Source organism: Drosophila ananassae, chromosome XR (genome assembly GCF_017639315.1).
Source record: "Drosophila ananassae strain 14024-0371.13 chromosome XR, ASM1763931v2, whole genome shotgun sequence".
NCBI lineage: Eukaryota > Metazoa > Arthropoda > Insecta > Diptera > Drosophilidae > Drosophila > Drosophila ananassae.
Window position 1 is genome coordinate 19,597,592 of NC_057932.1, and position 70,998 is coordinate 19,668,589.

A 70,998-nucleotide genomic window follows, 5' to 3' on the forward strand; every position below is an offset into this window, starting at 1 on the left:
TGTTTCCCTCAGTGTAGAGCCTTGGAGAGGAGCTGTTTCGTGTGCAACATTCTTCGCATCTATTGACAAGCCTCGTCCTGCCGCCTCGTCCTGCTGCCTCGTCCTGGAAAATAAAATCGCGGGGGCAAGAAGATTGCTGCAGGGCTGTAGGCGGGGCAAACTGTGGGGCTTTCCTTCATTTTTTTGTTGTTGTTTCGAGTGGGGCTCCCCCCCAGGAGCGGCTTTCGCACAATGAACTGTCAAAAATGTTGTTGTTTTTGAGGATTTTTTCAACAAAAGGGTGAAGGGGGGGCGGGTGAGGATGGAGGGCGGGAAGGAAACATTCCTGCAGTCGATTTTATTGGATTACGGTTTAGATTGCATTGGCGAAAAAGTGCAGCAGGCAGGCAATTCGTGGATCCTTTTTTTTCTTTGCAGTATTTTTGCAGTACTTTTTTTCTGGTATTTTTTGTATTGTTTAGAAAACATGCAAAAAACTTAACGGCACTTGGCCGCTTGTCCTTGTCATCCTTGCTAGTTTTCGCGAACCAGCAGGGGGAGGAGGTAGGTGTGGGTGGTAGGGTGGTAGGGTGGTAGGGTGTCCTTTTTCGGGTCGCTCACTCCTGCCACAATTTGTTGCAACATCCTACAATGGTTTTTGGTGCTAACGAATTGAAATTTGTTTGTTTGTTTGTTTTTTTTTTGTTTGTTATTTTTATTTTTTGTTTGTTTGTTATTTTTCAGCCTCTCTGTTGTTTGTTGTTTGCTGTTCGATTTCGTGCGCTTCCGTTTTTAAAATGTACGTGCAACACACTGCAATCAATTGCAGGACGAAAACTGCCAGGATATGGGGAGCCAGCAGTGGCATCTACGGGGGGGGGAGGGAGGGGGACTGAGGGGGTGGGGTCAGCCACACCCAGGGGAATACATGACGAATACTTGATGGTTCAGCGCTTAAAACTGGGATGGAATAGCTCTACAACTCGGCAGTACATCTCCAAAAAAAAAAAAACAGGGATATGGATTTCAATTTTTAAAGTAAAAATTTAGAGACAAGTTCTTTAAAAATATTACTAAATTGAAACCTTTATTTTGCAGATTATTGTGAGCAAAAATAATTTAACTAGAAGAATTTCGATTTCTCTCTTATAAACTACATTGATTAAAATGTAAAAAATAAAAATCTGACCGTAATATTATTACAAATATTTATATCACATATTTAGTTATATAATTTGAGTATCTCTCTTAAGATTTTGTATCTAAAACTTTCATATTTCTATGAAATAATACTATACCTCTCAAAAATAATCTTTTAAAACAAAATCCCCAAACTTTTCCATTTTTTAGACCCAAAAACCCTAGAATCTCCTCACTGTTTATACAAATACATCCTATTTTTTTTGTATATTTTTTGCTGCAACATTTCCTGTTGCCATGACAGGACGTGTACAGGACACTCTGCATCTCAGTTTGTCCATCTAACGCATTTCTAATGCTCCCCAAATCCGAACCAGATCCAAAGCACAAAAAATAGAGACAGGAACCGGAAGTTAGTTAGATACTCTAACATGCAGAAGCGCCACTCGTCACCAAAAAAAAAAAAACAAAAACAGAACCGAGTTTTTTTGTGAATTTTTTGTTATTTAGTTTTTCAGTTTCCCGAGTTTCCCGAGCTCCCCGAAAGTGAAATGTTTCTTTTTCGGCTTCTTGTCAAAGGAGCCTGGGATCCAGAGCTAAGCTAATTAAATTTTGGCCACGCGGTTGGGGGGATGGATATCAGCAGCATCAGCACAAAAACAAAAACAAAAAAATATTAGGAAAAAAAAAGTAAAAAGAACTGAACGGAATGGAACGGAAACTGAGCCAAAGTCAAAGGTCAAAGGCAAATGAGCCAAGCGCCGTTTTAATTAAAAAATTTCCACTAAGCAGCTGCTGTGTGGATCAAAAGCTATTGCTATCACAGATGCGGCAACCGGCGACCACAAGCTGCAGGACACGAGCACCGCCCGACCACCCCCACCATACCATCACCCACTCTCGCAGGATTAGAATCACATGTGTGCACTGGGGAAAAAATGTGAGAGTTGTTTTTTATAGGAAAATATGTTTTATATCAATTTATTTCTATTTTTTCCTTAAGTAACTATTTGATTTTATTTTTAACTCCTAGTTTTTGTAGGTCTTCTCTTTATTCCTCTTATTCCAGCCGTACCTTATAGGGCAGCGCCTCTAAAAAGGTTATTTTAATACTAAAACTGATGAAAAAATACTGTTTTTAAAATATTTATTATATATAAAATTAGGAACCTAGTCCCTTAATCTGTGATGGACCTTATAAGGCAGGACCTTATTATATGGTCTCTGATGATAATAATATTCTATCCTTCATAATATATTTAATATAAATATTTTTAAACTCCCCCCAAAATCTATAAAATCTCTACCAACTAACCCTTATTTTTTTGCAGTGCACAGTGTGTATGTGGGTGGGTTTCTATTTAACTTAATGTGATGTGATGCATGCCCAGCGATAATCCTGTCAAATTTTCGACTAATTAAATTGTCAAATATTTTTCTTGTTTTTGGGTTGTACAGAGGCGTGCTGGCAGGCAGTCCTTCCTCTGTCCTCTAGACCCTAGGTCCTGTGTAGCTCAGCAGGTAATCCAAAAACAGGATCAATCCTTTTTCGGGACTTTGGGCAATCCTTTCCCCTGCGGTCAGAGACTGGGCCAAACTGAAAGGAGTGGGCTGGCAAGGAGTGAGGCCATAAAAACCTCCTTTCTGTCGACTGTCTCCGGAAATTTTGTATTTATTTATGCACTTTGCATTGTAGTGTGTGTTGTGTGTGTGTGCTTCGATATTTTGGCCATAAAAACCCCTTTTCGCGCTTCGCTATTCGCGTTTTCCCCGAAATTCTCTGCCTCTGACTCAGTTTCAGTTTCAGTCGTTTTTAGTCCTTTTTTGCCGCCGTGGTGTGTCTGTTTTTTTGCCAACTTGTCAGTCATTTGAACAAAACTAATTTGCATGTCATTTTCTTTAGGACTCTTGAAACGGAGAAATGCACGAAATGCATACAGAACGAGGGGGGTTTCTAAACTATTACAGTAGAACTAGAAGCTTACCTTCTTAGGTCATCAAGATGGTCCAAAACCCGCCCAAAAAAATTACAAAAAAATAATAATTGTTGGAACGCACAGTCTTTACTCGATTTGTGATCTTTGTGCGTCCAAGGATAACACGTGCAATCGAAGGCAATTTTGGGGATAGGCATATGGGGGGGGGCAAAAAGGACACTCACTCGGCGGGCACATCCACCACATCTTCGTCTTCTTCCTCATCGTCTTAGTCTTCTTCTCGGTCGTCCTTGTTTGTCAGGCAATGCGGGGACTGCATGATCATTCGAACTGAAATACACTTGGCCACATACTATATAGAATATATATATATATATATCTTTCTTGCCCCGACATATGCCGCAATACGATAATAATTTTTTGTCAAAAACACGCCAACAATTAGTGAAATACTGATGATTAAATGGTCGATGGTCGATTATTTTTCCTTTTTTTTTTCCTTCTATTTTTAGTTTTTTTTTTGTTCTTCAGGTGGACTGGGATAGTGGAGGATTTCTTCTTTCTATATATATCATATAATATATATATAATATATTGTATACCGGAACTTTTTTAAAAATTCTTCCAAAAGAGCAGTTCTTTTTGTAATTTTTCCAGGTTTCCAGCTTCTTTGATTTTTTCCAAAACAGCATTTTCGAGGGCACTTTTGAATTGAAAATTTTGCAAATCTCTTCTTGATTCTCAAAGTTTGAAATTCCTTAAAACAAACTTAAAATTTTGTCGAGCTCTTATTTCTTCCATTTTTTTTTAAATATTTTTTTCGTTTTATGTTTTGAAAAAGCCAATTTTGGATTTTTGCAGGCTTGTTTTTTTGGATTTTCTTTTCTTCCAATAATTTGAGAAAACTTGTAACTTTTGATTTTGAAATTTTAAATATTAAAATTATATATATAATCTCTAATTTTGGTTTTTTTTTAGATCTCTCATTTGTGCTTTTCTCTTCCAGTTTCAGTTCAAAATATTAAAGATTTTTTAATTTTCAAAAGTAGCTATTTTTTGGCTTATTTTTTTTTTAAGTTTAATACCAAGCTCTAAAATTTTGTTAAATCCAAATCATTATCTTTCTCTGCAGCTTCTTACCCTCTTTTTTTTAAATATTTGTTTTTTTTTCTTAATTTTTTAAACTTCTGGCTTACCTTTCGGATTTTCGTATTTTATTTTTTGTTAAAACTGCTTTTTTTGGCTCCAGGCTTTGGCATTTTTTTGTTCTTGGAGGGGAGTGGAGGTGTAGCTTTCCGTCTTCTTGGATGTCGGGGAGGGGAGCGGGGTGCTGGGACGGATCCTAGAGGGCATCGCCGTCGGGCTCCCGGGAGGACCAGTGGAGCGTCAGCTTCTGCTCGTAGGAGTCGATCTGCTCGGCAATCGTGGCCAGCTGCTGCTGGATGAAGTCGCACAGCCGCAGTATGTTCCGGACATTCCGATCCCGCTCGGCACGTCGTCGGGGCTCTGGCACTTCCGCATTATTCTCGATGACGGCCACGGCATTGTCCTGGCCGGCTTGAGGTGGCCCGTCTATTGGCGTTTCCGTCTCCAAAGTCACAGCACGATCTCCAGCTCCGTTGTTGACGACCACGGTGGCCAGTCCCGAAGAAGCTGCTCCGGATGGGGGCACGTCTACCCGTGGGGGCGCCACTGGCGGCGCCGCAACTGCCGATGTTGGATCAAGAAAGGGCACAGGGGGGACTACTCCCACTTCTGGTACTTCTCTAGCAGGCACATCGCCACCAAGTCCTGCCTCCTCTACGGTGCTTCCGAGAGAGGAAGATCCCCTCGCTATGACTGAGGGTGTGCCCACTTCCGCAGAGGCGCTTTCCCTCGAGGGTGTTCCCATTTCGGTCAGAGTTCTTCTCAGAGATGGTCCCCGGACCATGGCCGAGGATGTGCCCACTTCGCCGAAACTCCCCTCTATAAAGGGTGTCTCCACAGCAGCATAGTTACCTCCCAGCGACCGGGAGCCCATGTCCGCGTAGCTTCCTCCGAACGGAGGTGGTCTCAGGTCAGAACGAGCTCTTCCGAACGCGAATCTTCCCACTTCGGCTCGGGATCTCGGAACTGGTATTCCCTCCTCGCCGAAAATGCTGTTCAACGCGGCTGGACCGTATTCGTCACGAGTCCTTTCGTCGCCCAGTCCATAGAAGGATCTCTCCCCCTCGGCCCGGGATCTGACACGTGCCGGGGCACGCACTCGTCCATTTTCCCCGCACCGCCTCTGGGGCAGTGGTGGCGCCGTGGAAGTGCCCAATATATTGCTTATGGAGGTGGGTACTCCCCCCTCCGGATGTCCTTCTGCGGGAAGTCCCCTCACCGCCTGTCCAGACACTCTTGCCTCTGGTACACCTCTTCCTCCAGTTTCTGGCATTCTAAGAGCTCTCAGTACTCCGGCTCCTCTGTGGAGGCCATGAACCGCCGGTAGTCCTTCATCTCTGGCGGCAGGTCCTTCTCTAGGTGCTATGGCTCCTCCGGCCTCACCTCCCGCACCGAATTCTTCAATTGGAACTCCGGCTGCCGCTGCCGCCGCCGCCGCCGCTGCCGCTCCACCTCTCAGTCTGATTCCGATTCGTAGGCGTGGTCCCAGTCCAAGTGCCGCTCCAGGACCTTGTCTCGGCCCAGTTGCAGCCACCACTCCCTCGCCAGCGCCAGCGCCAGCGCCTTCGCCCGGTCCTCCGCCACCTACCCCGCCACCTTCGGCTCGTCCAGCGCCCAGATGACCAAACTGTATGTACCGCTGCTGGTTCAATGGCATCACATCGTTCAAGTTCAACAAGTCCCGATTGCCATCTCCGGCACCGCGATACTGGGCAAAGCCAATGAGTCCCGGCACCCGGGGATGGATCACCAGTTCGGCATCTCCGCCGCCGTGTCGCGCCACACTCATCACGTGCGGCTCCCCCAGTCCCAGACCAAGGCCGACGCCCATGCCCATGCCCATGCCGAAGGCGAAGCCGTGATTGAAATCCCCGACATCGCCGACGTCCCCAGCCTCACCGTCATTCCGCTGGACAGGGCGGCGTCGACTGCCCAGGACATGGCGCATATACCGCTCCGGATTGGCGACTATCGGCGGATCCTGGTGCTGTAAAGCGGCCAGCTGGAAGGCTCGCATTCGCGCCTCCTCCTCCTGACGCAACAGAAGTCGATTCATTACCGGCAACAGGCTCCTTTCGATCTCCTCGATCGTGTCCTGAGGATTGAGATTCATCAAATCGGTCTGTATTTCATCATTGTTGTTGGTATTATTATTATTATTATTCTCATTGTTGTTATTATTATTGGAGGATGAAGAGGAGGATCCTGATGATGATGCTGCTGCTGCTGATGATGATGATGATGATGATGATGATGATGGTGATGATGATGATGCCATGGCCCGTCCAGTGGTGTGTCCTGTGTGTGGGTGTCCTGGTCCGTTGCGTTTTTGTTCAAATTGTTGGCCTGTATTCGTTCTAGAGATAATTCCTTAAATTAAAAGATTTTTTCCGAAAATAATCTGCTCCTATGTCCGTTCGCCTCTCACTCACTCAGTCTCTGTTTTGTCTCTGTTTAATCTGTATTTTTTTGAAAACTTCCCATTAGTCTAGTCTGTCTTGAATTTTTTTCCGTGACTCCTATTCTGAAATCAAATTTTTCTTATTTTTTGTATTATATATTAATGTTATATATTTTATTTATTTCTTACACTTTTCTCCCTACATATATATTCATATATTATATATATGATAAGATTTATATATCTATATATCTATGTATTCTGACAGATATCTTCGAAAAGTGCTTGGGACTAACGATGTGTAATGACGAAATCGAAACAAATGTGACACAAAAAGGTTCAGAGCTTCCAAGTTAATTCTCGAAGGCTACTAGGAGCTAAGCGATTTATTTTTAAGGCTTAGAAACTATCGAATAAATCGATAAGTGTATAAATTTATCAAAAAAAGCTCAACGGCCGTCTCTCTATGAGCCTAGAAATTATTTTAATTGAGAAATAACCATAATACTAAACTAATTAAAAGAATAAAGTTATAATTAAGCACGATATATATCGATAAAAGCTTTCAGCCGATAGTATCTGTTCATCGCCATATAGAAGAATAGTAAGAACCATAATTATTCCTACAAATATTATTATTAAGTTGTAAATAAATAAGAAAATGAAATAATAAAATAAATCTAACCTCTCTCGACCATACTTTTTCTATCCCTTAACCCCAATTTTAATTATTCCCCCCCTTAATCAGTAAGAGTAGACAAAAAATAGTATAATTTTCTATTTACTGCCTATTTGATTTTTTTAGAGACTATTTTTTTGGCCAAAATGCACTGGCATGTTAAGGTTTATTGCCTTTTTTTCTCCCATTCCTTCTATTTTAATTTTTTTATGCATAGCAGGGAGCTGCTAGTGCCACCAAAAAAACAGGCCTGAACCCACTGCACTGCTCTGTTGTTGTTATAGATTTTCGTCAATTGTCTGGCCAAACATTTGGCTCACACACACATGGCTATAAAGTTATCGCTTTTGAAAAGCGCCTGTCAATTTTTCCAATCATCAAGCCTAATGAAAAATCTAGCTCACTGGCATGCGATGCCAGTAACAAAAAAAAAAAAAGAAAATATATAAAAAAAAAAAAATGGATTGGTGGATTGGTAGTTGGATGATGGTTGCACAAAAAACCCCAGAGCTGGCTGGCAATGTTGCATACGATTCTGACAATTTTCTGACAGCAAACATGCCAACACTCAAAAATCGTAGCATGCTTTTTGGGGCCAAACAAGGCAACCCATCTAGCGCGAGTCCTTTGGCGTCCCAATCCCGCTCCTCGCTCCAATTCGGGATGGGGCGTGAAGGAGGTGTTCACTGTGATGGGTGTCGGTGGTTCAGAGTTGCGGTGCGGCATGTTAAATATACGTCACTGGCTACAACGAGCACATGCCTAGCACCAACAAAAAAAAAAACAAAAAAGTTTCAAGGATATAACAACGCCAACAACAACAACGAGAAAATATACCAACAAGGTGGTGTAACAAAACGTTAAGTTGTTGGCAGCACAAAATTAAACCCAAAAACTTATTTGACGGCGCAGTTCGTCCACAAAATTTGGTGATTGTGGAAATATGTTAAATGTTTCCAAAAAAAAACAAAAAAAATAGGGGGGAACTTTGAGAAACTTTGGAAACAAAACACTCCAAAAAGGGGGGAGATCATAAACAGAATCTAAGAAAAAGAAGAGTTTGTTTCTTTGACTTTAAACGGTATTAGAAGTGGAACAAGGTGGTTTAGGTTTCTCTCTTCCAGTAATCATCATCCTAAACATTCTTAAATAAATATTTTTATTAACCACTAATTACTATAATTAATTACCAATTTATTTCAACTTGAAATCTATTTAAGACATCTACTATAATTTACTCAACTAATTTACACTCTTAAGTAGCGCTTACAATCCATAGACCTTAATTGAATTCATGGCACTTGCCTTTTTATTTAATCTAAAAACCAAAAAAAACCTTTAAATTAAGCCCCTTAAAAAATTATCAACTAAGAAATAGGATACTGAAACCTTTTTTGTTTTGTTGTTTTTTTCGAAAGGGACAAGTGCTGGGCTGGCTTTTCAACAAAAATTAGCCAGTCCCCCCCTTTAAAAACGCAAAAAAATAAAGAGTCCAAGTGAGGTGAACACAAAAGAGCTTCTGAAAAAGCAATGAAATGCAAATAAAAAAGGTTTTCTTTTGGCCAATACGAATTATAAATACTCTTTTGAGGGGGAGAGGTGTGAATTTATACAAAAAACTAAAAACAAACTACAGACAAGGCTTCTACTTCTACAAAAAGTTAATCAAAACTCCTTAAAACTTCCCTCTTTTGGTTCAAGTTTCCCACAAAATAAGTATACCCTATTGTCAGGGCATAAACAGACTGAAAGGATATCAGCCAAAGGATACGAAAAAGGTGGGTGGTTAGGAGGTAAAAAAAAAAAAATCAAGGGTTGTGTCCAGTGGGTCCTTGCTGCGACACGGCTGCTCCTCATATTTCACAGACGTCCTGCTTGGCGCGAGGGTGTGGTGGCGCAGGGACATCGACACTTATTGTTATTAGCATCCCAGGATCAAGAGGGTCCTTTTCCGTGCCGAGCCGAGGACGTGTTAACCTTTTGGCCTCATCCTGGAGGTGGTCGCGTCCATTTCAAAAGCCAATTACATGCGCTTTTAAGCGTGTAAAGTTTTGTAATATGATTTGTTTCCCAGCTCGAATTTTCTTGTTTCCCACTCTTCCAGGGGGGGATTAGTCCTGGAAGAGTTATTAGTTAACCCCCCAAACTGGTAAAAAATATGTCCCACAAGTAGGCTCTGGTTGGAAAATCATACTCTGGTCAAGTTTGGGGACAGATTTCAGGAATCATACACAGAGAAGTCGTCAGAAGGCAAGGTCGAATCAAATTCAAAGTCGAATCTAAATAAAATTTCTGGGTATTTTTTTTTTGTTTTCCTTTTTTGTTTTTTTTTAATCATTTTTTGAGGTATATTAAAAAAAAATTATCGTATTACTCGAGAATCCAAAAAAATTAAAACTAAAATGGCGAGCCGCGAAATTCCCGAATCCCGAAAAGAAAAGAAACGAAACGAATTGAATCTTGAAGACGACGACCAGGCTGCTCCACAACCACTTGATGATGATGATGTTGGAATTGGGAAGGCGGAGACCGCATCCTTGATATCCTCCTTGAAGGAGGAGGGACCGACAACCGAGGCGGAGATGGAGATGGAGGTGGCGGTTGAAAATGAATTGGAGTTGGCGGCGGAGGACACGGTCGAGGACGAGGAGGAGGACGACAACTTGTCGCTCTCCGATCTGACCTGTTCGTCCTCCGGGGCGGAGGAGGAGGCCGACGAGGATGCCTTCGCCATCGATGAGGCCTCCCTCGTGGGCGTGATGGAGCCGTGCCGCCAGAAGGTGGCTGCCAGCGAGGAGCTGGCTGCCCAGGACGATCTGGAGAAGGAGCAGCTGGAGCACATTGTCAGTCTCTGCCAGATTATACGCCAGCGTTTGGCCAACATTTCCGCCCAATTGCAGCGTCGGACCGAGGAGCTAGACGAGAAGATCCTGGCCCGTCAAAAGGAGCGCGACTTGCAGAAGAACAAGAACCGATTGCATCTCTAATTGCCGCTCACAGGACATCACTGGTTCAAAATTCAAATTCAAGTTACGTTTCTGCGGTATCATCCGGCGGTCTATATACATATATATATTCCTCATAGGGGCACTCACATTAGCACCCACATAGCACCCTCCCACCCACGTACTCACCACCCATCCCCAAGGTCGATTTTATGAAAATCACGACACGGCACAATTGTAATCGATTGACACGGATCTGTCTACGACTACTATATAATACCTACCTACCTACCTACCGATCTAATACTATTTTCGCAGAACCCCCCCTCAAAACAATCAAATGAAAAAACCGGAAACCCCCTAAAAATTGTCAGAAATTCATCCAAAAACAGACTATAGAACTGGAAATTGTTAACCTTCTGATGAGCGGAATGTGCTTGTGCGAAACTAAGTCCGAAATTATAGCAATAGTTTATAGTTTTATTAAAAATCAAGGCGAAATAATTAAGCTGGAAAGGGAGTTATTTGAAGAGGGATTTTAAAGAGACAAGAGAGGGTTTAATTTTTATTTCTATATATTACTTATATTATAGAAATCTCTTTTGAAATATAATCTTCGAGGTTTTTATATAATATTTATATACAAGATCTTCTTAATTCTTAAACTTGTAATATTTTCTACACAAATAAGCAAGTTCTAGATTAAAATGTATAAGTATGTCTCTAGAAGTAGGGGAATATTCTAGTCTATTCTACTTAAACCCACCTATACTATGTATTATAATAGATATAATTGTGATATTTTCTATATATTATATTTATTTCCTAAAATCTATTGATAATATTTCCTTTAACCCAAACCTTGACATATTTATTTCCCTTAAAAAATGGCCACCTCTCTCCCTGAAAGGGTTAAGAACTAACCGTGATTTCGTTACTTTTTTTAACCACTTGGCTTTGTTTTCGTTACTCCATTGTTTGGTTATCTAATACCCGTCGGGGGGTATTCTCTGAAAATAATAAAACCAGGCCCGAAAAAAGGTGAATAAAAAAAGGATGAGGCGGCGCGCGAACATTCATCATAAGTGCGTCTGCATATGGACGATAATGTTGGGAAGACACCCAACCATCCAACCATCCATCCAACCATCCATCCATCCGCCCAACCACCGAGAGGAGCGAGCCACCACTGAACCACCAGAAACTGAAGTGGTTGGTTGGTTGGTGCGAGTCTCGAATTTAGCAATTTCAATGCCACTCGACTGGCCGCTGGGAAAATCGCCTTAAAATGTTACATACATATCCATGTGCCCGCCATATCCTCCATATCCGCCATATAAAAGCCACTCTAGATACTGCAGATACAGATACCAGATACAGATACATTTGCACATCCGCATAGCAGATATGTACATTTTATGTGGAATGGCAGGAAGAAGGTCGACCCATTGGCCCTGTCCTTTCACTTTATTATTATTTCGCTTATTTTTTTTTTTTTGATTCTCTTGTTTTCTTGTTGGTATTTTTGCATTGGGGTGGCTTTTTCATTATCATTTGCCGCTGCACATAAATTATTTATTGTTAGCGATTTTCCCAAAAAGATAAACCCCCGGGGCAGGGGCAGTGGCAGTGGCAGCGCCGATGCCCAGATTTTGTGAAGGGTCGCCCGCAAATCGAAGGCCCAGGACCGAGATAGAGTGAGAGATCAGAGTGCAGAGTAGCGAGAGGTCCTGCTACATTTTATTTACTTTCAGCCGCGAATCCTGTAATCCCCCCCTAGCCACCCTCCCCTAGCCATCCTCGTCTAACGCATTTTCGACCGGATGTAAGTAAATATTTATAAGTTTGCCCGCTACAACATCATAAACACAAAAATTAATATGAATTCTGTTCGCTCAAATAAATAGCCGAAGGCGGCCCTCGAGGGGGGGATGCCATTAGAGCGGTTTATCAAACTAAGTGTATTAGAAATCATAAAAGAAATAAAAGATGCAAGTACTTGAGAGAGGTTATTAATTAATAAATGTTAGTTGTTCAAAAAATTATTTTTCAAAAAATAAAAAGTAATTATAATTTACTAAAATATCTAATAAATTAATAAAAATAATAAATAAATTATAAGGGATATATATTTAAGATCTGTATAAAATTGCGGCATTTTGTTTCTTTATTTTATATTTTTAAAAATAATCTTAATCATATTTCTATTTTATTTTATTCTTAGAACCTGTAGAACCTGGTCTATCTTAGACTTCATTTGTATCTCCATCTATTAAATAATATAAATAATATTTATAAAAAATAAATAACAAACATACTATTAATTATATATTTTTAAAAAACAAACAAACTTAGCTTAGCCATATTTATTTTATAAAAATAATTTATTCCACAGCACTTTTGCAAGCCAAAACCCATGCCATATATCATTAATTGAACTAAATAAATAAAATGTATAAAAAATAAATACGAAAAGCAGTCGAAAAAGCCGTTAATGCAACTGCAAACTGAAAATGCTCAGCCGCAGGAAGCTAAAATAACTTTATTAAAGCCATCAGTATTTATTAAATCCATTAGCATCACCTGATAGCCCCGCCTTAACGCCTCCAAAAGCCCTCCAATAAAAATGTATGTATGTTTGGGTGTATTTCATTTACATGTTTGACCTTTGACTAACAAGTTGCAAATTTGTTTTCATTCATGTAAAAAAAAAATCAAATAAAAATAAAAATAAAGAAAAAATACAAAAGAAATACAAAACCGAAATGATTTCCATGCACATTTTTTTTTTCATGCCTACCCGTGACCGCCAAACAACGCCACTACATTAGCAGCTGCAATGGGTTAACACACATGAAAAAAAAAAAGCAACAACAACCTTAACCCCTTGTCGACCCCTACCCCCCAAAAACAATGCCAAATAATTGGAGTTTATGCCTCCAGCATGCTTTCTCTTTCTTCCGCCGACTACTGTCTCTGTCTAGCCACAAGAGCGGAAGTTAACTTGCGTTCCGGGCGCCACTGAATCCGTCGAATCCACCGTCGAATGAAACCCAAACGGGGCCCACTGGGCCACCACCCACTGGACCGCCACCCACTCGCAGCTCGCTCCCACCTCGGCTCCCGCGTGGATTGCTGTTCCTGGCGGCTTGGCTCGTTCGGTTGCGGTTCAAATTTAATATTCACTCGCGCAAATAATCCACACAAACCAAACAGACAGGCACAACAAACACACACGGCATACACTGGGAGAAAATAGGGACTTTTCTATAAATATTTCAAGTCTAGCAGAAACATATCCCTATTTTTTTGGTTTAAATAATATTTTTTAAGATGACCTTGTCTAGAAAAGTGCGGGAATGTAATTTAAACTAATTTAAAATTATCATAAAATGTTTAAAAAATTATTTTTATATTATTTTATGGTTTAAAAAGGAAGATCTAAATAATATTCCTTCATAAATAGCACTTAAATATTAAAATAAAAACATATAATTTTTTTCAGTGCCTTCAAAATGGCGCTGCTAAGCTGACATGTGTGGAGGAGGGAGGGAGCGGCGGCGGCGGTGGCGGCACAGCTGGAGGGCTGGCGGGCTGGCGAGGGCGTGCCACCAGGGGGTGTGGCCGGAGGAGTCCGGCTAACTGCAAACTGCAACTGCAAGTGAAGTGTTGTCTGTGGCTAGCCAGGAGCCAGGATTCCATTTTCCTATATGTGATTGTGTGGGGGGGTGGCAGGCTTGCCCCCAAAAGGGGGGGGAGGAGAATGGGGAGTGGCTCAGATTATTTATTATTTGCCTGCGGAGATTCCATTTACACAAAAGCCTGGCCAACAGCAGCAGCACCAGCCAGAAGTGCATTAAATCATCAATTGCCAGCGATCGAGGTTTATTAAGAGTTTTGTCCGGAATAAAGGCGATAAAATCTGATTAATCTGCTGGTTTAACACATACAAGTAATTACGTATATATATTTAGGGCCTGGGCCGTTTATTTCTGGCATTAAAGCGATTAAATGGTACTTTCCAGCACGAAGAGTTTCAAATTTAAGAACGTGTTTGAGGGGCATTCCAAGGCCACTTTTTAGTATTTTTGGGGCTTTTGATACATTTAAAAATAGTTTAAATTAAAACTTGAAATAGTTATAGATTAAAGATATATATTAAATGATTTTTTAAAGAGTTTCATTTAAAAGAACTTTATCAAAACAATATTAAAGCAAAAATATTTAAAACAAGCCTTAAGAGTTATCTGAAAAATAATTCTAATATTAAAGATCTTTACAATAAACCGCTAAAAATAAAATACAAATATTTAAGAATAACAATTTAATAATTTCTATCATTAATCCCCCTCCTCCCCCGTAAAAACCGCCCAAAAACCCATCCTCTCCTCAATATCACCACTAACCATACAACATATAGACTTCTCATTTCATACAACGAAAATGGACGCAAAAATTTCTTGCGGCAGGCCCCCGGAGGCCCCAGAGAGAATCTTACTCTCATTCTTACGCTCATTCTTATGCTCAAATTCTCTCAGAACGTTTTTGGCTGTTCAGTCGCTGAGAGGCGCATCATCAAGATGGTTGCCCCGCGGTGAAACTGATCTTTATATGTATGCGTGCTCACGCAATTCACATACACGGTTTCATGTGTGTGCGTGCGATTTCGTTTTGAAGCCAGCTAAAATTTTTGATTTTTATAACTTTTCAGGCATGCTACCCTAAGAAACTTGGGGTATATATTATACGCCAAATTATGAAAGAAAATATGTTTTATATTTTAATATTTCAGCTTACATTCTATATTTGTTTGGGAATACGATTAAGTCGTAGCAGTAAAATGTTTTTCTTATATATATATCTACGAATGAACATAAATCTATACACTAAGGTAGAAACAGGGTATATTTCAGTCGGCATCACTTAAAAGCCCGATTTCTTTTGAGTTGTTGTTGCAAGTGGATGGCGCTTGCATACTCTTCTGATGGATGATTTTTAGGGGTGTGAGGATAAACAAAAACAGCTGACTTTTTGTTTACCTTTTTTGTTTACGTTTTTAAAGCCCTTATTAACTTTCTTTATTTATCTGTATTTTATATCTTATACGACTATTTAACTTATTATTAAAATACGCTTATCGTATTTAATAATGTCAATACCATAGTTGGAAAATTTCGTATTTTTCCTTTGCATGTCTAAGGAGATGCTGACTGTTAACTTGCGCGCCAAATCTATTTTTTTCCTTTGTTTTGTTTTGATTCTTTTGATTTTTGGTTGCTACTTACTTTACATTTTGGTGCATAGAAAAAGCTGCATTTACGCTTGTATTTGTAAATTTAACCGCGTAAAATGGAAAACTCTTCAGTTGGCATTTGATTCTGTCTTTGTGCAGCGTGTTTTTTAGAGCTAGATTAAATGCTGATTTTCTTTTCCAAAAAATTAAGAATTCGTGTTTTTTTTAAAACACTTGTCTCGCTGTGGTGCTTTTTGATAAATTTAATTTAATATTACTTCACGTAATATTTCCGAGTGTCTGTGGCTGTATCATCGTCAATCGCAAGTATAAAAATAGCTAATAATTTAAGCCTTAAATAATTTATTTAAGTATTCGGTTTAAGTATTCTAAAATGAATCGGCAAAACATTAGGAAAAATGGACGCAGGTGTATAATTGATTCCTGCCAGGGGAGTTACAGGAATCCATCAGGCTTTCCAATTAGGTTGTTTTCTTTTCCTTCGGATGATAGGACTCTCAAGAAATGGGTTGACTTATGCCAATTGGATGACACTTTCAATAGACGAACTGCACGAATTTGTAACCGACATTTCGAATCCAAATATATTGGGAAAAGTAGGCTTAGAAGCAATGCCGTACCCACTTTAAATTTATTTGACAACTCTCTATTATGTCCGAACAGTCCTGTTCCTTGTGAACAATTTGATTTCGATATCGATGATGAGGCGGAAGAACCAATTGGCATTTATGTAAACCCAATTAGAACAGAACAGTTTTCAAATAGTTTAGATAGCCCTTCCAATTTAGAATCTCCTTGTGCACCGCAGTTAGAAGATTCCCCTTTTTGTTCTAACTGCCAGAAAAGGGAAGAAAATGAGATGTTTTATAGGAATAAAAATTATGAGATGTTTCTTGAACTAAAGAAATACAAAGAAAAAATGCAGAAAATGGGAAGAGCTTTAGTTTTAATGAAAAATGCCAGCAGACGCAGGGGTAAGAGAAATAGTAGGAAAACCACCCCAAATTTATTTAATATTATAAATAAATTGCCTCATGTTTCTGACGAGGCTAAAACATTATGTAAAATGCTACTAAAAAAATCGAATTCTTATAACAGCGCAGAAAAAGTGATAGCCCAAAATATAAATTTTTATTCATCGCGAACGTATGAGTATATGCGGGATGTTTTAAAGTTAAAACTTCCTGCCAAAAGTACGTTATCTCGATGGGCTCTTTTTAAAAACCTGACGCCAGGATTTCATCCTGATTTTCTAGAAAACCTCCAGAAAATTGTTGGTGAAATGAGCGAGAAAGGGAAAGAAGCAGTCATCCTTTGCGATGAAATTAAAATCAAAAAGGGACTGCAATATAATACCGCTCTCGATGAAATTCAGGGATTTGAAAACGATGGCGAAAAAAGAACTCGATTTTTAGGGCAGCAAGTATGCGTCTTTATGGCTAGAGGCTTATTTGAGAATTGGAAGTACGTTATAAGTTATACTGTTTCGGCTAACGGTATTAAACATGATGCCCTTATGAAAAAAGTAGAAGCGAACATTGAAGTTTCGCAAACTTTGGGGCTTAACGTACGAGCAATTATATGCGATCAAGGCTCAAATAATAGAGCTGCATATAAAAAATGGGGAGTTAACATAAACAAGCCGAGTTTTAATGTTAACGATAAAGAAATATTTGTAATATTCGATGCCCCACATCTCATAAAATCATTGAGAAACCTTTTATTAAAAAACAATTTAAATACGCCTGATGGAGAAGTATCTTGGGATATAATTAAGAAATTATACCAAATTGAGTCTAGAAACTCAACGCGGCTTTGTCCCAAAGTAACGGCGAAGCATATAAATCCAAACTCATTTGAAAAAATGAAAGTTAAGTATGCTACACAAATATTTAGCCACACTGTTGCGGCCGCAATCCGAACAGTGGTTGATTCTGGTGGATTTGTGGATTGCCGAAATAGCGCAGAAGCTACGGCTAATTTTATAGAAAAGGTTAATAAACTCTTTGATTGCCTCAATAGCCACGTTTTATATGAAAAAAATCCGTACAGGTGTGCTCTGCAAAAAAATAATAACGTACACAATTACCTCGTAGAAATGAGGAAATATTTTGCAGAGTTTAAATATCCACAAGTAGTACATTGCATTGACGGCATGATGTTAACAATTTCATCAGTACTTGCACTATCTGAAAGTGTGTGGAGCTCCGAAATCTTCTACATATCAACCGCGAAATTGAATCAAGATCCCTTAGAAAACCTATTTTATTTAATAAGGGCTCGCGGAGCAACCAACAACAATCCATTGATGTCTGAATTTAACAATATAATGTCAAAAATGCTATCGATGAAAATATTAACATCTAAATCAGTATCTGGTAATTGCGGCCCAGATGATGATACAATGTTAATAAATGTTATCCAGGACTGCAGCACTAATAAAATTTGCAATAACTTAAAAACCGACGAAGAAGAAAGTACCGATTTTGATATGTTCTCAGATGAGGAGACGGAAATCGAGCAAATTTTTGATATTGCAACTGGAAACGAATTTGGTAGCAATGCCTTGCGATATTGAAGAAAAATATAGACGCACAATCCTGTACGGAAACCTTTATAATAAACAAAAATTACGACTGTGCAGACAAAACATTAAAACTTAAAGCTCCTTCGGATTCATTTTTTTCTTTGATTGAAATACATTTTAATGTTTTCAAAAAAATTTTTGACAAAAAGCCATATATAAACAGAATAAAGAAAACAATTATTCAATCATGTATATCCTCAACTGAAAAATCCAGCATATATTCAGATTGGTTTTCGGTTACCCATCCCTGTTATGAACACAGGATGAAAATGCTAAATGGATTTATTTTAATATTGCTGAGGAAAAACAGTAAATGGCTAACAGAAAAAATGTCAAAAGAAAAAGCTGTATCTACAGCAAGTTCAAGAAAACTAAAAATACTCAAAGAATAATTTTTGTTTTTATTAATTTCTCATTTTTTTGTATTAGGTAGGAGTAGGTATTGTTAGGTGGGGAACAAGGAGATGGCCAAATCATCGTAAGTCTTCATTGAAGACTCCATTGCAATTGCAATGGCCTCCTCGTGGTGTTCCCTGGATACCGAATAAATACATAAATATATATGTATCTATATCGGTAACCAATTCGAGCGGCGTTTTTTTTAACAAAAAATAATTCATTTTTAAGACGTAGATCTTCCAATACAGAAAGTTAACAAGTGCTTTAAAAACGTAAACAAAAAAGGTAAACAAAAAGTCAGCTGTTTTTGTTTATCCTCACACCCCTAAAAATCATCCATCAGAAGAGTATGCAAGCGCCATCCACTTGCAACAACAACTCAAAAGAAATCGGGCTTTTAAGTGATGCCGACTGAAATATACCCTGTTTCTACCTTAGTGTATAGATTTATGTTCATTCGTAGATATATATATAAGAAAAACATTTTACTGCTACGACTTAATCGTATTCCCAAACAAATATAGAATGTAAGCTGAAATATTAAAATATAAAACATATTTTCTTTCATAATTTGGCGTATAATATATACCCCAAGTTTCTTAGGGTAGCATGCCTGAAAAGTTATAAAAATCAAAAATTTTAGCTGGCTTCAAAACGAAATCGCACGCACACACATGAAACCGTGTATGTGAATTGCGTGAGCACGCATACATATAAAGATCAGTTTCACCGCGGGGCAACCATCTTGATGATGCGCCTCTCAGCGACTGAACAGCCAAAAACGTTCTGAGAGAATTTGAGCATAAGAATGAGCGTAAGAATGAGAGTAAGATTCTCTCTGGGGCCTCCGGGGGCCTGCCGCAAGAAATTTTTGCGTCCATTTTCGTTGTATGAAATGAGAAGTCTATATGTTGTATGGTTAGTGATATCACGCATACGCCGTGTGTGACATAGAGCTGATGAGCCTGATGGCTATTTTTAATACCTTTTGGGCCAAATAAGAACAGTTTTTGGCCATTAGTTGGCCCTAATTAACCGCAAATTGGTGGCTCCATACGGTCAATGGCCGAAAATGTGGAAAAGCGGGGGAAAAAGTTGGGAAAAGTGTTAGCCGAACAATTAGGGAAAAGGTTTCTCTGTAATTTCGTTTGATTTGCTGACTGACCGCTGTTATTGTTGTTGCACTGTCGCTTCATCTCCATCTCCCTTCCCCTCCACACTCTTGTCTACGGGAAAATGCAACTCTAGGATATTTTTCCACGGATTCCCCCCCTACTCCGAGCTATCTCGCCACCCCCCCTTCTGTTGCCAATAAAATGCCTTCATGTCACTGTCGCGACGCTTTTTGTTGTTAGTGTTTGCTTCGTTTCACTCTTCCTCTTTCTCTTTCTATTGTTGTTGTTGTTATTTGCTGCTGCAGTTGTTGTTGTTTTGCAGTTTGTTGTTTTTGTTGTTGTTGTTGCTGTTGTACAACTGTCCAAGTGACAGCTGCCGCCGTGACTGTCAGCCACCGCCCTGGTTAAAAAAAAAAAAACAACGGGGGCTCGCAAAAAAAAAACAACAGCAAAGCTACGGCGAAGAATTGGCAGAATCTAGGAAGCCAAAGATTCTGATACTCTACAAATTTTAAAAAAATATAATAAAAAATTATAGAGTAAGTGAAAAGTTTTTGAAACTTTAAATGAAAAGAATAAGTTGTTATTAAGTTCTTGGGGATTCTTTATTTTTAAAATAATAATATTAAAAGATTAAAAATATTGGATATTATTTTACCAATTTGTGCCTATTATATATGATTTCAAAAGGCGCTGCCGCATATTGTACGGCTAGAAAAGCAGGAATAAATTTATGAAAGATCACTGCAGAAGAGAGTTTAGAATTAAATTAATATAAGAAAAAAAGGAGAGATGCCATTAATAGTATTTTATTTCCTTAAAATTATAAAATATTTATACTATTTTTAATATTTAAACCAACTTATCAAAAGTCCAGTGTTACCCCGATGGGAAAGTGTGGCAACAACCTCTGCTCGATCTCTGGCTCTGCAGCAATGCGCAATCAGTTGCAACGCAATTTGATTTTGTCGCTTCATGGCTCATGCACCGTCGACCCCTCTGTCTCTCCACTCTGGACTCCACCTCTGGCCACCCCCCAATTCAGCCCCCTTTTTCCGCTACGCCCCTTACTTTTTTCCACCCATAAAGTGCACATGTCGCTCCATGTTCACAGTGACATTCATTCGCCGTCGCAGCGCTTTCTTTCTCCACAGCCATAAAAAGTTTCCGGCCCGCTTTCTCTCTCTCTCTCTTTCTCTATCTACTAGCCATCTCTGTCTGGCGATTGCAATTGTTTCACCTTTTAACCCCCGACTGCCGGAATTTTTTTGGCAATTTATTTGACGGCTTCAAGTTGCCGACGTTGCTGCGGTTGCAAAAGTGCATTAGCCGCTGCCTGTCATTCATCGAATCAAGTGTTATGCGGCTGTCACACAAAAACCATGGGCGTTCCATAGGGGGGGGGAGTGGGGGTCAGGGGTCAGGGGTCAGGCGGCAGGCATAGAAGGGTTAAATGACAGGGGGATATGCCGAAAAGTGACAAAAACTTCAGGCGAGAATTTCGGGATTCGCGGTTGGCAATTGGAAACGTTTTAGTTGCAAACCAGAAATGAAGTCAAGGAGAGGCATGTAGTGGAGTTTTTAGTTGCTAGTTTTGGGTTAAAAAAATATAGAACTATGGGGTTAAGATTAGGGCCTAGATATAATGAGATTAGGGATAAGAATATTTTAAATAATTAAATATAAATGGATAGAAAGAATTGTTTAAAGATAACTTTAAAGTTTTCTGTGAGTACTGGGTATGAATATTTTTATCTCAGGAAGTTTATAATAGAAATTTATATTTAGAAACTAATATTAAATATATATTTTAATATTAAATTCATAAAATAATAATTTTTTTATAGTAGTTTCTTTAAAGTTTTTCTTGAAACAGTTATTAATAAGTACCGGGTATGTATGATTCTTAAAGATTGCAGCTAGAACCCTAAAGAAATAACTAAAAATATAGTAATCCTAAAATTACAATAATAACTTTATTTAAAATTTAATAATAAGCAAATAAAAATTGTATTTAAGTCCAAAATTGTATCTAACTTAACTTATATGAAAGAAAAGTGGTCTTACAGCAATAGAGTTTCCCACCTATCAGTGTATGTATGAGCTTATAGTCTGAACTTTTTACTTTGATGAATATATTTTAATTAAATGATATGTATTTTAATATATTTTATTTAAATGAACCTGAAAAGGACCGCCTTAGGCATTTTCTGCCTTTGAAAACTTGATATTAACCTGTGCTCCTATTGCAGTTAATATTTAAAAAAATATATCCAATAAAAGTGTGCCCAAGGCGTTAATATATTCTATATTTTAAAATTTACATTTGTTTTTATGACGAAGAGTACTCCTATGTTAAAAAAAATAAATAAGCAAATATAATTTTTATTTATAATATTTTATTGCCCTTGTTGAAATCTGATATGAATTCAGATATTCTTTTCACTTTTTCCTCTGGGCGATGTAATTTTATTCTTTGTTGCTGTTGCTGGTTTTTGGCACTCAATTGTTTTTTTTTTTTATTGCTTGCCCCTTGCATTATGGCATTTCTCTCTGTTTTTCTTTCCGATATATACATATATACATATATTATATATATATATATGGATTTTTTCGCAATTCGCGATTTTTCCCTTGAATTTTCCCCATGTCGTTCGGAGGCCCCCTTTTTGATTTTTCTCCACACTTTTCAGCTCGTTTGTGAAATACCCGAAGCATTGCGGTCGCCATATTGCGTTTGCATACACGCCCACATGCCAAACACACACGCACACACAGATACACACACACATACAGATAGAGAACGCGTATCTGGCGGATACGAAAAGCAGGCGAGGCACACAGATACATCGACATGATCGTATTGATGGCCATGTTTCATGCGCCGTTGTCAGCCAAATTTAATGCGCGCCGCAAATATGCAAGGCCCCCTACCACCCACTATCCCACCTCCTCCCCCTACGCCCTATGGCCACCTTGCCACACCCCCCCTACCCCCCACCCCCCAACGGCTGTCAGTAAGGCAGACAACAAGCGCGACTTTTCATTTGGTCATTTAATAAAATGCAATGTGCCCAGGCCGCCATGTGGACAAAAGGGGATTCCAAACACATACGGACAAGCGGACACGCGGACAGGCGGACAGGGGGACAGGCGGACACTTGGACAGGGGCGTACAAAGAGTCAGAGAGGGGGTGAGGAGGGGGCGTGGCGGCCAGAGCACCCCTCTGCTTTATTACAACGCTGGACAGCAAAATTGTTGTTGGATTTATGGCGGCATTACATGACATGATTAATGGCCTCCAATACCCTCCAAAAAAAAAAAACCATTCACGGCAGCAATAAGGGGGGTGGGGGTGGGCCATGTGACCATAGGGCAGGGGGACAGGGGAGGTCTCTTGTGTCCTGCAGGAGGAAAACCAGGACAATGGACACGCCGGCAAATGTTGACCATCAGGCGGATTTAAAACGCAGCTCCATCAGAATCATCATCATCATTCTCAACAGCGACCAAAGGTGGCATCAAAGCCAATGCAACTGCCACTGCCACTGCCACGTCCACGTCCATGGGATATTAAAGGGGTAACCCATTAAACAACAAAACAAAGGACTTTAAGGAGGTATGGAAGGTATAGGGATTAAGCTACAACAACTAAGCAGTTATTTTAAGAAAATAAACAAGAAACTATAAGCCAAGTCTAGCTATGAAAACTATTAGTCCAATTATGAATATGGAGATGACAGTCTAGGTAGGTGACGAACCATATGCCTATTTTATCCTATTTCATATTTAAGAGATTTACTACTTTATATTTTAACTTACAATAATATATAAATATTTATTTGAATAGAAAATAAGCAAGCTTATGAACTAATCCAATTTAAACTGCCCTTTTATTTTATATTTTTCTATTCCTTTCTTTTTTCCTTAAAACTAACTTAGTAACCTTCCCTTAAAGCTCTCTTTTCTGACCATCTAAAAAGCAAAAAGAGTTGAAGCAGCGATAAAATTTGAGACTTTTCCGCTATGCAAATGCAAATGCAAATGATTCCCAATTAGTTCAATCTGGCAACGAACATACCCACACCTGAGACCCCCCAAAGGACTCCCCGGGACTGCTGTCCACAAATATGACATATTCAGGACATTCAGTAGAAGCTCTTATCACTTTCACAGTTTAACTTCCTTTGCTCTTTTATTTTCTCCATTTTTTTGTATCTTTTTTTTTTTTGGCAATCAATGGGGGGTTTATTTCGAAATTCCGAAAGTCAAACTGAAGCAGAACTTCCATCTGCAGAATGCAGATTCCCCAATTACTCAGACTCTTGATTTCGATTCGATTCGATTCGTTTATTCTGTTGATCCATCAAATTAAAAATGTAATGCTTCAACATTTAAACAACCTAATGCAGCAAGGGGGTCTGGGTCTGGGTCTGGGTCTGGGTCTGGTATATCGGGTATCAGGGATCAGGGATCACTAATAAGTGCAATCAGTGAATGATGGAAGTGCCAACCTTCCAACCTGCCATACTGCCACCCTGCCACCTGTATTTCTGTCACCTGTATCTTGCAGTTTGCCTTTTGTTTTTTCCCACTCTGCCCCACTCTGTTCATTCGCTTTTTGTTTTATTTTCAACATTCGTCTCCTAATGAACTCCCAAAAGGGGGTAAGGGGATAGGGAACTGCATAAATGGGGGACACTGAGAATAAATATAGTTTAAATATAAAAATAGAACAAATAAGCTTGACTTTCGTCACTGAAAAAGGTAGATTACTTTTCATATTTATTATTTTAGAAATATATTTCATAAATCTTAATTAAATAGTATATTATTGGGATTATTGTAGACATTCCCCGAGATCTGTCTTGAAAGAAATAGCCATGTTTTAGAGCAATTACTTTCGTCACAAAACTAATATAACTTAATTCGAATTAATTCGAATTTTTAGAAGCTTATTCTTTCTCTTATAAGCAAACTAATATTATTAGAGCTTCCATATTCTTAAGGATTTTAAACACTAGCTTTAGTAACAAAATTTTCAAATAAATACCCCTTGATTGCTCTCAGTGTAGAGCAACCATCAAGTGGCATCAACGTTGTCATGATTTCTGCTTGTTAACATGGCTACCGTTGGAGGAAAAGGACTCATCCTTTTTGCCCCCAATTCAGTTCGGTTCTGTTCCGTTCGGTTTGGTTTGGTTGAGTTTGGCTTGGTTTTCCTGTCTTTCGAGCTGGGAATTCTGAAAATTTAACTCTTAACGTTGCTCTTGTCGCTTTTTTGGCCAGCCAGGACCTCCTACCATCAGCTACCATCCTTTCGTCCCACGTTGATTGTTGGGGAATGGAAATGGCAATGGAAATGGAGAGAGGTGCAGTGCGGTGCGGTGCGGTGCGGGAGAATGGGAATATCAGGATCGAGTATTGGGGGATTTGGGGTCCTGCCATAATTCCTCGTCGACATGTCAACAGAGAGTGAGAGAGAGAGAGAGAGAGTGAGTGGGGCTCCAACCGAAATCCAAAGGAACGGGGATTGGCTGCCGAAAACAGTTTCCACACCAATGCGACAGACTCCCCGGCAGAAAGACAGACTCCGGCAATACGGAATACTACCGACTACGGCCGTATGGACAGGAATACGGGCGGGCACAGGCCGAGGAGGTGGTGTACGGCGTGTTAGTTCATTTTGATTGCTAATTGGTTTGTTAAACAAAAGCGTCGGGGGTTTTAACGAATATGCCCCCAAAAATGCAACGAGGTTGGTTTGGCTTCAAATCCAACATAAAATAAAAATATTTTCATATTTTTTTTATGAGGTTTTAATAAATAAAGTATATAAAATAATACTAAAGATATGGCTTTTATTTATATCAGTCTATAATATTTAATTCCCATTCTTTCCATAAGTCCCTTTTGAAATAAGTCTGTTAAAAATAATTATAATAAAATAAATTAAATAAATAAATAAACTATCTAAAGCATATTTCAATATCTAGACTTTTGATTCTAAATATCTATTTTATATATCTTGAAACTTATCGATTCTGTCAATAATTTCTCTAATTTAAAACCCTGTCTAAAAACTTATTTATAATCTCATCTATAATTTATAAATATTTTAGATAAAACTATCCAATAAATAAATAAATTATAAAATAAAATTCTCCCACTTTGAAGTCTAAAGGAATATAATATATCTCAAATATCTCCCCAACTCTTCCCAGTAATAATATCCACTAACCTTTAAGACTCTTTTGAATATCTTCTGCCAATCTAGTACCTCTCCCCCCTATAATTAAGCCAAGAATTCCTCAATCCACCCTCTCTGCAGCAGTGTTTGCATTCATCTCTAGTTAAGTAATTTCCACGAACAGTTTCCCAGTTGAGTTTGCTGACCGCAGAAATGGTATGGAAGAGTCCTGGGGGGCCGGGACTGGGATGCTGGTCTAGAACTTCCACTTGGCCAACAAGTTTTGATTTTGCCAACCAAAAGGCATTGTAAACCTGGCCAATTAAGTGCTAAAGGCCGCGTCTTCTTCTCTTTTTTGTTTTTTTTTGTCATTTTTTGAGTCCGTTTGCCTCTAATTGTTTCGGTCGGCAAGTGAAGGAAAAATCAGTTGCAGTTGCAAGGATAACGGCAGGACATGCAGCCAGCAACAAGTGAGACAACCGCATAATCCACAGTAACCGCAAAGGCCACGCCCACACACACACACACACACACCCGCACACCCACACACAAATAAAAACCACTCTCACACACACGAGAAGCCGCATTAATAAATTTTCATGGTAAAAAAAAAAAGTGGAAAAATATTGAAAAAGCGATCTCTACACAATTGTTCATCAAGTGTCCTGTACATATATTTTCATATACAATATATATATATATATTTGTGTAGATATGAAGGTGTATTGTTTTTTTATTTTTATCATATTTTTTTCATATTTTTTTTTGTTTATTGTTTAATCGAAGCGAGGCAGAACGTGTTGGCCGCTGGTGGTGTCATTTGTTTTTGCCAGGACGACCACAGCAAGGATTAAAGCGGACAGTAAAGCGGAAACGGTTTCATTTCAGTATTATTGTTGTTCTTGTTGTTGTTGTTTTCTTTTGTTAGCCACATTGTCACAACAACAACAACAATAACAACAACAACAAGAACAAGAACAATAAAGGACACTGGACCATGCCAACAACAATGACTCGTTGATATTGACAACTTTTTAATCACTTAATAAATTCAATAAAATTAAATGCGGTTAAGCGTCAACAAGGACCTTCCTTGTTACCCCTTATCCTTACCCTTCCGCCCCCCTTCTGTCCCCTTACTTGTCCCATCCGCCTTCAATCACAGAACACAAAACCCTTTCATTCCATCAGTCAATCAAACGCTTGACAAAAATACTCAAACGCTGACATTGAACAAAAGACTTTCGGTTTCAAAGTCCTGTCGAAAGGACTGTTCGATGTCCTTTCAATCTGGTCAAATATTTGTTTCCCCCCTTGTTCTCTGTTATTTTTATATTATTTACTGGCTGGCTGGTAAAAAATTCTTGGGGATTTTTTGGCCCCAAGTGTTTATTGTGGAGCTTACAGTTTGCATAAATTTATCAGTCGGCTGCCGAAAAAGTTGGAATAAATTAACGAAAAAGGCAAACAGGCTGCAGTTCCAATAAGGACTAAGGTTTCTGGACTTATTTGTTTTTAAATTATTGTTACCACTTTTTTTTTAAATCAATTTAAATCAATTTAAATATTTTATGTCACTTTTTCAAATATATTTCTCCCTAAAATGTATTTTAACTTAATTATTAAATTCCTAATATTAACTCCCATCTTAACCCCAAATATTTCATCAAATTATATCAAATATCCTGAATATCTTCACCCCCTCAGAAGAGAAAAAATACCAAAGCCCAAGGGGAGACCCTAGGAATTTTCTTCCTTCTTGAAGGACATTTAATTAGCGTGAATTATTTTGTGCGAAACATTTTAATTTAGGAAATTAAGTGCCGCCGTGTTGTTGGAAATCATCGAAGCTAAGCCACGCCCCCATGTCTCCACCCACACGCCCCCACTACTCCCCCACGACTTAATACCCCTTCCCCCAGCCCCTCTAGGACTTAGCAAAGGGAATCTCAGCTATTGGGGATTATGTCGAACCAATGGCTAATTGGCAGGGGATTCCCTTACTTCCTCGGAATGAGTTTAATTTCGCATTTTATTCTGGCTTTTTTTTTTTGCCATCCATCTCCCCACTTAAGCGCATTAGACAGTAAACAGGAAGCCAAGTCTGGGTTAACCACGATGGAGTTTTCTCCTTCTTCTATTTTTATTCTATATTCCATCTATTTATCTAATTTCCTATTGATTCCATCACTCCAAGTGACACGTTACAAATTGCCAACACTGGCTTTTCCAGCGTAATGCCTTAAAGCCACGTCCCCTTTAAGTTTTCGCAGCCAATTGACTTTGGTTGCGTGACCATTTGGATTTTGTGGTAGCTGACCACGCCCCCTAGGCGGTAGGGCTCTTACTTTCCAAGGGAACCTCCCATGGGAACCTGTCCTTTTTAGCTAAGCATTCTGTCAGAGTGTTTTTTCCAGCCAAGTGGTCATTTTATTAAAAAAAATTAATTTTAAGATTTAGATGCAGAGCTATGGGAAATCGATATAGAAATCGATTAAAACACTCCGCTTGAGAATCGGATAGGAATTGGCAGAGATATAGACATCGCAGTGGGCCATATAGGGGTTTCTGGCGGTTTGAAGGGGATCCCATGGGGAAAATTGAGAAAAAATCTAAAAAATATTTTGCATTCAGGTTTTGATGCAGATCGGTGGGGAATCGATACAGAAATCGATTAAAACAATCCGCTCAAGAATCGGACAAGAATTTGAAGAGATATTGACATTGCCGTGGGCCATATAGGGGTTTCTGGCGTTTTGAAGGGGATCCCATGGGGAAAATTGAGAAAAAATCTAAAAAATATTTTGCATTCAGGTTTTGATGCAGATCGGTGGGGAATCGATACAGAAATCGATTAAAACAATCCGCTCAAGAATCGGACAAGAATTTGAAGAGATATAGACATCGCCGTGGCCCTAATTGAGCTTTCTCGCTTTTTCCCGAGGTGAGAGAAGTTTTGGGCGAGAGCAGGTGCCTACCCAAGCTCCACACTCTCGCAATTCGGATAGTTTGAAAAGTACCGTTATTTTGTCAAGCTAATAAGGGGTTAGACTCGTTAAGAAAATAATTTAAAATCCTTAAAGCCTTAAATTTGAATGTGATAGGTAGTTTGATTTCAAAAATACTTCCAATGAAAAACAAACAAAATAGAACACAAACAATACAACCATACAAAGAATACAAAATACAAACAAAACAAAACCAAACGCAAAAATAAAAACAAAACAAAAAAAATACACGAAATCGCGCCTCATTTCGTTTGTAATTTGTTCGAATAAATTGGCAATCCGGGGGTGAGGGATAAATGGGGCGAATAAAAGGAGAGGCGGAGTAAGGGCAGCTCTTTCACCTTTTTTGGGGCATGCCCCCATCCAGCCCCCCTTATCAGTGCTCTTTGTAATTTCTGGCCAACCATTTTCCATTGGCATTGCATTGGCCATTTTTATATTTTCGGTTCATTTCGCTGGCACCTCCCCCTCCTCACACGCAACCGCCTACTTTACTGCCCCGCTCGTCCTGTTTCATTTTCCCCATCATTTTCTTCCTTTTTTTATTTACCTTCTCTCTTATTCATTTTGTTTTTTCTTGTTAGGGAATATTTCGAGTTTTTTATGAATCCTTTACATTTAAAATTAACATTCAAATTATAAACTTACCTCTGTTTTTAATGAAAAATATAACTTTTTAGTTATAAGCATAGAAACGAAAAAAACCTGTAAAAAAAATATTTTTTAAAAATTTAAATGTGTTTAAAAATATCATAAAACTTAAAAATAAATTTTATAAATTTAACAGATTATTTTTCTGGCCTATTTTTATGGAAAATTTTACTGGGAAAATCATTAAAGATGGTTTAAAATAATATAGGGACTAAATTAAAGATTATAATTTTAAAAATAAATAAAAGGGATGTTTTTTCAACAAAAAATAAAATTAGTCTGGGAAGGAATGTAATTTTTTTTGTTGTTCTTCAGAAGAAATAAGGTTTCTTTCCCCCCTAAAAAATACTAAATTTATGACACTAAATTTCCAAACCCATATTAAAATATAAAATTTAAAAATAAAACCATAAAAACCGGCCACCCCTGGCGATTTTTGGCCAAAAGTGTCGTCCAGAAACCCCATCGAGCCGTGTCACCAAGAAGGGAAATCGCAGATCCTAAATCTTTCGCCAACGACCTTGACCAATCGAACCCAAGGACGAGGCCTTGAGGGCCCAGCCCAGCACTGAGGAGCGAGGAGCGAAAAGGTGTTGAGACAAAACGATAGCCCAACGGCAGGACACTCATTCAAAGGACTCAATCGACAGTGCGGTTAATGGCCAGGACAAATTTCACTGCGGTTGGCCGAAATTCATTGGCTTATCTGTCTGTGAATTTGTGTCCTGGCTGTCCTGACAGTCCTGCTGCAGCAGGTCCTGACCATCCCAACCAGCCAGACATCCAGCATACTGTGTCCTGCATCCTTAAATCGAGTTAGTTATGCCAATTAATGGGACAATTGTCGAAAATAGAGCTCCCGCCGATTGGACGAACGATGCATCCTAATCACCAATAATCGCCATTAATAGCCATCAATTTGGTTTCCGATGCATGTCCATGTCCTGCGGTCAGCGAGTGTCCTTCGCCAAGGACCACCAAGGCAACCGGTGCCTAGTGCCTAAAGCCTCATACTGTTTTTCGTCCCAAAAACATCCCAACATCTCTCAGAACCACACATATTTTTCAAATTATTCAATCACAACGTGTACCTCTTATCTGTGAGATACATTTGGATTTTCCCGCACTTCCCCCGGGGCTTTTCAGCATTTTTTGTTATTTTTATTATCAATAAGACACCTCTCCAACTACTCGAGAGATAAGTATTACTTAAAAAATAATAATATATTTGCTTGCTGTCGGGTTTCCCCTGATTTCGAATCGATAATTCAAAGGCGGAATTTCTCATTTTGTGGGCAATTGGTTTATTAATTTATTGTTCTGACTCGCTTCTTGTTTTTATTGATTGATAATTAGTACTTTGGGGAGTACACTTGAAGAAATTAATAGTGGCTTAAAGGGTGATTTAAAATAAATATTAATTATGGGTGGGTTTTTATTTCATTTCCTAAGTTTAAGCTTGAAATTATAGAAATTTTTACAATTTCTGCTTAAAGTTTTTGAAAAAAATATACAAAGACTTCAAAAAAGTATGGCAGATTCTGAAATGAAATATTATGTTTAGAATATTTTTTAGAAAAATATCTACAAGAAAACTCTAAAAACAGAGCTCTTTCACAAGAAACCCCTTTTTTTAAATATAGATTTCAATATTTTGCAAAATATTTATCTTCTTCTTCTTAAAGAAATCTATATTTTTTGTAGAGAAATCTCAATATTTCTCAGTATTTCAATAAAGAGCTCTGTTTAGAACTCTCTTAGCTGAAAATTATTTTCGAAAAAAGTATTTTTTTGAAAACTACTTGAAGAAATTCGAATCTTTCTTAAAGAAAAACTCAAAAATATCAAATATTTTTATAAAATTTAAAGGATTCTTTCTTGAACGCAATCTTCAAAATGATTCCAAAACTTTCCTTTTGAAAGTCCTGGGAAAAATAGTCCTGAAATAAAATAGCTGAACCTGAAAAGTCCTTGAATAAAAACAAACTGTATGATTTTTTTTGTAAATAATTTTTGTGTGTGATTTTTGTTTTTTATTTTTGGTTTTGGGTCAAATTCGTTTTTTGTGTTAAGTTTTGTTTTTTTTTTTCTTTTCACGCTAAAACTTACGGGCTAGACAAAAAAATTGATTTCTTCGCTTAGACGACTAGTTAAACTTAAAAATTACCAATATCTAAATTCGCATATTATCAAATACCAAAAAAAATATATATATATATCTATAATATATAGTTTGAAAAAAAAAAAAAAAATTGGAAAGTGTTATACGACTAACTGTACAAGAGTGTGGGTGTCTCGGTATTGAACTAATAATTTTTTTTTTCTTTTTACTTTTCTTTCTTTTCTTATGAGTTTTTTTTTGTGGTTAGGTTCTTGAAGATTTTTGAGAATTTTTCGAAAATCTTTTCGAAAGTTTGGATGGCCATCGAACTCATTGCACGATTTTATGAATCGAGCATAAAACTTCGCCAGAATTCGAAGTCCTTCGAAGCTTCGTCTAATTTTTGGTTATTCTAGTATTTTTTCCCCTCTTTTTTAGTATTTTTTGTTTTTTGGTGAACTTTCTCGCGGATGATTCGTCCTGCCACTCCGTTTGCCGGCCGGAGGCGTGGTTGTTTCTTAAAACACTATATCACAATATCTTTTCAATCCATAATTTCCATCTTGCCGCTCTGCGCTCTGCCCGTCGTATCACTTTTATGGGTCCTTTCCAGATAACCCCTTTTTGAATAGCTCCCCCCCTTGCCCTTTAGTAGGGCCTCCATACCGTCTTCTGTTGGACGGACGCCGACTTGAGCTTGGTGGCTGCCGGGATGGTGGTCTCCGGCGAGGCCTGGCGGGGATTGACGGCCACCACCGATGGCTCGTGGTAGAGGGGCTTCATCGCCGAGGGCGCCTTCAGGTCGCAGCGCATCCGCAGCGGACCGAGATGGTGGTGGGCCACCGGCGGGGAGCTGCGCGTCGAGTCGATGCTCTTGTCCAGATCGTACTCCGACTTGACCACGTCGATCTGCTCGTCGTCGGAGTCGGCGTCCGAGGCGGACTGCTCGTGGATCGAACTGGTCTCGATCGAGGTGTTCAGCTTCAGCAGGACGTGCTGCTGGGTGGGCGAGGAGCTCGAGGGGCGGGAGGAGGCGGGACTCACGTGATTCAGTGGCGCCACAACGCCGGCCTCCGACTGGTGGTGGAGGGCGGCGTTCCTGGCCCGCAGACCGACGGCAGCGGCGGTGGCGAAGTTGTACGGATGGAAGGCGTGGGGCGTGGCCTTGGGATGCTGGTGGGCGGCAGCAGCGGCGGCGGCGGCCACATGATTGAACGGGAACTGGGGCATGGCATAGGCAGCGGCGGGAGCAGCACCGGGCGGCGAGGGCATCATGGCCGCCGGCTGTCCGGGAGCACCGCCGGAATGGTAATCGCCCCCAGTGGGTGGTGGCGCCACATTGCCTGCTCCTGGTGCTCCTGCTCCGACTGAGGCGGCAGTCGGGATGCTGTTGGAGCCGGCGGAAACGGGGGAGACCTGGGCGGCGGCCGCCTTGGCGAGGGCGGGATGGTGGACCTGGGCCGCCTGGGCCGCGGCCTGGTGGCGGAAGTAGTCCGCATATCCGTAGGTCATGTAGGCGGCGTCCAGCCAGGCGGGGTTCAGCATGAAGGGGTTGAAGGCGCCGGGATGGGGGTAGCCATAGCCTAAAAGGATCAAGAAAAAAATAAAAAAAAAATCAATAAGTAAGGCGGTTCAGGATTTTCAAAGTTTTTTTCGTAAAAATTGGTCAAGGGTTAAGGAGAGTTGTGGGTTAAAAGAAGAAGTTAAGAAATTTAGATTTGAGAAGTTGAGAGGTTTTTGAAATTTAAATAAAGATTTGAAACATTTTGGAATATTTTTTGAAACATTTTCAAAGTAAAATATTTAATATCAAGTTTTAAAATCAAATGAACAAGTTAAAAAGTAAGATTTTAAGGAGAAAGGATAACTGAAAACATAATGGAAACTAAAAAACTCACTTTGCTTACTTCTTGGCTCCCGCGGCCCGTCGACCGTCACCTTGATGGCCTTACTGTAGCTGGCGATCTGGACAGGATACGTGGCGATCGTGATGGTCAGTGTGAAGGACTTGCCGCGTCCCGACCGGCCCACAAACCGAAGATCATTGAACTTGGCCACCTGGTTCTTCATCGTGGTGGTGCAGTTCCTCAGCTCCCCGCAGTAGTTCTCATCGTTGCCGCACTTGATCGACACCAGAGTGCCGTCCGGGACATCGTCCAGGGCGATCACCTTGAAGGCGCCCGGCAGGGACTTGTTGGAGCGCCAGTGATTGGGCAGGGCGCTGCACAGGATCGACGGTGAGCCGGTCTGGGCCAGTTCTCCATGGTATTCCTGGAGCATTTCGTGCAAACTGGCGAACATGTCCGTCATCGAGGATGGCATCTTGGCCGAGTTAGTATTACTACTACTGTTGTTGTTGGCGGATGAGGCGGTGGAGGAGGAGGATGTGGTGCTGGTACTGATATTGGCGGTATTCAGATCCGGAGTCGAACTGCCCGTACTGCTGGCGGAGTGTGTGCTGGTATTGGCCTGATTGTTGGCGGCCGAGGATCCTGCCGATGAGGCGCCGGAAATGGCTGCCGCTGCTGCGGCCGCTGCGGCAGCAGCCTGCAGGACCTGTGTGTGCGATGAGGTGGTAGTGGTGGTATTGGCCACCATGGTGGGACCCGCTGGCAGATGCATTTTCTCTAATTTATATTTCTATTTGGTTTTTTTTTGTCTTAGTGTTTTATCCGAATGGTAATCCTTGTAATGGTGTTGTTGCAGTTGTTGTTCACTTCACTTTATACACTTGGAAAAAATTTCTTATGATTTTCGAAATATATATATTTTTGTGATATATATTTTGTTGTTGTTGTTGTTGGCCAAAAAAAAAAAAAACGTTCGCGCCTTCACTTTGGTAGTGGAGAGATTCTCGTTTTTTGGGGGACAAAAATATTAAATGTGAATGGATGTGAGAGAGAGTTGTTGTGGCTTTCTGCGTTCTCGACACGCTAAAGTCGCTGAGTGAACTGATTCTCTGCTGCGATCGTTGGCAGTATTTAAAGTGGAATGCGCCGCCGACAGCGCTGCCGGCGTACGTTCAGACGTCAGCGACGGCGGCGGCGGCGGCCATCCCTTTCCCACTTCCAGGTCGCCAAGGGGCAGCTGTCCTTTTTGGCCTGGTGGTTTGGTTGGTTACCTACCCATACACTATCCACTGTATGTGTGTGTGTGTGTGTATTTTTAAGGGTGCAGGTAACGGAGCAACCACCATTGCCGCCGCAACAACAACCACAGTAAAAATTTCCCATTTTTCCATTGCGGTTCGTCACACGCACACACCAATACACCATACCACACTCACACTGACACACACGTACACCCACTTTCTCTCCTTGGGAAGAGCGCGCGCGAGAGAGAGAGCGAAAGAGAGCATTTCTAAAGGCGTGCGTTCCTTTCGTGTTGTTTTTGTTATTGCCTCTGCCTTGTTACTTGTGGCCAAAATAAAAAAAAAGAAAAAAAAACGCCGTCCAAAGGAAAATGAAAATAAAAATACGCGAGGGTGCGAGAAAGAGAGGGAGCTAGAGCCAGCCATAGCACCGGGGGGAGAAAGTCAGGCGAAAGGAAAGAGACAGCTTCACTGGAAAGGCGCAGGCGGGCGTTCAAAAAAAAAGCAAAAAAAAAAATTGCACCAAGAAGAAAAACTCAACATAAAAAAGCAAAAAAAAAGAAAAATCAGGAAAAAATTGTACAAGAAAAAAAAACGCATTTCTCTCCGATTTTCTCTCGCTCGTTCGGTTAGACTGTCTCTTTTGCACAACAGGCGGTCTGGAAAATGTGTCTGTTTTCCACCCAATCCGCCCGCCCCCCGCCTCCTACGCCTCCGCCGCTTTTCTTCTTCGTTTTCTTTTATTTCCACGCCACGCACGCCAAAAAGGAAAAACGCAAAAGGCAAAAAGGAAAAGGCAGGGGCCCGTGCAACAGTTTTCCATTTCGCTGCTGCCGCTGCTGCTGCTGCTGCTTGATGCGGATGCTGCTGCGTTTTCCACTTCCAGCGGTGAGCTGGCGGGGGGCGAGGGTGACGGGGGGTGCCCCCTCCAACACACACACACACACACACACATAGACACACAGGTAACACTGGTACACTGGCAGGACAGGGCATCCTGCCGACAGGACATGAGGACTCAATTAGGCCGGGGCGGGAGGAGGATCATCATGGGATCGTGTCTTGGAATAATATTTACCAAAAAAAATTATCATAAATATTGAAAACAAATTATGGGGATTTTATAGCATAATTATTGGGATTACAAATCAATAATCATTTTTAAAATTTTATTAAAATCAGAATAGAAAGAATAGGAAATTTTTCGAAAATAAGTTGAAAAAAGGTTTTGAAAAATATAAATATCAAATATACTAAATGAATTAAAGAAATTAATAGAATTTGATCTTAAAATTACCTCAAAAAATAGCCCCTAAAATTAAATATAAATAAAGGAAAGTAAAAGAAATTAAATAAATAACCAATTATTATAAAAAAAAATCTTCTGAAAACTACAAGAGATCCTCTAGAACTCTTTGAATAAATAACTCTATAATATATAATATATATAGCCTCCCTAGAGAGTAGACCTCTTAAAACAAACAAATAATAAAGTAAAATAATAAATCTAATAAACAAAATAAACAAGAAAACAGAGCACGCCCCGAAAGAAAAACAAGAAAATCTTAAAGGAAAGAGAAACCTGAAAAATCCCTCCTTGATCATATTACTCCTGAACCGATTTGGAAATAGATCCAATAGATCCAATCTACCAGGCATTGTATTGTATTGCCCAACAGCAACTTGATCAACTTTGATACCGATCTGGTACTGGATCACAATCTATATCCAACTAACACCCATTGTGAGGCGGAGTGGGTTTTTGGGCAACAATCATATCTAAATTTCACTTGCAGATCGCTTTAATCCTGATGCTGATCGGGGGCGATTATCCTGCGATTAGTCATGTAAATATTTGTGTATCTCTGTCTCTTTCTCTTCGATTTTCCTACTCAGCTAGCTGTCTCTTTTTCAGACTCTTTCAGAAGTGGCGCAATCCCAGGATCTTCTTGGATTTCATTCTCATTTCCGATCCTTGATTGGATCAAGTTCTGGGAGCCAACTGATCTGTTTTTGTTTTTATTTTTGATTTTGATCTCATCCGGTACTTGTTTTTTATATAATTTTTATAAATTTTTAATGGGTTTATGGTTTATTCAATAACTATAATATATAATATAATATATATTTATTATATTAACATTTATTAATCCTTAAATAGCCCTTGTTTTGAATCATTGGTTTTATACTCTTTATACTATATCGTTTATATTTTAATAAATGGTTTAAAAAATCATATATCCTTGTAGTTTATGAGTATCTGGTAAAAATAATATAATAGTCCTCTATAATACCAAATGCTTTAAATTTTAAAACATAATTCTTAGGAGTATAGGATAGGAGTACCGGGTATCATATAATCAAAGAACTCTACTATAAACTGCTACCAGAACTCCTCCCACACCCTTTTTTTATTTAAAAAAATTACTACTTTATCACAAAAAAATATTAAAATTAGCTAAAATAGCTCTATTTTCGTATAATTTATTCCAGTGTATGGCAAATCAAATGCCTGACTGGCCAAAAAATTGCGGGCCACCAAAACAACCTTAAAAACGAGGCCACATCGAGCTGTAAAAAGTGAGCGTGGGGCCTTTGTGAATGGGAAGGACCAACAGGAGAACAGGACCAAGAGGCCCAAGGACCTGGGCTGAGGTGTAGGAGGGACTGGAATTTTGAAGAGGCCCCTCCACAAGACCAACCAAAATGTCGCGAGAACGCGCCGCTCTCAGCTGGATATTATCCTTCGCACACTTCCAGTAAAAATATAAAAAAAAAAAAAAAATAATAACAGAAATAGGAGAAGTTGGGAAGTAAATCCTGTGCTGCTCTTGGTCGGCAGCGCTGCTTTTGTACGTGCGCGGCCGCTTGCTGAGCGGTCCGAGGACCTCGCTGGCATATCCTCGCATATCCTGCCCTGCTCTGTGCATATCCTGTGCGAGTCCCTTTGAGCGTGCGACAAGGACGCTCGCGTTTTCCCGGGAAATCGTCCGTCAAACGAACGGCCGCCGCCGTCGTCGTCCTGGTGCTCCTGTCGATATTCTATTTTGGATCCTGCTGTGATTCCTTGGCAATTTGCGACAGGAGCTGCCGCAGCAGCACGCGCATCGCCGGCCAGGATCGCCAAGGATATATCGCACTTACACACACAACAACTCACACATACAGGTAGGTGTGCCAGTCAACCTGCCAAAAAAGGACTGTACAGGAGCCAAAACAAAAAACCCTTTTTTTTTTAAACGTTGGAAATTTCTTTTAATTTTTTTTCTTCTTGCTCCAAAAACGATCTGATCCAAAGGATCTGGATCTAGAGCAGGTAAGTATATATGTATAAGGACGATCCTTCGATCGAGAAACAGGTAGTCCAACCGCGCAATCTTAATCCTTTTGCTTATGAAAGTCAATCTCTCGGATTAGCCAGCACGCCCTGCCAATATTTTGGCCGATTATCCTCCCGCCACGGGCCATAAAATATAGGACAAAAAATTATAGTCCTTTATATACCTGGGACTACTACCTCCGTCTACCTGTCTCTGGGGGATTTTCATTTTTATTTTTTTTTTTTGTTTGTGGGTTTAAGGATGGAAGGATTTATGTAAATTTCAGTGGGTTTTTGGGTTTAGTTTATAAATTTTATTGAGGCTTAATTGAGGTTATGTTTGGACGAGAGAGGGATTTATGTTTTTAGTATTTTTTAAAAGGGATTTAGGTTTCAGATTATATATTTTAGGGAAAAACGACTGAAAAGTGTTGGAAAAAATATATAATAGGAGAAATATATATAATTTATAGGAACCTTTAATAAAAGAGCTACTATATCATCAGTATATAGTATAAAATATCGAAATATCCAACTCACCTGGTAATCCCCATAATATCCCCTAAAATTCGACTCCCCCAGAACCACTTCTCTACTCCGATTCTCCCAAGTCCGATCTACAAAGGCCTCTGGAACTACAGAATTTGAATTAAAAAGAAAACCCTCATTATCATCCCTTAATTAGCATATATATCCCAAGAATTTGCATTACAATTCCACCAGATCCCTCCCCTGTCACATGAAAGAGATGGCTGGAGCAGAGATCCTCCCTAAAAGAAAGAGAGAAAATGGGGTTGGGGGAACCACAAAGATCCACCAACCGTTGCCGAGCAGATGGCAAAAAAAAAAAAACAACAACAACACAAAGAAAAACATAAATATATATACCAGATCGCAGAGGGGTTGATTTATTAATAGAGCGAGTGCCAAGCGAAGCGTACGATCGCGAGAGAGACGGGTATACCACAGACAGAGCGAGACAGAGCTCTGCTAACCGCAAACACAAAAGAGATCGTGTAGCTCCGCCTCCCGGTCAGAGTTTGGAGGTCAACGAGGCAAAAAGGAGCTCCAACTTGGCCAAAAAGAGAAAAAAAGCTAAGAGAGGAGGGAGAGGGAGAGGGAGAGGACTGGCTCCTAGGGAAATTCCAGTGGCGCAGGGGAAATTCTCGGCGAGGAAAAGCGTAAAAAAGTCAAACAGAAGGCACATATTTTGATACTCTTAAAGGGAAAAGGGGTATATGAGGGATATAAGTAGTCTTTTTTATTATAAAAAGAGTTACGTAATATAAAGACTTATTTTATAATAATTATTACATATTTTTTAAATTTAAATTCAGAAACTATTGTCTTAAATTCCTTTTTTGAAGTATTTTTATTGTTGTAATACACTGCGTATACGTAATATTGCCAAGTACCAGCTATGAATAATAAAATAATAATTTATATTAAAATATGTATTTTTCAAAAATAAATAATTATAGTTAAGTAAGGCCAGTAAAAAATATAGAGATCACAGGAATAATTCTACGAACTATCATATAATATTACGTATACGTAATATTTTTAAGAGCCGGAAATAATTGCCATAAATAGAAATATTATAAAAAATAACTGTCTAAAATAAATGATAAATAAAGAAAATAAAAAAAAATATATATTCTTTTAATTTTGGTTTATTTTTCTTAAAACTGAACTAAAATATTTAGTAAAATCTTATAAAAAATCCCCCTCTTAGCAAGCGTATTAAAATATCCACCTGACTTCAGTGTGTGAATAAGTATTTGTACTTTTTTATAAAAAAAAAAAAAAAACAAAAAACCATCCAGCCAGCCTTAAAAAAAGGCCGACAGAGCTGCTAACCGAGGCAGAGAAGCCAGCAGCGACTGCGGCTGCGGCGCGAGCTGTGTAAGTGAATTGTGGTTTGTTGTTTTGGTTGTGGCGCTGCCACCGAGCAGCGGCAGCGGCAGCGGCAGAGCGACGGCGGAGGCCGGCCGAGCAGAGTGTGTCCTTCGTCCTTCGGAGCACCAACCCCCTTCGAGCGCACACTGAGAGCGAAAAAATTACACCACAGAGCCACAGGCTCACCACTTTCCAATGGAAATGGCTTGTTTGAGTGATTTCTTGTTTCTTTTTTTTTTTTTTGCTTTTTGTGTTTTGGGGGCTGGTTTTGCTTTTTCTTTTTATTTTTTTTTCTTTACTTTACTTTGCTGTGGTGAAAAATGTGAAATGAGTGTGTTTTTTTCCTTGCACTGTCTTTGCAGTTTCCTTGTGGCTTTTCTTTGTTCTCTGATGTCTTTGTAATTGTTTCCCGGTTGTGTTTTTATTTTGATTTTTATTTTATTTTATTTATTTTGTTTTTTTTTTTTTGGTCCTACCCAAGCATTGGTTGGCTCACTCCCCCGCTCTCTCTCTGGGTATCCTTTTTCCAGAGCAGCTGGCTCTCCTGCGGTACACTTCCTTGGCCGCATCCTTCGAACGATCTCTGCTCCTTGGCTCTCCCCTTATTTACTTTTTTTCTACAATATATGAATTGTTTCATTATTTATTTTTTTTTTTTTTTTTGACTTGAAAACTGAATTTATTTTTGGGCCCGCGACAATTAGCCGAAAAAAAGATAGAAACATCTTCCAGGCAGCTGTTGAAATCCTAATGATCTCCGGCGATTGTTCCAAAAATGTCATCTACAAATTGTTACTAAAAAATAATAATAGAGGAGACTGCTTCGAAAATATACAATGGAGAACCCGGAGGAGTGTTGCAAGTTTCTTTTTGTGATGTCATAATAAAGGACCTTCGTTTTTTAAGGAAAATAGGACATTTGACGAGCCCCCAGATGGTGTTTAGGGCGGCTCCTTTTTATATTCCTACTTTTTGTTATTTTTTTTGTATATTTTTTTCATTGAAAAGTTTTTTTCTACAGGTTTTTTTAATTTATGACTTTTTAAGGAATATTTATTGAGTTTTTTATTATGTTAACTCTATTATTAGTCTTATTTAACTTTTAAAAGAAAAAATTCAAAATCTTTTAAAGGAAAATGTCACTTTCTATCACTTCCAACTGTTTCTTTCTGATATTTTGATATATCAGATATTTCTTTCATATTTTCTTTGCAGATCTTAACTTTTAATATTAAAATAAAGCTAAAAAATGTTTAAATTTAATTGTCAAATAGGTATTTGATTATAAAATAAATAAAAAAACACTTATATTATTTTAAAACTGTTTCTTTTTAAGTCAAAAAGGAGTGACTCCTAACAATTATTTTTGGAAAAATCCCATAATACCAACTCTGTCTAGTGATCTCCTGCTTTCCTGGGAAACACTTTCCCATATTTTTTTCTTTTTCAAACTTATTCAAAAACCCCCCTTAATCCAAAATCCGAAAATATCCGGCGCTAACTTCTGGCTGAAGTGCAACTTTTGGCTTTTGTCGATTGGGACGATGTAGCCATCATTATGTAAAGTATAATCACTAGGGTGTTTTGGATATATAATGGATATATGTATGTGGAATATCTACCTCCCTCCATCCCTCCCAGACACTCGAGTTTCGAGTTCTGATGGACAGACAATGTGAAGATTAGAGCTGAAAATCCGTTAAGTCCGCCCTTATAGATTCCGCCCTTAATGCGATTGCGACCCTTCGAGAACCAGTTTCTACCATTTCATATCTCAAATAAAAGCCAGAAATAAAAATAATAATAATATATCATATAGAGAACGTATCAAATTTCATTTAATTGTCGGCCATTTTGTTGTGGCCTACAGATGCCGAAAATGCCTCAGTTTTTAAACGTAGGGTATCCATAGATATTTGACTTTTTTTTAAACTGTATCGCTTCCTAAAATTTTTTTTATTTTTTGTTTTTGTTGGCACTTTTTTTCGCTGCCAGTTTCCCCAGCTATTTTCCAGGCTTTTCTTTGGGGGCACAGAGGCTTAGGCGGGAAAATAGGCGCCAAAAGGGGGTTCTCAGAGCCCCTACAGTGAGATATTGCTATCCCTGAGTTCAATTATCTCTGAGGTAGTAGGGAAGTAGAATCCCCCTTTTTTGAAAGAGCCTCCTGCCTCTGACAGAGTCTCCACATTCCTCCCTACACTTTTTTATCGCGGCTCCATGACAACTCTTTTTTAACAACTTTCTCTCGCTCTCTCTCTCTCTCTCTCTCTTTTCCCCACTCTCTAGCCGTCTCTTTCGCTTTCTCTCCGTCGGCTTTCCAGACCAGAGAGTAGCGCGTCTTGGAAAATGTTTAATTTTTGCTTTTGTGCTTTTTTTTATTTTCATTTTTTTTTCCACCCCTTTAAGGACAAGAGGTGAAGGGGGGTTGGCGGGGAAGGGGTGAGAAAATGGGGTGCAGGTTTCCTTATTTTTTTTTTTGTTGTATTTTTTGGGGTTGGGAGAGGTTGGCCAGAACTGCGGCAGCTGCGGCCACAAAACTAGTTTGGCTTTGGCTTTGGCTTTTGCCAGAAAGGGATGCCAGCCACCAAAAAGGACTCTTAGACAGAGTGAGAGAGAGAGAGAGAGTGCTGAGTCCTGGCTAGACCAATGACGAGTGAAAGAGAGGGGGCGAAACCATATTTTCCACCCACTTTTTCTGGTCGGGGCCCGTCGTCTTAACCCGCTGACGCCGCCAAGGGTTGCAAATCAAAACGCGGTTTGTTGGTTTGTATTTCTGGCCAAAGTCGTCGTAACTTTTCAAGCATCTCCCAATGCCGACAGGGACGGCATGCTGTGTGCGACAGGGTGGGCGCATGGCGCAAGGATAACACAACAACAGCAACAGCAAACAAGGATAACGAAAATAAAAGGAGCAAGCTCAACGCTTCATATTAAAGAGTTTTCAGCGCCATTATTGACACTTGGTCTGCACTGAAAGAAAATATTTAAGAATATTTTCGGGTATAGGTATTCAAATATTTAAGATATATATTTTAAGGACAAACTATTAAGGATATTAGGGGGACATATACTATATAGTATGTTTTAAATGAATACCAGACTTGTTTTGGAGGATATTTTGTTTAAAATTAAGTTGATTTGTTTAAAAATTTATAAACAAAATAAAAACTATTTTTAGTTACTTGTAATTTTAATTAGCAAATATAATAACATTTTTAGAGAGTTAATACACTATACCAACATCTCATATCCTTTTTCAAAAGTGATTCTAGAGAGGTTTGTTTTAAAAAGGTTAAAAAATAAATCATTTTTAAATATAAATTATAATACAGTCTCTTATAACTTATTTTTATATATAATATTATAAGTATATTTTCTATAATAAATAAAGAACTTCTTTTATAGAGCCCTTTTTTTCTCAAAAAGCACAGCCAAACTCTTCTCTTAAAACCCCGAAAAAAATATTTAAAAAATTGCCAAGCCCCCAAAACTTTTCCACGTGCATCCCCCTGAAACCCTGAATGCCCCCCTCGACGCTGCCTTAACCCCAACCCGCCCCCCGCACTGGAAGTTGTCAACTTGTGTGCATAATTGCCTTGAATTTTTATGCTTTCTCTCGCTCCCCTCTCACTATATCCATCTCGCTCTTTGGGGGAAAAGCAGCAAAAACAATAACAAAAAAAAAAGAAAGAAAAAAGGATGGGGGCGTGGGGGGTTTAAGCCATTTCTTTACCGTGTTTGGTTGTTTGTGTGCAATTTTAGTTTGGGATTTTCGTGGCATTTTTGTGGCCTTTTGTCTGGTTAACCGTGGTTGGTTGACCAATAACACAGAAAGAGAGGCACAACGTGTTGGCCACAATGCGTGGGAGTAAGAGGTGGCCACAGAGGGGTGTTGTGAAAGGGGGGACAGGGACTGGGGTCTGGGGAAAGTTTGTCAATGTAAACCACTAAAAAAATATTGACTTGACCAAAAATGCTTGATTAACTCGCGTCTCAATTTAAATACGCACATTTAATCAGTAGACAAACAAGGTCGGGAAAGCCGGAAAAGCCGGAAAATCTCCAACAACACAATATGACCACAAAAAAGTTATGGCTTCAACAGCAACAAAAAATGGATGGGTCAGTGGGTTATATTGTTTGGTCAGTTATTAAATGGATTTTTGCAAAAAATAATAGGGGGGTTCTGAAGTGTATTAAGTTTAAGGAAATTAAGGAGGAGTATTTAGATATTATTAAGATTATTAAGTTGGATATTTAAGTAGGACTGTATTATAATTAGTTTCTTAGGACTTCTGTTCTTTAAATAATGAGTCTTGAGAGAGAAAGCCTGGAATTTCGATTAAGTATGATTGCTTTCGATAAATATCGATTGGAAAAATAATCGAGATGATTAAAGAAACATATTTCGTATACTTTTTATGAGGTAGACATAATTTAATCATTTTATAAAAGCCATGAAAAAGTATATATTCCAAACATTACAAAAAAAACAAATATTATAATCCTTTCATGCCAATCCATTAGCCTAAAAAATACCGTTAGCCTAAAAATATATTTTAAAATATTTCCTCTAATTTATTATCCAAACACCCATAAAAAAAACTATTTAATTTCTAGCATTTCCTTATTTATTTTCCCACTCACTCACCCGCCCACTTTCCACGTCAAAGAAAACTGTTTCCATTTTTTTACAACTCAACCGCAAAAAACAAAAACCAAGTGAGAAAAAAAGCAGATCATCCTGGACAAAGGACGATCGAAATATTTGGCCAACACACAATCGCGGCCAAGGAAGAAAAAAAAAAGCCAATACAATAGGCCAGAAGTCCATAAAATGTTTGCTCCAGTTTTTTGACCAATTTTTAGTGCAGTTTTTTGTGAGGCCATCGTTTTCTCGTCGTTTTTTTCTTCTTGCCGTTTTTCTAAGGACCAACAAAAGGACACTAGGGCAGCCTGAGCAGCGAATCTGGTCGAGTTCCCGGGAAAATGAGGATCCTGTGCAGCAATTATGAGGAAATGCAGAGCAACGAATGTCTCAACTTTGTTACAGTTTTTTTTTCTTTCGCCACCCGGGACATACAATGTTTTATTATCACTTGGTCCTTGTTAAAAAAGAATCATAAAAATTATTTAGATCTAGATCAGGTTACGTCGTAAGGACCTCAACAACTTTCTGGGCCATAAATCTGAATCTGACCTAAAAAAAAATAAACCAAAACAGGCCAGAAATGCAAAAACGCAAATCGAAGACGAAAAAGACAAAAAAAAAACAACGAAAATTCCCAGAAGCCCCAGAACTCGCAGGACTCTTGCGTAATAATTTGCATGTTTTTTTTTCTCTTGTGTATCCTGGATGGCTCGTCCTTTTTTGCTTTTCATTCATCATGTGATCCGCTGTGTGGAAAATTGGCCTAAAAATTACCTAAGAAGTGTAAAAACGAGAGCAACCATAAATGACCAACGGCGGAGCCCTAGTGTCCTGTCGCACATCCTGCTGAGATTGTGTCCTATATTTTTTTTCTCTTCTCCTCCCTCGCAGCATAATAAAAACTGTGCCATGGAAATTTTTGCTTTATTTTGTGTGTGTTTTTTTTTCGCCCTAAAAAGCTAAAAGGTTGTTCGAACTAATTGAGCCAGAGGCCTCCTTATTTTTATGATGGATTGATCCCAAAACGACTCTTGGCCGGGATCATAAAAATTTCCAAAAAAAAAAAAAATCATATACAAGAATTGTAAAAACACACAGAGACCTGCACTAAAAATTGGTCAAAAAACTAGAGCAAAAAATGTATATATTTCTTTTTTTTAGAGTTCATTTGGTAAACGCCATTTCCACCTGCTGTTTATTGCCAACATGTCGCGATTTTTTGTCCAAAAATGGAGGGTGTTTTTTGCCACTCTAATACCCCAGTAGAACCCCCCCTATAAAACAAACAGCTTGTTAAGGGGGGCGCTGGCTGTGTGTTGTGTTAATAATTTGACATTTTATTTGTCAAAAAAAAAAGAGGGAAACAAAATAGCAAACAAAGTGGCAGGAAGGCGGCAAATGGCTGACAAATGGCAAGGAAACCCCTTATTTCCTTCAAGTAAGGAAGGTGTTTATAAAGAGGTTTTAAAATAATTTATTTAGAAAATATAAATATACAATTTTAAACCTTTAATTATCCTTTAAATGCATAAACTCTCCTTATTTCCATATCCTCCCATACTTTTTCTACAAAATTACCCACAAAACCCTGTTTATTCCAAACAATTCCTCAATTTCCCAGCCATTTAAATTTGCATTGACTCTTTCCTTATTTTTTTATTACCAAAAATAACAAAATACCCAAAAAAACAGCTCCCCACAGACTGTTCAATATAAAATCCCCAAACAGTATCGAAATACTCCCCTGAAATAGCGCATAATCGCCAAAAATTTTCATGTTCAAGTAATTTGTTTGGCATTCGAGTTGGGATTGCTTTTATTTCTCTCCTCTTTTTTTTTTTTGCAAGGTGGTGGTGTATTTTTTTTTGGAATAAGGGGGGAGGCTTGGGAGGTGTCATAATATATGGACACCGATTGCATAAGGCTCTTCACACAATCACACATTGGAGACTTCTTTAGGGGGGGGTTTTGGGTTTTATTTTTTTTAGAGGGTATCAGAGGGTGTAATGGAGGGGCTTATGGAGGGGAGGGATAAGTCAAAATCAAAATAAGAATTTTGATTTTTTAAATTCAGGAGGTGGGATATAATAATTATGAGATTTTTTGAGGTTTTCCCGATTTAGTTTTAGAAAAAGTCTTCTAAGCAGGTCTTGCCATAAGAAGTATCTTAAGTTTCTCAAACCGAAATCCCCTTGAAATTAAGGCAAAATAATACCATCCAGGATATCCTGAAGTCCTCACCATTATCCTTGCGAAAGGCACTCGTTTGTATGCTTAGCATGATTACATTGGACCAAGTTCGGTATGCAAAACGTTTCGTGTTCGGTGTGTTGTTTATTTATTTGCAGAGCCCCCCCCTTCACTGGGAAGTAAAGTAATCCTTTCCGGAGGGGTGGCTCAACTGCAAGTGCTCAACTGCCATTTTCCCTTTTTCTTTCTTACTGTTTTTCTTTTTTTTTTTTTTTGACATTTTCGCGTTTTGTTTCGTGTTGTCAGCAACGTCCTTGCCGGCTGTCATTTCATTTTGCATTCACACAAGGAGCCGCCAAAAAATAAAAGAAGTGTCTACATTGGGGCTATGGCGACTGGTTAGATACTCTTTTTTTTAGAATATTTTATTTGCTAGAAAAATTGAAAGGTTCTAGCTGTTTAAAGAAAAGGTCTTATATAGCTCTAGTCCAAGTTAGAACTCAATAGCATGAATATTAATAGACTAGTTAGACTTCTAAACACTTAGGCGGACAAGCGGACAGACGGACAAGGCTATTATGCCTTGAAAAATATACAAAACTACTAATTTACATATGGATTATAGTTTAATAGAATTCCCTAACACCTTTAGACCCATTTTAAATACTAAAAAGTAAAAAAAAAAACAAACAACCAACCGAACGGACAAGCGGACACACGGACACTCTCCATCTTAACCCGAAAAAAAGTCATTTTCCAGTCGTAGATACCTCGGGAAGGGTATTCCGGAAAAGGAGCACGGTGGAAAAGCGTTTGGGCGCTGGAAAAAGTGGAAAAAAAGTGTAAAAAAAGGGGAAAAAGGCAACACACTCTGGCAGGACAAAAGGTGATTGCGATTGCGAATTCCGTTGACGTTTTTATGGCGCATTCAGTAAACCAAACAATTGGCAAACCCGAAGGCAACTCCTTCGCACTTTACCTACCATTGTTGACTTCGTCGTCGTCGTTTGCGAAAAACTCCGCGAAGCCAGGACCAGCCAGGACGAGCCAGGACAAAAGGCAGCAAAGGATTTGTTCAACCATGAAGGCTTGCTTGTTGTTTTTTTTTTTTTTGCAAATTTTTATGGTTTGTTTAACAAAACGCAACGTTATATAAGCCAGTGGGAGAGTGGAGGAGTTAGCCAGAAAACAGGAAAGGGCAAATATCAACAGCGCGAACAGAACCCTAAGCAACGGAGAAATAAAATAAATACAAAAAATAAATATATGACAAAAAAAAGGAAAGGAAAGGATGAAAGGCAATGATTGTCCGGGTGGAAGAGTTGCCGGGAAAGTGTCCTTGACTTTGGTGCGAAAAAAGAAAAAGTTGAAAACTAAGGAGTTGCGGAAAATTAACTCTTATTTTTCGCGGAAATATTCCATCATGTAATGTTAGGTCCTGAGACTGTTCAATGAATTTTTTACCCTTCCATTGTTTTTTTTTAAAAGAGTTTTTTTAAGAAAAGTTAAGGTTAAGTCAAGGCTAATATTTATGGCTATTTTTTGAAGAAAAAACTAGGCACTTTAGGCACTCTTATTCAAGAAAACAAATTATAATTTTGATGTAAATTAATGTCCTGAAAAAAAGAAACCTTTAAGATATCCAGAGACTTCTTGATCCTGTCAGCTGTCCATCACTCGAGTATTCTTATCCCTCGCCTCATTAACATAACATGGCAGGACATTCGGGAGCACACATCCCTATCCCATATATCCTTATCCCATATCCATGGCAAACAATAAGTGGAGTGGCCACTTGGCTCTGCCACTTCATGTAAATCGACACAAATCGTTCGACAAATTTGCCATAAATCCGAATCATTTGCCCGGATTCTCATTTTGCCCGGAAAAAAAAAAAAAGAAAAATGTCAAACGCACATTAACTGAAGGATATTTTCTGACGGGGGTTGGTGTCCTTGTTGTGGACTGGACTGGACTGGATGGGGGCGGAAAATGAGCATGAGATTGCCAAACACCAGACACAAATCGGACAATGAATGACAGCCGGCAGGCCGAAAAGGCAAAAGGCAAAAAGGCGAAATCGCAAAATTGAAAATATGACAACACACACACACTGGTCAAAATCCTGGCTATATCCTGGATATCCTGCTACTGCTTAGGGCATACCATACCCCACTCTCCCTCGGCTTCCGGACAGGATCTCTGACAGGCAGGCAGGCCCTGCAGGACCATACCGAAGTTAAACCCAATTCTGAATCCGATTTTCGATTCCAATTCCAATTCCGATTCCCAAAAACTGTCAGCCCATCCATCTCCCTGACCAACAATTGAACATATTTCGCTGACATTTTAATTAATTTGACACTCGGTCCGGGTCCCGGGTCCCGGTTCCCGTCTCACATCTACCAGCCATCTACCAGAATATATATTGTATATATATTCTTTATTTTTTTTTTTTGATTTTATTTCTGCTCGGTTTGAAGGGGAATTAAGCGGCATTTGTTGCTTTTTGGTCAGCCAGTTGCAACATTTAATAAAACTTAATCAGCAAATTAAATGAAAAGGAAAGGGCTTCTATGGAGAGGCTCTTTAGGGGGTTTTCAATCTTAAAGGGGCTCAAATATATAAACTGTTTTAATTTTATGGCTTAAATTATATATTTTATCAAGTGTTTTTAAAGATTTTATTTTGTTTAACAAGTATTTTTAATCAATGCCTAATGCATTAGAGTTCCTCCCCTTCTCCAAGCAGATAGTTCCGAACTTTCACTTTTCCTCCTTTTTGTATTTTTTTTCAACAAATATATTATGATATTTGAAATAAGATTATAATTTTAAGTACTTCCACTAACTATTTCTAGCAAAAAAACAAGATTACTTTAAAAGAATTGATTTAAAATCTAAACCATATCCCATTCCGGAGACTCTGAATCCAAAAATCTCTTCCCATTTCCTCAGTGACAACTATTGTGTGTTTTTCCCAATCGAAGGCTATTTATGTTTCTCCTCAATTTAGATTTAAATGTTTTGAAACTCTTCACTAATCGCCTCGCCCCCTTTCGCACACAACCCTTTACGCCTACGATTTTCCAACATTTTCCGGCACTTTCACCAAAAATTGTTACTTTTTGAGGAACGAGGCGAGTCTAAAGTCAGCTAATTAAAACTAAACCCTTTTTGGCAGGACACCCTATGCATCTCCTTCTTCGAGCGTAAGGATAGGAATTCAAGGGTTCAAGGACCACGCCCACAAGGACCACGGGGCCTTAACATCTTAATTACCAAAAAGTTGTCCTGCCGAAGAGCGGAACCAAAGTAAGCCAGCACACTTTCCGGAAAGTGGGACTTAAATCGGGTGGCGAAGTCAAAGGATTAAGGCAACAGAATCCGGGGATCAGGATCTATATCCTGGCATATACACCTATCCTAGCCTATACCGACCCGTTATACCGATACCCGATTTTCGATCCAAAACAAAAATCGAAAGGGGTGCGACCGTGTTTTCAAAATAAACAAATTCGATCGCCGATCCTACACACACACACACACACACATACACATATGTATATATCCTTCGTGGGATCCTGATTTTCGGGTTGAATCTTCAAAGCAACGCCCAGGATTTTTGCGCGAGTCCTTTTGTGTGCGAGTGTGTGTGTGTGTGAGTGAGTGTCCTTGCTGGTAACCGCGGGGCAGCCTTAATTGCCTGCAACTAATTATGAATAGCGGCAGGGGAAAGGAGTGAGAAAGGGATAAAAGGGAAAAGGACTCCGAAAGGAGTAAAACGGACACGGCCTGACACTGCCTCGAACACTACTGTTTGTCCTTGTCGCGATTGTCGTCATTGTTGTTTGCAATTGTCATCTTTATAGATGATGCCATTGTCCTTTTGGCCACTCTGGCACCCGTAAAACTCGGCCGGATTAGTGGCCGTGCAGCACGTACATACAACTGGCGAAAGGATTAAAACGAAATTAGAAGAGATGCGGCAGCAGGACGAATGCCTGACCACCTAACAGGTAGAAGCTCAAAGGACTTCCAATACTCAGAGAGGGGATTTCGATGCAAAAAATTGAAAATAAATTAATTCAATCGGGAAATAGAGGATGGGCTCTTTGGGATTCGATTTTTACCACATATAGTCATTTGATCTGGACGATATTGACATATAACTTGCATTACGTTACAGGGAAAGTATCTAAAAATTCAACAGCTCAAAAACAGAGGCTATTCCGGCCAAGAATCGGATGGAGTATCCCTCGCGGGGGGTCAGATAAGCCTTTTTAACAGAAAAAATATTTAAAAAAATATTTCTTTCGCAGATTTTTATGTAGAAGATGGAGAATCGATTCACAAATCGTTAAAGGTATTCCGCTCAAGAATCGGATCGAAATTGGCCAAGATATGGCCATCGCAAGGAGGCATATAGTCCTTCCATACATTTCTGAAGGGGATCCCCCAGAAAATTTAGAAAAAAATCTAAAAAATTTTTTGTTCTCAGGTTTTGATGCAGAATGACGGAGAATCAATCCACAAATCGATTGAGGTATTCCGCTCAAGAATCGGATGGGAATCGGCTGAGATATAGCCATCCCAGTGGGTCATATAGCCCCTCTATGCCTTTCTGAAGGGGATCCCCCAGAAAATTTGAGAAAAAATCGAAAAAATATTTTGTTCTCAGGTTTTGATGCAGAAAGATGGAAAATCGATCCACAAATCGATTAAGGTATTCCGCTCAAGAATCGGATGGGAATCGGCTGAGATATAGCCATCCCAGTGGGTCATATAGCCCCTCTATGCCTTTCTGAAGGGGATCCCCCAGAAAATTTGAGAAAAAATCGAAAAAATATTTGGGATTGAGATTTTGATGCAGAATGATGGAGAATTATTAAATATTTACTTTAAAGCCTTATATTTTCTAATGTCCTTAAATTTATTACCAAAAACCCTTAGCCATCCCTCCAATGGTTTTTCCTCGGAAATTAAAATTTAAAAGGGAATATATAGGTATATGAGAAGCTTAATTGAAATTAATTATGCCAAAGGACCTTAAGTATTCGGCAAGTGTCCTGGAGCCTGTTCAATTATTCAAGCGACAACTTTAAGGAGTTTTTCTCACCCGCAAACCCTTTGAGGATATTCCGAAAAGGCGACAGATTCTCATAATTAATGCAAAAGCCCCGAAAGGGTGAAAAGGTGTTTGAAATTAAATCTTTTTTGCCTAAAAAAGAATATTTAAATTAAGATTAAAGTATATAGATCTAAATTTATATTGTTTTTTAAACACTAAACAGCCACAAAAAAGAGTAATAAAAAAGCAAGTCCAACGAATTAATGCGTTCCAGACGAAGTGTCTCCTGTTTTTTTTTTTTTTTTGGTGGGTGGTTGTTGTGTGTGTTGGTGTGTGTGAGTGTGTTGGGAAAGGATTTTCAAGGACAGTTTGAACCGCATTACGAACCTTAATGCCCGAGGCTTGCTCCTTTTTTTTTTGGCTCATAAAACGGCGCTTAATGCGACTTTTGTCAATAATCAATTTTCACTGAGCCGCTTCGCCTAATAATGCCAATTTATTTTCATGGCTCGACAAAAAGCACCACCCGACCCAAAAAGGGGTTGCCAAAGGGTTAAGGTGGTTTCCTGTTAAAGGGGGTGGTGCGAGAAGTGTCCTTGCGCCGTGTGTCCTTTTTCGCGCGTGTGTGTGTGTGTGAGCTGCAAATTCCGGCAATTTATCTGTTTGAATTTCAGATTAAGTCTCAAGAAAATCGCAACGACATGCATGTATGGGAAAAAAAATATCCAGGGATATCAAGGATATTAAGGATGTGTCACAGCTACGCTAAATAAGTCAAATCCATCTAGAATATAAAGCATAACTAAGTTGTAGAAATACACTAAGTGAGACTGCAAAAAGTCCTTCATAATTAAGTCCTTACACTCCTAATTAATACATCACTTCTGCCAGGCCACCCAGAAATGTTGCAGGACCTTCTGGGGAGAATGACAATGCTCTTTGAGAATCAGAATTGAGAAGCGACAAGGACTTTGGCTAAATTCGGTTAATTTTGTTGTGTGACTTTCAAGTGGATGGCATTTCATTCATGAAACTGCAGCAAAAAGGACATCTTCATTGTCGGATGCCACCCAAAGTTGGCCAAAAACTCTTTTGTTCATTAACTAATGGCCAGAACCACCATCAGGACAATGCCAATGCAGGTGGCCAAGAGTCCTAGAGTCCTAGAGTCCAAAGACTCTGGAGATGGACATCCTTTCATTCAGTTTCCCTTTTTTTTTTTCTCTTTTGTATGTGCTGTTGGGCCACCTAATGACAACAATTAGTGCAGAAGGAATCCATTTTTAAGGGTTTTCAGTGACTAAACACAGGGACGACTCACTCACGAAGGACTCTCAGAACTCACAGTGCTGCCCCACAGCATGCAGGACACTCGACGTGGCAACAACATAATCAACAGCAGCCGTAGAAAATGCCACGTGGGGTGCCAGGACCATGGCAAGGACCACAATCCAGGATATGCGAACAAATGGCGCAAAAAATATATTTCGCCAGACACTTCAATTATGAGTAAGGTAAATATTTTTGTGCCAACAAACGCAACAGGATATCAATTTTAACCGAAACCATTATCAAAATCAGTCCATGTGCCACAGTCTCTGGCACAGTCTCTGCCTCTGCCAGTGTTTATTATTTTTATTTTTATTATTCCTATTTCTTTTAGTTGATTTCTGTTATTTTGGAATAACTCAATTTCGACACAAAAGTCAAAGTCAATGGATGAGCCAGCCAGCCAGCAGCAGTTTGGAAAAGGAGCCACCCCGGAAGCCAAGGATAACAGACAGAACTGCCAACTGGAGGACTTGGCATTGTTTTGCCAGGATCTACGGGATATCCTGCGGCTATATACGGGTTTTCCTTTTCAATTTTTTCCCCCAATTTCATAAAAGAACTCTTTTTTTTGCGCCATTTTTGCAGGTTTGTTGTTTCTATCTTTTAAAATGGATACAAAATAAAATATATAAGATTAAAATAAATATAAATAGTAACTGTACTATGTTTAAATTAATATATATTGATCATTTTACCGTTTTAATCATTTTTAAATTTTTAATAAAAATGCCAAAGGCAGTGTATTTTTTCTATGAATTTTGAGAACATAAAAAAAGAAGTGTTTATGTTTTGATTTAAAAAATAATTAAGACAAAATACTAGGCCTAAAAAACACAATTAAGTCCCTAAATAAATCCCTGTATCATTAGTAATTTTTATCTTCTAAAAAAAACAACTAATATATATTTAATGTTTGTTTACTTAAGACCCATATTTTTTGGCACACACTCTTGTTTTTTTTGGCTGGGCGGGCAGCTGCTTGGCTGGCTGCCTGGATTTATGGCCAAGGATCGGATAATAAGGATCGAAGGATCGCCCCGGGGACGAAACGTCTCAAATTGCGTAAGCCATAAAAATCCGGGCCAGGATCGGCTTCTGCGAAAATTAAAAAAATGCCAAGAACGAGAGTCCTTTCGCGTGTCAGACTAAAAAACTGAAAATCTGCACGCAACTGGAAGAAGTTCTAGTATCTAGTATCATAAAAAAAAAATGTAAAAAAAAGAGACACACGCGTATCCTGGGCCAGGATGAAAATTCCTCGGAAAAATCAAACGAAATTACGCAAAATGCAATCGCGTGTGTCCTCAGGCCGAGATCATAAATCAAATAATAAAAAAATAACGAAACCTGCCTTGGTTATGGTGAGTCTAGAATTCAGTTTTTTAGTTCTGTAGCTCAGTTTTTTGTCCACAAAGTTGTTTATATTTTTTTTGCGCATTTTTTTCGCGAAAAAAAAAATAAAATCTTTTATGACTTTGAGTAACATTCGGTTTTTAGGTTTTTTTTTTTTTTTATTATTTTTTATGACTCTTGGAGTTCTGATGGGATTTTATTTTTTATTTTTTTGAAAAAATTCTCAATAACAGATGGCTTTGAAATAGTTAGAATATTTTCAGCATTATTGTGTTTATCGATTATATAATTTCATTACAATCATATACGCAGCCTTCTAAACATCTTTCGTTAACATTCTCTACCATTATATACATTTTGTATATTTACATTTATTATATTTTTCTTTTTTTTTTCACAAAATACAAATACACCTCGTACACACAGAAATCAAAAATTGTATTCAAACAGTACTTAGTAATATCTTTGGAATAAAACAAACATAAATAGTAGGCCCTGATATCGCCGTCGGATGTGAGAGGCGCCTGCCAGTTCTTATTAAGGAAATAGTTCAGTATAATTTCGTTAGTCAAGCCAAGAGGTCAAATTTTTACGTGTAATTTTTTTTGTTTTGTTCTTTTTTTTCTATTTTTTTTTTCTTCGGTTTTAAAAACATCGGCCCACCCCCCCTAACAAAAAATATAAAACAAAAAAAATAGACGTGCATTATATCAAAATTTCTCTACAAAATTCTGCTGTCAATTATATATCCTTTTAATCTCAAATCGCGGTTCAGCCATCGAAAGGATGTTGAAGCGATGCTCTCAAGTTGCTGGTTTGAACAAGATGCGTAGTGGCCTGAATTGTGAGTATTATGGATGGAAGGACAAAGGATTCAAGTGGGTAAGATGGACAGTCCAGTCTAATCTAATATGTGGAAATATTCAAAAATTATTTTAACAAATTCTACCTCGTTTTTAAGAAGTTAGATTGTTGTTTCTGGTTGCAATTTTTTATTTAAAAATTAATGGAACTATAATGAAGGTCATGATTCTTAAAAAATACTTCTAAAATAGACCCTTGTCCTTCTAATAATTTTATTTTATAAACTATATATAATTATATAGCTCTAAAATTCAGTTTCTATCAAAGCTAGCCCTCCCACTGACTTCAACTAATTGTAATTATTTTTTTTTATATTTTATTTCCAACACCAATAGCGGTTAATCCGACCTGGACGACTGCGTTGAGTGCCTTATGGCGGAAATATTCAACCAACACCCGGATGAAGCCCCAATTCCCGTACCCCTCTCCCGGAAGTATGCGGCGTCATCAAATCAACCGTCACAGAGGGGGGACAAACGGAGGGGGAGGACCAGGAGCGGGAACTGGGACTAGCACTGGAACTGGAACTGGAACTGGGACGGGAACAGGATCAGGATCAGGATCAGGATCAGGATCATCGCCAAAAACAACAGCAACAGCAGCTGCCGCAGCAGCCTCATCAGTTGCTGGAACACCGCCCGCCCCGACCAGAACTGTGCCGGTATCCGCCAGGTCGGCGATCGATCGGCCCAGGAGTGTGGCGGTGGGCATACCCCAGGACTCGGACTCGGAGGACATATCGGCGGCATCGTCGCGGGCGGACATAGCCGAGGAGGAGACGGCGTCGGTGCAGGATAAGCCGCGCAGGAAGACCGCGTGGAAGACGTGGAGGACGACGTCGAGCAAAACGAAGACCGCCGTGAAGACGACGACCCGGAGCCGGGGCCAGGAGATGTGGAATACGGCGTTGGCAGCGGCCCGGGAACGGAATCGCCATCGGTACCATGGCGACGGCGGGGAGGAGGAGGAGGAGACCGAACTGCCGGAACACGAGCCAGGTCCTTTCAAGCTAATGCCGCCACTGAAGCCGGTGAAGACCCTGAACTTCCTCTACCAGCAGAGCATCCTCAATGGCAACGGTGTGCCCTCCAATCGTCCCTACGACTACTCCGAGGACGATCGCCTGGACCTGGACGATGACTTGGATCTGGAGAAGATCGATTCGGTGAGTGCCTTGGAGCGAGTGCGAAAGGAGCGGGAACGGCGGCGGGCTCAGAAGAAGATGCTCGATCTGATGCAGCAGCAGTTCGAGAAGGATCAGCTCCAGCAGGAGCAGAAGGATCAGTGGAACAGCGACGATCAGATGCGAATGGCCAGCTTGGGTGGAGAGCCGCCGCGGCGTTCGCGGAGCGACGAGGAGAAGCACTTGACCCAGCTGATGATCGCCCAGGAGCCGAGATCCAATTCTTCCCAGGCGGATCCGGTGGATCCTTCACCCAAGACGACTGCCAAGACGGCGGTTGCTGAAGTCCCGGAAGCTGAACGACCTTCACCTCTGGCATCTGCCCAGAACACTAGCCTGCCGCCCATTCCGGACGCCCGAAACTTTCGGGCGTCTCGGAATTCCATGCCACGGCAGTTCATTCCTTTGAGTCCCACGGCAACGGCCATCAAGGACCTCGATTACAGCAGGCAGTTTAATGTCCTGCAATTGCCGCCGCGGAGCGGTCTGGAGCAGGGCGAGCCTCCCGAGGTGATGAGAAGTCTGCGCAGGATTCGGGTATGTTCGTAGTTTCTCTACAAGCTACTAGCTCCATATCTCATTATCCTTTTAGTCCTTGGCCCGTATAGGCCGTGATGTCCGCTTCATAACGCGGCCGGATAAGGAAGATCCGGAGGAGAAGTTTCGATCCCCACCCCTCACCGAGCAGCCGCCCAGATCGCGAGGTCCTTTGAACTCCGTGATGGATGTGCACAAGGCCCGGGCCATGGAGATGGAGAAGCGACGCCTCCAGGAGGCAGGATCCAAGGAGTCGGCCACCAGCTACCTCTACAGCCAAATGTTCGAGAAGAGTTCACGTTAAACGAAAATAAAGGGAAAAATTAATTCAAAAATGTCAAGAAAATGAAAAATAAGAAAGAAAACAGAAATCGGAAATCTGGCTGCTTTGGAGGTAGAACAAAAAAAAAAAAAAAACAAAATATGTCGAGCAAAATGAAGGTCCTGTCCCGTCCAACCGTCCAAACGTCCTTTGTCCGTCGCCCACCCAAAACCCGCATATTTCCGGAGAGAGTGAAAGGATGGGGATCCCAAATCCAAAAAATTTGAAATACACTGAGAAACAAATCGTCCAAAATGTAACAAAAATACACAACCACATACGGCAAACAACACACGGCAAACTACTAAAGACACTGGAAAAAAAAAAAAATGGAATATAAATTAGACTTTCAACATCCAACGATCAAGAAGCTTCACTGTAATTCTAAACAAATAACAAATAAATCGGAACTCTCTTTTCAACGCTAACCAAGGACAGTCCAAGGAGGCGCCCTATTATCGAGATGCTCTGCAATCCACACCGTTCAAGTACAGGAATTGGGCTATATATAATACTATATAATGATCCCATCAAGATCCTGGTCGGCAGGATATCCACTTGCAGCCCACCAATCGAGACTAGTTCCCCGGGCCCACTCCTTATAGAATTTTAGTGTATCTATCATGTTATTACAGTGTTGCTAAAAAATATACATGTTACGGATCGTGCCTTTTCGGAAAAAAAACATCTTTCAGGTTCTCTTAATACTAGATTATTTTTTGGTAACTGCGGTACAAGGATGTATTTAAGTTTTTGACCAATTTGATGTTAGAAACTTATTATTTTAATATTATTTAAGTCTACAGCATCATTACTATTTAATTGGCAATCATACTTTCGAAAAAATGCCCAATTTTATTCCAAAACAACTGCTGATCTAGCAGACTGCCGCATAATGTACGGCTTCAATAGCAAACAGCAAGAGTAAGAAAAAATACTGAAAGTTCATTATAAATTTATTTTTGTTTTAATATTTAATAAGTATCTTGAATAAAAACCACCCAAACACAAAACACGGATTAAATAAATTTTGAAAATGTTTTCTATTTAAAAATAAATTTGCAATGTGTTACAAATGTAGAAAACCGAAAAAACAATGTTTCAAAAACATGAAATACGAAATTCCAGAATAAATGCGAGTGGTATTCGAAGTCAGCGAAGAACGGCTCCAAAAAAAAAAAGATCAATTAAGAAATAGATCAAGAAGCCTTTGGGTTATACGCTTCTTTTCGGCAATCTTCTGGTACAGGGCGATATCTGATAGGGATTATAATAAAATATAATTATATAAAATAATAAATAAAAAATAAACCAACTAGTCTTAGACATTTGATTCCGTAGGCTCTTCGATTGGCTTTCCCCTGAAACGAAATTATAATTGATATAGTTTATAAATGGTTCTATCTATACTAAAGTATATAGTATAAATATAGGAATCTATAACTTACTGGCTTTATACGATGCAACCGGCCAGGACCTCCCGATTGGAATGGCGTGGGGCTTGAAAGGATCCGTTATTAAGCGACGGTTGCGCTTTTTAAAGGTGGTCATGGAGCGACTGTTGTGAATCTTGGCCCTGGCAGTCGCATCCTCCATGTAGTCCAGCCTCGCCGATCGACTAGTGGCCGTCGGCTCACGGTCACCCGCCTTCATCCTGGACAGTGTCCCGTGCCCCCACTCATCCAACTGGGCCGCCTTTCTAATATCCATTCGTTCCGGTTTCGAACTTAAAGCCAATCCTGTCCTAGGCCATTGTCTAAGCCTAGAATTATTTATAAAATATTATAATATAATAATATATATTATTACTTACTGTCTTCCTATTTCTGACCCATGCCGAACAGCAACCACACTTCTCGCCGAGCTCGACATTTCAGATCACTCTTTCGAACACTTATACCGAAATATCGACTTGAAATTTTGAAATTAGAGTTATTTGTAGTGTGTTTTTATGGAAAATAAATGGGAAATTTAAACTGGAAATTTTAGAGCAAACGTGTGCTTCCCATACGAGTTTCAGAAGTAGAATGAGCCATTCCGGATAAGTTCCAAGCTCCATACAGTCTGACAGTTGACAAAATTGATCCACGGACTACTTGTTTTCGAATAAAAATTGCTCCAAGGGCTACTTGATTTTTTGAAATAAAATTCACCAAAATATTTACCAATGACTTGGCAAAAAAAGGACCATGATTTGGCGATTTTTGGCCAATTTGCAAAAATAATTTCCAGTTAAGAATTTTTTCAAAGCTACTGTGTGTGTGTTCTTTATTATGTTCACTTCAAAGGATCGATGCCGTTGCTAAATATTTTCATTAGCAGTTAATTATGTTTTTAACAAAATATTTGTCGGATGTCAAAAGGACATCCAAGGCATCATGCCGTCTGTGATTCCAAAGAAAGTGATTGGCAACTTTTCGCCATCAGATTCTTACCAATCATTTTTTTTTTTGACCAAAGACCAAAAGGACTACGGAAGTTGGCCGGCAATATGTACGATGTAATTTATAACAGCTATGTCCTGACAATGCAACTGCAAAGTTGCTGCAAAGACTTTTTAAATAGAAAGGATAGATGGGATAGGATGGAGGATTCCCCTCGATCCGAAATGAACAGAAGTTGGCACTGAAATTAAAACGAAAAATTGCAATCCACCCTGTCATTAGATGCCATCAATTGTTTGTCCCTGGAAAAAAGGAAGACTTCTGGATGCAGGATACACAAGGATACCGGGGTTCTCCATTCTCGGTTCACCATTGTTCCCAGAAATGTTCACAGAAATTTCCGAAAAATGACAGAGAGGGTCGGAGGGAGGCTCGTTGACAGAGGGATATAAATGTTGTGATTTCTTAATTTTTGTTTGCATTTTTCTCAAATTTAGTAGGCTGTTGAGGTAATTACACTAATTATACGGCCCTGTGCGAATCTCGTTCTCACTTAAGGGTTGCTCTATCATCTGGGGAGGTCATCGAGAGCTCGAATTCGGGTTGGGACTACGGGATTCGATTACGACTCATGTCAAACGGCACTAGACCCCGAATTACCGGAGTGCTCCGAATGCATCGAGTGAGTGTGATGGTTCCGACACTATATATCCTTGTATTTTAACTAATTCGGGGGTTGTTTCAAGGATTGCCATTCAAAGAGGGGCAGACTAGTAGCCAGAGGGCAGTTAGTTGTTTAGTTTTTTGTTGTCTAAGAGGCTCTTGTTGAGGAGTTGTAATTTAGATGATATTCTCTTCAGCGGACACACGAAATTTTACTTTTAAGGGCATAGTATTTGTATTTTTATTCTAAAATTTGTATCAACTTTTATTTAAAGATCTGGAAATAAATCCAAGGTTCAATATGACACTTGCTTTTGAGTGATATTCTCTTAAGCGGACATTAACGGACACTGTTTTCTTAATTACATTATTCATAAGACTAGTTTCTGATATTAACTACCCAGTCAGAAGATTATTCAATATTTCTACAAACTATCCAATATTTTAAAATAAATGCCCCTCTGTCCTTCGAGAACTAGATTCTTCGATTCTTGGGTTTCTAAAATAGGTTTCTTGATATAGAAATCGTTCCTATATGGTATTTATAATTTTATATAATTTATTTTAAAGATAATCAGTTCAAATAAGCTAGTAAATTATTTCAAGGAGACTTAGACTCTTCCCAAAACAATTTAAATTACTAATGGAAATTCGGAATTCGTTTGCAAAACACACCTCCCTCGATTGGTCATAAACTCACCTATTAGAGGCACTTTCTTTCGGGCGATTACACGAGTAAGTAGCTTCGAAAACACGATGGGATGACGATGGGTAAAAGTCAGCGGGTAGAAAAAAAAAAAAGTAATAATGAAAATCAGGATGAAGAGGTCCTTGCTAGGCGTTTGTCGACAACATTGTCATCAACACATAACTGTCAACTATCGTACCCCTCAGGGGGGAGGTTGCGTTACCCGGTGGTTAAAATTCATTGGCAGAAATCCAAAAAAAAAAGGGAGGTTTTTCGAAAAGCAAATGACCCAAAACTGAAAGCGAGAAGACATCATCATTAGGACATCAGAGCAAATGGGCGAAAACCGTGGGCACAACCATGGAAATCCGTGGAAAAATCATCAACTACAAATGCATACGAAATGAAATTGAACAATATATATATTGTAGCATGTATTATATAGAAGATTATGTACTGAAATATACAAACATACCCCTCCATGGCCAAGTGACATATTTTATGCATTTGGCATTTTTTGGGTGAAGTGGCTGGCGGAATCAAAGCAAACTCAGCTCAGGGCTCAGCTGAGAACATAAATAAGTAAATAAAAGGCTGCATAATTTATGCATTTAATGTAAACAGACAATTTGGCGCAACTTTTGTTGATCCTTGTTGGTCCTCAAGCTCAAGACAGGGATATGGGCTACCAGAGAGAGGTGGTCTTTGAATTTTAGAGCTTTTAAAAGAGATTTTTCTCATATTTCATATCATATTTTATAGTTTTTTGTTTTTAAAATAGATGAGAAAATAATTATATAATTTCTAGAAGATAGTTCTGTCCGTTTGTCCGCCAAACTGTCCGCTAAACTGTCTTTTAAATGATTAAAAAATCAGATATCTTTAAGCTTAGAAGCTGAATCTTAACCTCCTCTATCTACTCTATCTTCTAAAGAAACTCCTCTAGCTACCCTCGCTAACTGGCGGCCTTATTCAAAAATGATTTTAGCTGACAGCCAACAGTCAGCGCCGTGTCAGAAATCACGACCCAAAAAGGAAGGAATACAAGGTCCTTTTGGGGAGGGGGAAACAACAGCAAAAAAAAAGGAAATATACGTGCCCAGCCCAGCACAAGGACGAAGAATAAAAAAAAGAAAAAAAAAAAAAAAAACGACCCAGGCCAGGACACTTGATGAGCAAATCAGGAGCATGGTTCATTGACGTAGCAAATTGGAACTTCCTCTGGGATGTGCGATGAAAACCGTGATGATGATGACGAGAGCAGAGATGAGATGAGAATCCCCGAAGAAAACTTAAGTAGCGCCCAGGTAAGGAGAGCAGAGGGCATGGGCTGTGGGGTATGGTATGGTATGGTATGGTAGCTGAAACGGAAGTATCTTACAGATACGCATATTAATGCAGGCCGATAAACGAACCGTAGAGAAGTGAGACAACTTCTTGGATTACAACATTCCATCCCCCCTGCAAGAATCGCATTCATTCATAAAGTCTGACAGAAAAATCTGTCGCATCTTTTGTGCATCTCATGGGTTGAGTTTGTTTACCTCACAGCACAGATACACAGATACACAGATACAGAGATACACAAAACAGATATAGAGATACTCTCAGATAGAAATCAAGTATATTGCGCAAAATGTGCGATCAGACGGGAGATGAGCTCGTAAAACCAAATCCGGCCACTTGTGAGACATATTCCCCATTCCCCATTTCCCATTGAGAACATCAAAGTTCTCAAGCGAATACAAGCAGTACTTTGTATATCATTTAATGGAAAAAAAAAGAAAAATAAATATTATAAGGTCATGGTACTGGGGAGATGCATGTTTTTTGGGATTATAAAGTTAAAGACTTGGATATCAGACACTTTTAAGTCTCTGAACTCGGTCTCTTCTAATAGATTATTTAAATTTAAATATATTATACAGTTTTTTTAATTCTTAATCATTAAAATATTATATGATTATTATAAGGATAATAATACCCTTTATCCAAAACACACTTTCAAGTACCGGTTATCTTTATTTTAATAAAATATTTCAATATATCATTGAAATTATATGTATGTACCCTTTATAACACTCATAAAAATATAAATAAAATATTTATATTATATATCTATATATTATAAATTTTAATAATATATCCCTTATTATTAAAGAAAGAAATAGTTTCGAGTACATATATCTTAGAAGTTTTTAGGGTTATAAAGTTACAAAATTTGATATCTGATGCTTGAAAGTACAGATCTATGTCTCTTTTAATAGATTATTTAAATTATTTAATATAATATGCACTTTATAAAATTCATTATCATTAAAATATAATATAATCTCATCAAAATAATGATAATCTTTATCCAAAACACACTTTCAAGGACCGGATATCATATCTTTTGAAGATATTTCTGAAGGTACAAGTATGTACCCTTAATAATATTAATTTTAATAATATTTCCCTATTTATTATTTAAGAAATAAATAGTACCTGATACATGGATCGCAGAAGCACCCCTCGTACTGCCCAGAATTAGTCTCCTTCCGCATTCATGGCACTAATTGAGTCATAAAGACAGTGAACCCTCATTAATATCCATAATTTCTGATGGCGCTTCGAATTTGTTTGACATTTCCCAAAACGTCTGTCGCCGGAGATCGATGGGTGCGAGGTTCGATCTTCCAACTGCCCAACTGGTAAATGGTTAATGGTTAATGGATAATGGTTAACGGCTAATGGCCACTTCCGCCCGCCGGACTCGGACTCGGACATGTGCATGTGGATCTCCTCTATTCCGATCCGATCCCCCTTTCTTTTTTGGCTGATTGAACAGCTCCGTGGAGTGTGTGTGCCAGTAATTTGGGCTCATTAAAATGGTTCCGCCACAAGGCGAGATAAGTGTCATTGGGAAAGAGTATCCGCGACATGTGGGAAATGAGCAATAAAAAAAAAAAAAAATTGGAATTGGAAAAAAAAATGATCAGAGGGGCCCAGGAAATCGAGAGACAATAGAATTGCGGCGGTAATTGTTGGCGTTGGTCATGGTGAACCGTAACAACAGCAACTGTCAGAGCCAAGGGACCCTCGCACAAAAAAATACAAAAAAAAAATAAAATTATAAAAAAAAATAAATAAATAAAATTAAAAAGCGTAGAGGATGGGTAACAAGTGCAGGAGGTTCGAAACACGTGCGTGGGAGTAGGGGGGGCTCTAATTAGCCGATAAAAAAAAACTACAAAATACCTACAATAAACAGATGGTTTTTCACCCTTTCGGTTTCTTCGTTTCATTTCGTTTTTGGTTCTATTTTATTTTTATTTTAGTTTCTGTTTCTGTTTCTGTTTGTTGTTGGCCGATGTTTGCGTAGGTTTATGTAAATTAGCCCAGGTCGGGGCAGGCGGCGGGTCAGCGGAAGGTCGAAGGCGCAAATGATTCCCAGAAGGCAACAGCAACTGCAACATCAACTCGAGTTGCAGCAACTGCTCCCTGCTCCCTGGCCAGTGCAACATCAAATGCAAACGCAACTGCAACTGCAACTCTTTTTCCATTTCATTCACTCTCGAAAAAGGTTAAAACTAATTTGTAGATCAAATAAAAAGGAAATAGTACACTGGGCGAAATTATTTTCAAAGAGGTTCTGGTAGGTTTCATTTTAAGGGAAATTTTCAGCAGGTTGAGGGTGCTTAAAATGGTACTTAGGGGGGGAAAATGCATTTTTATATAAAAAAATACGTAAAAAAAATTATTCTTCAGGAAATCCAATCCATATTAATATATAAAACATTATTCTATAATTATTTTTAATAAAATATCAAATAAATAAACTCACCTGTTATAGTATTTTCATAAATGTTTTTTATTTTTTGTATTTATTTATTTAATAATGTTTTATTTTCAAATATTAATCTTAAAAATACACGCATTTAAAGGGTACTTGCTTTTAATAAATAACGGTACTTGCCGATGGAGTCTCTAAGTTCTGTGGAGACTAAACACACGCGAAAGGGACGAAACACACCACAATTCAAGGACTACATTCAAAGAATACATTTAAACATTTTTAAATAACACACACTCACTAACCAACAAGACAAGGACTATTTAATTTAATATTTTAAACTATTTTTAAGAAGCAAAATACCCTTTTAAACTTAAAAACACAAGCGATTGTAAGAAGGACCTCAGCAACAAAGCGACACTTTAAAAATGGAGACTTCAAAATGAGCATAAAGCAAAAATGGTGAGAGTAGAGAGGGAGCAAAGGATCCCCAGGAGAGGATACAAGTGTTCTGGGGGAGAGCGATGCTCCACACTCTCTCCAGTATAGGATGCTGAGTTCTCTCCTGTACCGTTATTTGTTACTTGATCTCAGAAGTTTATACGGTAAACGAAGAAAGGTTTATGCGTCAAATACATGAACAAAAAAAATAAATATTAAAAAATGTAAAATAAACTAAAACTAAGTTTCTCTCACTGTAGAGCACACAAACCCAAAAACTATTTGCTTTCGGAACTTTATGACATTACGTTTTTCGGGAGGCTGTCATAAACCCTTTTAGCGGCGTGCGCGCAAGGACCAAAAACAACAACCTCCTTGCCGGGACAACAAGGATGGTAAAGGAGTATAGTGTTTAGAGGGAAAATGAATAGAGGAAGGAGACCAGAGAGCAGAGACCAGACCACCCTGCCTGACAAGCAGCCACTGTTGATTTTTCGCGGTCTAATAAAAACAGCCCAGAAACGGCGGTGGAAAAATGAGCGGGTTTTTCCCTCAAAGAGTTGCACACGCACTTTTCCAAGGAAATCACAAAAACCCTTCGGTTTTCCGCTTGTTTTCCCCCTCGCCCTCACTCGCCTTTGTGCCTTGGGTGTGAGCATTTGCATAACGCCGCCAACTCTGATGGGTGCACCTTAACAAAAAAGGGTGTCTATCATTTCTACACTGGAAAAAAAATGATTAAATGGTAAAATTTGAAAACTATGACTAGGATATAGAGTAGAAAATAGGACTTAAAAATTATTTCAAAAAATATAAAGAGAAAAAAATATTATTTTATGATTATAAATTCTTCTTATATCATTATATAATTATAAATTAAATAAAAAATTATATCATTATAAATTCTATATAATCCTAACTCTGTTTTTATTCAATATAATTTATATTGAGTATTTTATACAAATGGTAAGCCAAAATTAATATTTTTAATAAGTTTTTCTAAAAATATTTTACTTTTAAATAAAAATTGTATTTCTTAGTGCTTAAAATTAAAGCTTTAAATAGATTAGCCATCAAAGAGAGTGCTGAGCTTTTCGGATTCTCTGTTTTGAAAGTCTTCTAAAAAATGAATGTTAATTTTTATCAACACTTTTCTAATTAACTATTTTTAAAACCGGTTTTCGTGAAAAGATCGCGTGAGATTTGAACTTGAACTTTGTAGTTTTTTTGTTTTTGTTTTTTTATCGGATTGATTGGATTTCCTAAACTATCTTTAAGTGGGGGTGTTATTTTAGACTTAATTTTTAAATAGAAAAAATTTATAAAAATATATATATTTTGATTTATATATATATATTTATGATTTTTTCGAGACCTTGTTCTGGTCCACTCTAATCCCGTCACACCCCAGACAATCTGAAAGCTGAACTTTGTTTATTGGACAGCCCAGATGACGTAGCCCCCCGCCCGGAGCCGTCGAGCCGCAGTGATCAGGCCACCGGGCAAAGGCCTGGCCAGCCGTCCGGGGGGACTGATAGCGCTTATCAGTAACGCCCCTCAGTCGCACACCCCCCGCCCTGTCAATAATGCCAAGCCGATGAGTCTTGAGGTAAAAAAAAAGAACATAGCAAAGTTTATTTGAGGCAGGCCGAACTATACACAGAAAAAAAAAAAAATTAAAACGAAGTATTTACAATTTCGATGATGAGGCGGAGGGAGGTGTGTTCATCATAAAATAATGCTGCTGCTGCTGCTTCTGATTCTCGTATATATGTACAAGTTAAGGTCCACCCCCACCCTACGCCCTCCCTTCTCCAGGGGGGGGGAGGGGCTATAAACAGTCGACCTTGAGGTAAATGCGTTGCTCGCTGGCCAGCAGCGCGAACTTGGCGTCGAAGCGGATCTGGTCGCAGGTCTCCTCGCACAGCTCGACCCGGTGCTGGTGGAGGAAGTAGGTGAGTCCGAGCTTTATCTGGAGCAGGCCCAGCCCCATCCCGATGCAGTTGTGCGGCCCAGCTCCAAATGGGAGGTACGACATGGGCGTGTGCTGGGACCTGCTTTCCGGGGCGAAGCGTTCCGGATCGAAGCGCTCCGGATCCGGCCAGTACTGTAAGATACAAAATGATACATCTTAAAGATACAATATCATATAGTGTACACCCACCTTGGGATCATGGTGGATGGCCAGAACGGATATGAAGGCCGGCATGCCCCTCCGGGCATAGCACTCGGCGTGGGGCCGCAGCGAGTAGAAGCGCTTCTTGTTGATCGGCGTGCACTCCCGCTCCAGCAGCGGTACGATGGGATACTTCCGCAGTGTCTCCTTCACCACCATGTCCAGGAACTCCATCCCGGTAATGGCTTCGTAGGTGAGCTTTCCCCCGGGCGACTCTCCAAATGCGGTGCATATCTCCCGACGGAGGCGGGACTGCATGAGGGGGTGGCGGGCGAGCTCGTAGAGGGCGAAGGACATGCTGGAGGAACAGGTCTCAATGCCGGCCACTTCAAAGGACGCCGCCTGGGCGGCTAGGAAGTCGCGATGGTGCGTGAAATGGGACTTATCCTGCTGCAGGTCCGCCTCCTTCTTGAGGGTTAATAGCAGTTCGATGAGATCGTTGCGCAGATCGCCGCCCCTCTCCCGCTCCTCGATCACCAGCTGGATGACCCGTCGCAGGAACTCCGAGTGCGGCTCCGTAAAAAGTTTCGGCCGCAATAGCGGCACAAATTTTGGCAGGTAGAAGATCACAAACAAGTCGATTATCCGCCAAACATTCGGCTTGAACAGGTCCTGACAATGCGATCCGATCTCCGACTGCGTATTCCTCAAGCTGTATGATCTTAATCCGAAAGCTATGCTGGCGATCATGTCCGTGTTGTACAGATCGCACACATCCTTGATGCTCACGACGGCTCCTCGCTCCGCGTCGCCACGGCGGAGGTCGCGCGTCAGGCGCTTCAGATACCACTCCAGGTCACAGCCGATCTGCCGATTTGGGTCGCGAATAATGGCCAGAAGCCCATAGAAAATAATCGAAAATGGAAATATAAATCAGTTTTGAGTTTCAGATGCTTGGAGATTGTAGTTTTTGGGGGTTTGTTTTAAAAATTAGGTGGAATGTGATCTTTTTTGAGGATCCTTTATGGGATATAGTAGGGTTATGGGTGGTGATCTATATTATATGATCTATGGAGGGATATTATAACTCTAAAAAGTTGTAAAAAATCGAAAAATAATGTCTAAAAAACAAGGAATAATAGGAGTATAGTACATAATATAGAGTCTATAAAGATGATACTTTTTTTTACTGTCAAAATTAAAAATTACAACTTCTAAACAGAAATAGCCTTATTTAAAGTCTTTTACTTAAAATATTAATATAAGTTATACTACTATAGTAATTATTAGTAGTATATTAATCGTAGTTATAATATTAATATTAATTAATAATAAAAGTAGTGGTAAAATGGACTAGTATTATTAGAACTAGTACTATTATAAAATATTATTAACCCATTTTCAAGTCACCTCATACTTCTCCCATTAAAAAAACACAAAAACCATAAACCGTTTTATCGTAAAGCCATTTAATATTAATATTAACAATATGTAATTATTAATAATAATGACTAAACTTAGTCATGGTTCCATCTATTTAGCATATAAACTAAACAAATTTTGCCTAGTCACTGACATTTACATTTAAAAACTGCCTAGTCATGATCTTGTATCTATTCTTCGGTTGTATCTGAGTATCTGAATATGATATCTTAAAATTCAAGGCCATTTGCATAGAACTCTATAGAGTACACTGGCCTACAAGCCATCTGGCCCGTTTTAAGCCAATTAGTCAGCAATCGCTGTGATTCTGTTGGCAGTTCCTGAGAACATCCGATACTTTTGTGGTTTTGATAAAGTGACTTTTCGAAGAAACACAAAAAAGGCCGCAAGAATGTTGAACTTTGATAAGCTGGAAATTAAAACACGAGTAGTTTGATGAGACCTGCGGTTATCAGACAACACCCACTTGCACCCACTCTACACTGAGAAAAAAGTAATAAATGATAAATAATAAATAATAAATAATAAATAATAAATAATAAATAATAAATAATAAATAATAAATAATAAATAATAAATAATAAATAATAAATAATAAATAATAAATAATAAATAATAAATAATAAATAATAAATAATAAATAATAAATAAAAGCTACCCTTTTGTGTTTCTCAGTGTATTCCGTTAAGTGGCGTGGCTGAAAGTCTGATATGGTTTTGGCTCTCTGCCCTCGCCCTCGCCCCCCCCATCACCCATCACCCACCCCCTTTGGCGCATGACTCACCTCCTCCATCAGAGAGAACATCTGCTTGAGCTTGGCGCCCGCGAACGCGGGATCGAGTCGCGTGCGAATCTCGCGCCACTCGGGCTGCTTGGCGAGGAAGAGGTTGAGGGCGCCCATTTTATCGCTCCTCGCATCGCACTTGGCGAACCGATTCGAGAAGCTAACAAAGTCCTCGATGAGCACCGTCCGGGCCAGGTTGAGGTCGCGGATGAGGAGGGCCGGCTGATGGAACAGGTAGATCCCCACCACCGGCTCGTTCCGGAACCGTTCATCGAAGTAGAAGCGGCGAAGTTGCAGCGCAAACGACTCCTCCAGGCGCAGGACGCGCGACAGGTTGCCGAGAATGTGCGTCGGCTGGACGAATTTGACGCGACGTCGCTGCCAGTAGACGTAGGTGCGACGGGACCAGATGAAAATTCCCGTTAGAATCGTCACGATCGCCAACAGAATGTTTGTGGAGTAGGCCATAATAAAGCCAATATGAGAAAAATAAAAAAATAGAGAGAGTGCTTCTGCCTTAGGCCTCTGCTTCTGCTCCTGTGCTGCTTTTATTTGAAGCCACTGCTGGCGTCGCTGCTTTGGTTTTACTTTGCACTCGCTCTCGCTCTTTCTTTTTTCTGACGTTTTGGTTTTGCTTTTGTGCTTTTGCTTTTGTGCGTTTGCAAGTGCCTCCCCTCTTTGCTTGTTTCGTTTATCAGCCCCGTTTTCGCTGTTTTCTGTGGCAAGCTCTACTGTTTTGCCACTATTTTTATTTCAAATGCACTGATAATTATTTTTTGCTATTTATTTATTAAAATATTTATTTTTTTCTTTGTTTTTCGTTTTTTTGGATTAAATGCTTTTGTTTTTGTTTTGTTTTCAAGTTTTTTAATTAAAAAATTCTAATTATTAATTATCACTATATTTTATTCCATTTTTTTTTCTTCAAATTCCTGGCTGTTGTTGCTGTTCAGACTTATTGTTGTTGTTATTTTTTCAACTTGTTGCTTGGTTGTTTTTTCCACTGTGCTCCTCCACGGTGCTTGTTGTCGTTTTCCCTGCCTGCCTGACAGCCTTCCTTTTCGCACTTCTCACCCGCTAGTCGCGTTTTATAAATAAAATACTTAACAAATTATATCACATGTCTTTTGAAACAACTAACTGAAATATCTATGAACCGCAAAAATATAATAAAATTAAGAATTAAATGCACAAAACAACGCGACGTCAACAACAAAGAAGAAGAGCAAGAAGAAGCAGAGGCAGAACAGCCACGCCGAACGCGTAGAATGAGACGACAAAGAGAGCTGCTTCTAACAGGAAGAGGAAGAGCTGCCGCGAGAGAGAGCTTAAGAGACCGGAGCGCTTAATTGGGAGCAAA

General features: G+C 39.2%; 5 protein-coding genes across 9 annotated transcripts in view; 1 reads left to right on the forward strand and 4 right to left on the reverse strand.

Moving 5' to 3' along the window:
* Positions 1-3,160: 3,160 nt before the first annotated feature.
* Positions 3,161-6,937, reverse strand: LOC6498772 (spidroin-1). Its single transcript, XM_001967201.3, has 3 exons — positions 6,793-6,937; positions 6,635-6,726; positions 3,161-6,559 (listed from the first exon to the last, which is right to left on the reverse strand). The coding sequence occupies exon 3, from the start codon at positions 6,478-6,480 to the stop codon at positions 4,399-4,401; it is 2,082 nt and encodes a 693-aa protein (XP_001967237.1). The 5' UTR covers positions 6,481-6,559; positions 6,635-6,726; positions 6,793-6,937; the 3' UTR covers positions 3,161-4,398.
* A 24,397-nt stretch (positions 6,938-31,334) lies between these two features.
* LOC6498771 (segmentation protein Runt) lies at positions 31,335-34,544 on the reverse strand. 2 transcript variants are annotated; one of them, XM_014903806.3, is made up of 2 exons: positions 33,441-34,544; positions 31,335-33,116 (listed from the first exon to the last, which is right to left on the reverse strand). In XM_014903806.3, the coding sequence occupies exons 1-2, from the start codon at positions 34,153-34,155 to the stop codon at positions 32,182-32,184; spliced, it is 1,650 nt and encodes a 549-aa protein (XP_014759292.1). In that variant the 5' UTR covers positions 34,156-34,544; the 3' UTR covers positions 31,335-32,181. The 2 variants fall into 2 exon arrangements, with proteins under 2 accessions (XP_014759292.1, XP_001967239.1); XM_001967203.3 differs by having other exon boundaries at positions 31,336-33,116; positions 33,432-34,544.
* A 20,288-nt stretch (positions 34,545-54,832) lies between these two features.
* LOC6498781 (nucleolar and coiled-body phosphoprotein 1) lies at positions 54,833-57,772 on the forward strand. Of its 2 annotated transcripts, XM_032452239.2 has the most exons (4): positions 54,833-54,986; positions 55,137-55,282; positions 55,638-57,022; positions 57,078-57,772. In XM_032452239.2, the coding sequence occupies exons 2-4, from the start codon at positions 55,225-55,227 to the stop codon at positions 57,324-57,326; spliced, it is 1,692 nt and encodes a 563-aa protein (XP_032308130.1). In that variant the 5' UTR covers positions 54,833-54,986; positions 55,137-55,224; the 3' UTR covers positions 57,327-57,772. The 2 variants fall into 2 exon arrangements, with proteins under 2 accessions (XP_032308130.1, XP_032308129.1); XM_032452238.2 differs by lacking the exon at positions 54,833-54,986 and having other exon boundaries at positions 54,993-55,282.
* A 607-nt stretch (positions 57,773-58,379) lies between these two features.
* On the reverse strand, positions 58,380-59,389 carry LOC6498770. Its single transcript, XM_001967205.4, has 4 exons — positions 59,158-59,389; positions 58,793-59,106; positions 58,661-58,705; positions 58,380-58,601 (listed from the first exon to the last, which is right to left on the reverse strand). The coding sequence occupies exons 1-4, from the start codon at positions 59,214-59,216 to the stop codon at positions 58,528-58,530; spliced, it is 492 nt and encodes a 163-aa protein (XP_001967241.2). The 5' UTR covers positions 59,217-59,389; the 3' UTR covers positions 58,380-58,527.
* Positions 59,390-66,899: 7,510 nt separating this feature from the next.
* The window catches only part of LOC6498769 (probable cytochrome P450 6v1), a 4,287-nt gene continuing 188 nt past the window's right edge, over positions 66,900-70,998 (reverse strand). Inside the window, exons 1-4 of one of the 3 annotated variants that reach the window (XM_044717236.1) lie at positions 70,936-70,998; positions 69,639-70,787; positions 67,460-68,278; positions 66,900-67,402 (exon numbers count right to left, since the gene is read on the reverse strand). The exon at positions 70,936-70,998 is cut by the window's right edge and continues 188 nt beyond it. In XM_044717236.1, the coding sequence (XP_044573171.1) occupies positions 67,127-67,402; positions 67,460-68,278; positions 69,639-70,106 (1,563 nt within the window). In that variant the 5' untranslated portion in view covers positions 70,107-70,787; positions 70,936-70,998 and the 3' untranslated portion in view covers positions 66,900-67,126. Of the gene's footprint in view, positions 67,403-67,459; positions 68,279-69,638 lie in introns of all 3 variants that reach the window. The other 2 variants (XM_001967206.4, XM_044717237.1) reach the window with 2 other exon arrangements.

Excerpts from the sequence above, each read along its gene's own strand:
- LOC6498772 (XM_001967201.3), bottom strand. The coding sequence starts at position 6,480 with ATGGCATCATCATCATCACCATCATCATCATCATCATCATCATCATCA.
- LOC6498771 (XM_001967203.3), bottom strand. The coding sequence starts at position 34,155 with ATGCATCTGCCAGCGGGTCCCACCATGGTGGCCAATACCACCACTACC. Across the intron at positions 33,117-33,431 it reads GGAGCCAAGAAGTAAGCAAA|GCTATGGCTACCCCCATCCC; the intron begins GTGAGTTTTTTA and ends TGATCCTTTTAG.
- LOC6498781 (XM_032452239.2), top strand. The coding sequence starts at position 55,225 with ATGTTGAAGCGATGCTCTCAAGTTGCTGGTTTGAACAAGATGCGTAGT. Across the intron at positions 55,283-55,637 it reads GATGCGTAGTGGCCTGAATT|CGGTTAATCCGACCTGGACG; the intron begins GTGAGTATTATG and ends CAACACCAATAG. Across the intron at positions 57,023-57,077 it reads GAAGTCTGCGCAGGATTCGG|TCCTTGGCCCGTATAGGCCG; the intron begins GTATGTTCGTAG and ends TTATCCTTTTAG.
- LOC6498770 (XM_001967205.4), bottom strand. The coding sequence starts at position 59,216 with ATGTCGAGCTCGGCGAGAAGTGTGGTTGCTGTTCGGCATGGGTCAGAA. Across the intron at positions 59,107-59,157 it reads GGGTCAGAAATAGGAAGACA|GCTTAGACAATGGCCTAGGA; the intron begins GTAAGTAATAAT and ends AAATAATTCTAG. Across the intron at positions 58,602-58,660 it reads GAATCAAATGTCTAAGACTA|ATATCGCCCTGTACCAGAAG; the intron begins GTTGGTTTATTT and ends AATCCCTATCAG.